This window comes from Vitis riparia, chromosome 5 (genome assembly GCF_004353265.1).
Source record: "Vitis riparia cultivar Riparia Gloire de Montpellier isolate 1030 chromosome 5, EGFV_Vit.rip_1.0, whole genome shotgun sequence".
Lineage (NCBI taxonomy): Eukaryota > Viridiplantae > Streptophyta > Magnoliopsida > Vitales > Vitaceae > Vitis > Vitis riparia.
In genome coordinates, this window is record NC_048435.1 from 14,366,737 (window position 1) to 14,438,474 (window position 71,738).

General features: G+C 33.0%; 2 protein-coding genes across 4 annotated transcripts; both read left to right on the forward strand.

The window, feature by feature from the left end:
• Nucleotides 1-17,935: 17,935 nt before the first annotated feature.
• On the forward strand, nucleotides 17,936-21,479 carry LOC117915005 (small ubiquitin-related modifier 2-like). 3 transcript variants are annotated; one of them, XM_034830546.1, is made up of 4 exons: nucleotides 17,936-18,097; nucleotides 20,666-20,815; nucleotides 21,138-21,230; nucleotides 21,376-21,479. In XM_034830546.1, exons 1-3 carry the CDS (start codon nucleotides 18,035-18,037, stop codon nucleotides 21,207-21,209), a joined length of 285 nt encoding a protein of 94 aa, XP_034686437.1. In that variant the 5' UTR covers nucleotides 17,936-18,034; the 3' UTR covers nucleotides 21,210-21,230; nucleotides 21,376-21,479. The 3 variants fall into 3 exon arrangements, with proteins under 3 accessions (XP_034686437.1, XP_034686436.1, XP_034686435.1); XM_034830545.1 differs by having other exon boundaries at nucleotides 21,138-21,227; XM_034830544.1 differs by having other exon boundaries at nucleotides 21,138-21,479.
• Nucleotides 21,480-31,239: 9,760 nt separating this feature from the next.
• Nucleotides 31,240-46,806, forward strand: LOC117914668 (ER lumen protein-retaining receptor). Its single transcript, XM_034830098.1, has 6 exons — nucleotides 31,240-31,557; nucleotides 34,825-35,090; nucleotides 35,339-35,454; nucleotides 46,069-46,142; nucleotides 46,260-46,323; nucleotides 46,413-46,806. The coding sequence occupies exons 1-6, from the start codon at nucleotides 31,467-31,469 to the stop codon at nucleotides 46,447-46,449; spliced, it is 648 nt and encodes a 215-aa protein (XP_034685989.1). The 5' UTR covers nucleotides 31,240-31,466; the 3' UTR covers nucleotides 46,450-46,806.
• Nucleotides 46,807-71,738: the final 24,932 nt, after the last annotated feature.

The following is a 71,738-nucleotide window of genomic DNA, read 5'->3' on the forward strand; positions in this document are numbered from 1 at the left end:
TGAGCTCAGGGCTCTAAATGCTAAGAATGACTCTAGGTCATAAATAAGAATAACTACTCTAGGTCGTGAGCTTAGGACTCTAAATGCTAAGAATGACTCTGGGTCATAAATAAGAAGAACGACTATGGGCCATGAGCTCAAGGCTCTAAATGCTAAGAATGTCTCTAGTTCATAAATAAGAAGAACTATTCTGGGTCGTAAGCTCAAGGCTCTAAATGTTAAGAATGACTATGGGTCGTGAGCTCAAGGCTCTAAATGCTAAGAATAACTCTGGGTCATAAATCAGAAGAACAACTCTGGGTCATGAGCTTAAGGCTCTAAATGCTAGGAAGGACTCTAGGTCATAAACAAGAAGAATGACTCTAAGTCGTGAGCTCAGGGCTCTAAATGCTAAGAATGACTTTGGGTCATAAATAAGAAGAACGACTTGAGGTCGTGAGCTCAGGGCTCTAAATGCTAAGAATGACTCTAGGTCATAAATGAGAAAAACGACTTTGGCTCATGACCTCAAGGTTCTAAATGCTAAGAATGACTCTGGATCATAAATGAGAAAAACAACTCTGGGTCGTGAGCTCAGGGTTCTAAATGCTAAGAATGACTTTGAGTCATAAATAAGAAGAACGACTCTGGGTCGTGAACTCAAGGCTCTAAACATCTAAAGTGAATAAAATGACTCTGAATGCTAAACTAAAAGAAAGTGATAACTCTAAATGCTAGTAGTGTGGCTTTGAATGTCGAACTAAAAGAAAATGACAACTCTAAATGCTAGGAATGTGGCTCTGAACGCTAAACTAAAGAACAATGGTGGCTCTGAATGCCATACTGACTAATGGCTCTAAATGCCAAGTTGACTAATGGCTCTGAATGTCAAACTGAAAAAACATGGCTCTAAATGCCAAACTGAAGATGTGGCTCTGAATGCCTAACTGAAGAAGGTGATGGCTCTTAATGCCGAACTAAAGACATGGCTTTGAACGCCAAACTGCGAGAAAAATATGAAGGGGGATATGCCTCAATGTGGCGTGTCACCACAAATCTTGATCCACAAATCATAAACCTTGAAGAAGTATCATAATAATCTGGATGTCTCTATCTCAAGATACTCTGCTAGAGGAACCCATCATCATCCCAAAGGAATGATCCACTGGGGAGTCTAAAGAAAAATAGTCCATTAGGGCAACTATCACCACATCAACATAACGATCTACTGAAGAGTCATAGGTAATGAGATAGTCAAAACCCAAAGGTTAGGCTTCTCTGAAGGCTCATCTCAGCATAAATCATCGATACTATGACCAGTAATGCGAATAAGTACCCCTCGGCTGAATAAAGAAAATGGTAATTGCTCCATGAGAAGATGATCATCTCCATAGCAAAAAAAGGAAGTATGCCCCAGTATAGAAACTGATGCATCTCACCATGTAGGTAACCAAGGAAAATATACCCCAGTATAGCAACTAGTACATCTGGTCCTTCCTGATGACTTGAGAATAACTCAATGGGGATGCATAAGAGATCTATCATGTACTCTACTAAAATGATGATATGGGAGTCTATGCGCCTAAGATAACTCCATCAAAGAATCATGACAATATCAGAAAGTATGAGCCTAACTGAATGACTCAAGAAAGGCTCCACTAGGGAATCATTGTAAAATAAAAACAGATCATCAACTCGACATGTATCTCGTAAATGGGTATGATCATGCAAATCAATGGAGATTTACAAATCTCAACCAAAATGGAAATATGCCCTAGTATGGCCTCAGATGTGTGGTAGGTCGAAAAGTCATATGGCACCAAATCATCCATCACCAAGTGTGTAATCCTAGTCATCCATGTCGACAACTGAATCAGATCCACACATCAAAGAAGCGTATCCCATAAGAAGAAGCGTGATGATATCTAAATGTCAAAAAGTGTGAGCCTGACTAAATGGCCCAAAAGAGACTCCATTGGGAGATTATGATAAGATAACAATAGTCTGTCAACTCGACATGCATCTTGTGAGTGATGAGGATCATGTGACTCCATGAAGATCTAAAAATCTCAATCGAAAGGAAAATATGCCTCAGTATGACATCAAATATATGGTAGATCTGAAAATCGGACAACCTCAAATCATTCATCATCAAATGTGTGATCCTAGTCATCCAAATCCACAGCTGAAACAAATCCACATATCAAAAGGTGTCTCTCAGAAGAAGAAGCATGAGGACATCTAAATATCCAAAAGTGTGGGCCTGGCTGAATGGCCCAAAAGAGGCTTCACTAAGGGATCATGATAAGATAACAAACAGGTCATTGTCTCGGTGTGTATCTTTTAAGTGGAGATAACAAACAGGTCATTGTCTCGGTGTGTATCTTGTAAGTGGAGATAACAAACAGGTCATTGTCTCGATGTGTATCTAAATATCAACCAAATCTCAAATACCTGTCCAAGTAGGGACTATCAAAGACGACATCTGATCCCATGGTCTCAAGGTGGTCTTAAGACACGAGATGTAATGTAGGCTAGGGTGATAGGGTAATAGAAATGAAGGGAAACTAGGCACAAATACCCAAAGATAAAACAAAAAAACAAAAAAAAAAAATGCATGTCCTCATGTATAAAATGCAACATGTATAGAAAAACTCGTGAGCCATGGACTTGAGGATGCCCAATGTGAATATAATATCAATAATGAGATGATGAAGCAAATCAAACTGATAATGAGATACGCAAGAATGATGCAAGGGAAATATCAAACCTGGAATAGGTCATTATAAGAAAAGAACAAGGGAGTGAAGCGAATAGGATGAATCACAAGCAATGACAAGGATGATAGCGAAACAATGAATATAAGAAGAAAAATGATGATCGACTCAAATCAAACATGGAGTGAAGTCACATCAACAATGAATGTAATGATGGAAAGGACAACGACCCAAAGCTCCTAGGAGAAGGTCAATCATCTCACTCTTAAAGAGATATGACAAAGTGAATACAAATAAAAGAGGATCTCAGAAAGCTCACATGTGAAGTCTCACAAACAATCATACTCAATAAAGTGACCCTCGGATGTCAATATACACGCCCAATGATGGAGAATACTATGCACATACACACATGTGCTTATTTTTCTTTTTCATTTTTTTCATTTTTCATTTTTTTTCAATTTTTTTTTTTTTTTTTACATATACACAAATGCACATACCCTGAACATAAAAAAATGAACCCCAAAGATGATATCAATAATGGATAAACACACTCTCAAGTGCTAAAGTAACAAACTCTCTCTAACAAGATGACCTTCTCAAACTAAGGATCTCTGAATCAGTGTCAGTAGGGTAGATAGTGGAAATGATGTGACTATCCTCTATGTAATTAACTAAAGAGGATCACCACTCAGAGTGGAGAGAATATGAAGCAAAACAAGTAGTAGATAGAATAAAGAAGAAGAGATAAAGAATACAACCAATGAGATATGATGGAATGCAGTATTGTGATGGTAGGAAAAATAATGAGAGAAAGATGTGCCCGTAGGCCCAAGGCTCATGAAACTCCTAAATGAAGCATGCATACACCAAAAGGCCCATATCCTGGTTTAGAAATGTAAGCAAGGCAATAAAAAAGAAAGGCTCTGATGCACATGCGAAGCTCAATGGGCTAGCTACGGTCTGTATGTCAAAAGAGAATAACAAGGTATATGGCTAACCAAAATGATGGCCACACATCTTGCGACCAGGTCTCAAACATAATACTTCTTTAGTTGATCTACATTAGTTGGCTCTAAGAATCGGTTTCCATCTAGATCCATCAACCATGCAACGCCCTCTAGGGTTAAATAAGGTCAGCTTCAATTGGGTCTGAACTTCCCTATAGGATCTCTGATCAATCCCCTAATGACCTTCAAAACCAAGACACCTCTCTATAGCGGTCTAGGCTTGACCCTCTTTTTGAATGCACGAGCTATCTTCCTCTGATAGGCACGAACATGGTTTGTTGCCCTCAATCTTCTCTCATATAGGAGATTGAGCTGGTTTAATCGAGTATGGGCCCAATCTGCTTTTGAAATCTATTGTTCCAATGCTACCCTCAATGAACCCATTTCTATCTCAACTAATAGCACTGCCTCCATACCATACACTAAGGAGTAAGGTGTGGCTCCTATAGAGTTGCGAAAAGAAGTTTGATAAGCCTACAATGCGAATGGAAGCTTCTCTGACCAATCTCGAGAAGTCTCAATCGTCCTTCTTAAGATCCTCTTAATATTCTTATTTGTAGCATCTACCACTCCATTAGTCTACGGCCTATACGCAGATGATTTATGATGCTAGATGTCGTATCTCTGCAATAAAGTGTCAACATCTGCTTTGAAATGTACTCCTATGTCCGAAATTAGCTCATGAGGGACTCTATAGCGACAGATAATGTGTGATCTGATAAAACTAGCGACCCCAAATGATGTCAATCTCGCATATGAAGCAGCCTCCACCCACTTGGTGAAGTAATCAATGGCGACCAAGATCAACTCATGACATCTAGAAGACTTTGGTGAAATCTTTCCCATAATATCTACACCTCATACTGAAAATGGCCATGGCGAAGTCAGTACATGTAACTCTAAAGGGGGTACGTGATTAAGGTCCCCATGAATTTGGCACTCTGGACATCTCTGAACAAACTAGCAACAATCTGTCTCCATATTCAACCAGAAATACCCAATCCTCATGATCTGACGAGCTAACATATGTCCTCTCATATGTGGTCAACAGACTGCCGCATGAACCTTTCTTATCACTTGATTGGCAGAGGCGCAATCTAAACATAATAGTAACATCCCATCAATTGATCATCTGTACAATATCTCCCCACATATCACAAACCAGGTGGCTAACTATCTTAATGCTCTCTTATTCTTGGTCGTGGCGACCTTAGGATATATGTCAAGTCTCAAAAACTGATATATGTCATGGTACTAAGGCAAACCATCATCCAACTATGTCTCATCAATCAAGCAACAATAGACAGGAACTAATCTCGACTCAATCAGTAAAATGCAAACAACGATATCAACAGGAATACCAATCATGGAAGCTAGAGTAGCTAAGACATCAACAAACTGGTTCTGCGCTCTAGGCAGATGTGTATAACTCAAATCATCAAATCTCCCAACTAGCAACTCTAAGTATGCATGGTAAGGCCTAAACTTCACATCTCTAGTCTTCCAATAGCCCTGAACCTATCTCATTACCATATTAGAGTCACCAAATACCTCCATCTGTCTAATCCCAAGCTCAAGAGTTGTCTCTAATCCCAAGATACAAGCCTCATACTCAACAATATTATTTGTGGTAGGGTTCTGATAAGAGAACGCTAAACAAACAGATTTAGGAATATGGTCACCATGAGGGGATATTAGTAGAACACCTATCATGTATCCAGAATGGTTGGTCGCACCATCAAAGTACATGCGCCAACCTAACAAACTAGTCATTGTAGTGATATCCTCGTTTGGAAAGTCATCATCAACCGCTCTATTTTCAGAAACTGGTAATGAGGCTAAGTGATCTACAACAATGCTCCCTCTGATAGACTTCTGAGTGACATAATGAATATCGAACTCAGTTAGGAGTACCAACCATCTCATGAGTCGATCAATCAAAGCAGGCCTGTCAAAAAAATATCTCAGAGGATCTAAACGAGATATCAAGTGCATTGAATACTCCGTCATGTAATGTCTCAATCTCTGAGTAGCCCTAACCAACGCCAAGCAGAAGCACTCAATCATGACATATCTCATCTCATAATCAATCATCCTCTTACTCAAATAATAAATAGCTCTCTCATTTCCCGAATCATCAAGTTGAGTTAACATGCATCACAAGGCTATATTTGAGACGACAAGTATAGGAGTAAAGGACGACCTAGTGTAAGAGGCACCAAGACTGGAGGCGACAACAAGTACTCCCTGATCCTTTTAAATGCACATTGGCACTGATCATCCCAAACAGTAGGTTGACTCTTCCTCAAGAGTCAGAAAATGGGCTCGTAGATATCTGTCAATATGGCGATGAATCGATTGATGTACTGAAGTCTACCCAAGAAACCTCTTATCTCTCTTTTAGTCCTCGACGCAGGCATGTTAAGGATGGCTCTGATCTTATCTGGATCTACCTCTATGTCTCTTTCACTGACCATGTATCCCAATAGTTTCCCGGAAGTCACTCCAAAAGTGCACTTCTTAAGATTCAATCTCAATTTAAACTATCTAATCCTCTCAAAGAATCTCTCCAAAGCTGCCAAGTGATCTGCTCTATCTTGGGATTTCACAACCATGTCGTCTACATAAACCTCGACATCCCAATGCATCATATCATGGAAAAGGGTAGTCACTACTCTCTAGTAGGTAGCTCCTGCATTCTTCAAACCAAACGACATCACTCTGTTGCAGTAAGTACCACACTCAGTAATGAAATACGTCTTCTCCATGTCCTCTAGAGCCATCAGGATCTGATTATACCCAGAAAACCTGTCCATAAAGGATAGCATCGAATAACCTGTTGTACTGTCAATTAGCATGTCAATGTATGGGATAGGAAAATCATCCTTAAGAGTGTCCTTGTTGAGATCTCAGAAATCAACACAGACTCTCACCTTGTCATCCTTTTTGGGAACAGGGACGACATTGGTCAACCACTCAGGATACTCAACCACTAATAAGAATCTTACACTAAGTTGCTTCTGAATCTCCTCCTTCACCTACAAACTCCAGGGATGGTGCAATCGCCTCAACTTTTGCTTAACTGGTTTGACATGAGGCAAAAGTGGCAAGTGATGTTAGACTATAAATGGATCAAGGCCTGGCATGTCCTCATAAAACCATGCAAAAACATCCAAATGTGATCTAAGCAACTGGGCAAGACCATCCCTCTCATTTATAAACAAATCCAATCCAATCCTCAACTCCCTAGGCTGGTCTACTGTACCAAAATCAACAATCTCAGCGTCTCCTATGGTAGGCGAAACTCTTTGATCGCTAGGACTCGAATCAGAAGCAGAAGAAGAGTCCTCATCTGAATCGTGCTATACAATCTCATCATCTATATCAAATATCTGTGATGTGGGTGAATGAGGTGTAGATAAAGTGATGTCATAAAAGAAAGGCAAATACTAAAAAAGACTCATATCCATATATGAAGAAAGAGTCAGTACATCATCAGAACGGGAAACAAATCCTAACAGTACATCAAAAGAAAGTGGTGGGTCCACATGCTTGGACTCTACCACGACTGGGCTAGTAACACCCACAAATACATCATCATCAGGAGTAACAACAATAAGCAGCCCAGGAGTAGGGACAAGCTAAACATCCTCAACCATCTCGATAGCAAGTACCCCAAACAAATAGAGTGGAGAAGTCGTTGTTGGATGAACATCATCAGTAATCTGACTCATGTCTACCATGAGCATCTCATCACTATACTCATCACGCGGAATAGCCCCATCTATCGTGTCTGCAATCTCAGCAGATGTCCCATACTCATCAATCTCATCTGGGAAATAAAGCATCAATAGGCTTGTACGATCCGGAGACAAATGAGTAACCAAAACAGAAGTGGAAGTGCCAGAAGCTTCGTCACTCAACTATAACTGACGAACTAGACGTTGAAGCTCAGTGTCACGGACTTAGTCGTTCACTAAGCTCGTGTGACACTTAGGCAAGTCAAGACGCTTGATCTTGCTAAGTCAGCCTTGTTCCTAATGCTTAGCTTACTAGGCTAAGACGCTCACGACTCGGAAGCTTGAGAAGCTTAGTAGGCAACTCTTTAAAGAATGAAAGCTCTTATTAACTCCAGGAAGCCTTTACAAGTGCTTGGAAGCTCACTTGCTTGGTTAGGAAGTGATTTTGGGTGGTGCCTTGGCCAAATGAGGCCCTCACCTATTTATAGGCACCAATGGAACTCTCTGGAACCTTGGAGGGTTCCTTACAAATCAAGAATATTCTAGAACTCCCTACACTAATCTATGTACAACCCTATGTACAAGAGATCTTAGAATCTTCTAGAAAGCCTTGGACTCCTCTCATGCCTTCCACCATAGTGTAGAGATGTGTGGACATCTCTAGGCATCTCTAGAACCTTCCACACTCTTCCCTTAGTGTAGATGGCTCCAGAAGTCTCTGGAAGCTTCCCTCCTCCTATATAAGCCCATGGGGAGAGTCATTTGAAGCATCTTGTGACATCAGTCTCCTAACCAACACTAACTCCACTAGTGATCCTCTCTGAATGCACCTGTGCCTCTAGTGCCTTCATGAAATAATCTTTTAAGCTCATTCTGTATGAGCGAACAAGATAATCAAATAGCATGTGGAGCAAACGAGCTCTAAGTCTCTCCTTGCGTAGAAGTTCCATGTATTTGTAATCAACCTTCGTAGGAACAAAACCAAGACCGAAAGGAGTATCGTGATCAACTGCGACAATAAACTCTCTAGAGTCATGCTAACGACGCCCTAAACCCAAGCCAAGTAAGAAATACATGGATCTCATCATGTCCAAAACCACTGTACTACCATGCTCATCAAAGGGAAGTGCTACATGATCTCTACAAAACTGCTCAACCTCCATAGTCTGTATCTTGTCAAAGGTGAAGCCAGTCAGAAATAGGTCGTCGTTGCCATGACTAATCTTTAATACTAGCTTAGAAGTAGAATAAGAGTCTCTAGTAAACTGTATAGTAATGACTTTGCCCTCATGTATGAACTTCACCTTTTGATGAAGGGAAAATGGTATAGCTCATGCTCTATGGATCCAAGGCCAACCCAGTAACATGTTAAATGATGTGGGAATCCTCAAAACCTGAAATAAAGCAGAGAATGTGACTAGACCTATCTGCAAATCCAATGTCAATGTACCCAAAACCTCTATGCGTGTACTGTCATAAGCCCGAACTGTCTGAGAAGATGACTCAAAGTCTAAAGGTCCGAAGTCAAGAGCGACTGTTATAGCTAGCGGGCAAATGTTCAGGGTAGAGCCATTTTCCAAAATGACATATGGAACTCGTTGCCCGGAACAGCCAACAAAAATGTAGAGGGGTAGATCATCAGTAGAGAAGACAATGCATGTAGCCCTGCCAACTGTCAACATGTAGATCAATCCCTCATGAGAGGTAGATGTCTCAACTCATATCTGACTCAATGCCTTGACTAGTGCCTCCCGGTGGGATGTAGATGATGCCAAAAGAATCTAAATGGATATGCGGGCCTAAGTGCTCTAGAGCTGCCGCAAAATCTCATTGTCCTCTTATCTGGTCTCTTCCCGAGTGACGTCACTCTCTAAAGGTCTAGCAATTATGGGAGGCTGCTGTCGGACCACCCTTTCCCCACGGATGACATACTGAACATTCTGAGCAACCGTCTCATTAGGATCTTGACTCAATATAAACAGAGACTGAATGTTATAACATGGGTGAATCAACGACCTAACCGTGGTCAATTGCAATGGTGGCATGTTAGGGACCAGTCTAAATGGTGCAGATGCCTGTGAGTCTGAGACCACTCCATCAACCTCATAGCTCTCATCCACTACTATGGGCTCTGGCTCATAATCATCCCAACTTAGCATGTGAATGCGATCATTAGGCTTGGTGAAATCTATGAAATGTATACCGTCGGCTGGCGGAGGGATTGCATGCGAAGTATGAGCTAGTAGAGGGTTAATGGTTACACTTGGCTAACCCAAGTGAACCAAACCATGATCTATCAAGTCCTAAATGGCATGCCTTAAAGCAACGCAATGGTTTGTGTCATGTCTTGGACCCTAATGGTAGGAACAATGTAAATCCATCCTGAAGCGAGGTGGCACGGGTTGGGGTACAGGCCTATGAGCTAACTGAGTCAACAAACCACCCTCCATGAGCTTTTGGAAAGCTCGGCTCAAAGGCATACCTAGTTGGAAGAACTGTCGTGTCAATCTTTGCACAAAAGGAATAGTAGTCTATGGGGCTCGGGGCCGAGGGTATAAAGTGGGAGGTCTCTCTGAGACCTATGCAGTGAAAACAAGTTGTAAGACTGGATGTAAATAAGTGGGAGTCATGGATCTGGAGAGAATATGTGGCCTATACTGCATATGAGGTGGTGGTGGGTAGTAGAATCCAAAAGTCTATCCAATTGTTTGATAGCGTCTAAGAGGTCTCAACCCTGCTGAACTAATAATACCCACATCTCTTGGTCTCTGTCCTCCAAAAGGTTTCTTCCCCTTAGAGTGTAGGGGAAGACTCAGACCATAATCCTCTAGCTATGCCCTCCTCTATACCATATAAAGCTTATACCAAATATCCAAAATCCGTATGAGGAAATCTCATTAAGTGCCTAGCAAATCGAGACTGCAAGCTCCTTATGATCATACTAATCTGATCCTTCTCTGAAGGATAATCAATAACTTGTGAAATCTTCTCCCTCCAGCGGGAGATAAATGAGGTGACTGATTCCTCTAGCCTTTGCCTTAAAGCCTCTAACTCTTTTCTCGAAACATCAATGACAGTATTAAATGCAAATTGTCTCAAGAACTCCTGGGCCAAATCATCCCAAGTCCGGTGGCATGATACATCAAATGAAGCAAACCAATGTTGTGTTGCGCCACTCAGGGACATAGGGAAAAACATAACCATCTGGGCCTCATCCAGTCCATAGTGTCACAGGATGCTTCAAATGACCCTCCTCATGGGCTTATATAGGATGAGGGAAGCTTATGGAGACTCCTAGAGCCATCTACACTAAGCCATTGGTGGGAAGAGTGTGGAAGGTTCTAGAAATGCCTAGAGATGTCCACACATCTCTACACTATGGTGGAAGGCATGAGAGGAGTCTAAGGCTTTCTAGAGACTTCTAGGAATCTCTTGTATATTCTTGTACATAGGGTTGTACATAGAATAGGGTAGGATGTTCTAGAATATTCTTGATTTGTAAGGAACCCTCCAAGGTTCCAGAGAGTTCCCTTGGTGCCTATAAATAGGTGAGGGCCTCATTTGGCCAAGGCACCACCCAAATCACTTTCTAACCAAGTAAGTGAGCATCCAAGCACTTGTAAAGGCTTTCTTGAGTTAATAGAGCTTCCATTCTTTAAGGAGTTGCCTATCAAGCTTCTTAAGTTTTTGAGTCGCAAGTGTCTTAGCCGAGCGAGCTAAGCATTGGGGGAACAAGGCTGACTTAGCAAGATCAAGCGTCTTGGCTTGTCTAAGTGCCGCACGAGCTTAGTGAACGACTAAGTCCGTGACAATAGGCCATCATAACTGTACTATAAAGCCTCAAATGGATGCAAGGACAGCCAATACCCGTGTATCTCTCAATCTCAGGCATCCTAAACTTGGCCGGTAAATTGGCCACTGGTGCTCCATTAAAATCCTCCCAAGTAATAGCTCCATCTGAAGCCCCCATCTACCTCAACCTCTACTCAAGTCTATCCATATGTGCATATGTGTCCTCTAAGGTCGGGATAGGCAATGTGACAGGAGGCGGGGTAACCTCAATCTGACTATGCAGAGTGAAAGGTATAGGTTATGGTGCTAACTGACCGAGTGGAGGGTGTGGTGGTACTGTAGTATCAAACTGGGCACTCTCCTGAACTAGGACCTGTTGGGCCTGTTACCCATCTATCCTCTGACCACCCAATCTCCAAACCAATCATCACCGCCACCCAAATCGGTACTGTATACAACAAAATACAAAATACAAAATACAAAAAAAAAAAAAAAAAAAAAAAAAAAAAACCTCCTTAAATGGTACGTGGGTTGTGGATACAAAGAGAAGTTGGCTGATAGGCGAAAGGAAGATAGATCTTCTTGTGTGTAGTCCCTAAACTTGGAAGCAAAATGGATTAGTGCATTATCCAGCCATCTGATGACATCTCGAGCATAACACATCTCCGCTCAATGGATGGTGACCATTTTCTGTATTCCCATGTTCTCATGCAGATAACACATTATGAACTGTATAAAGAATGCAAAACCGAGTTGAGCTTTCTGCTCATTTCTAACAGCTACGTCAAGGCTTTTTGTACTTCATGGTCTAAACTCTGCTCCCCATTTTGGTTTTCCTTCCATACTAAAACCCATTTCCCTGATTTTATTTTTATTGCATTGCTGAGGAATAAACTCTCCAAAATCGGTCTTTCCACTGAGAAGCCAACATTCGGGCTTCACTTCCATGCATCTATGAAGATTTATAACACCCACACCATCAACTTCAAAATCAAGTGCCCATTATCTATAGACTCTCGAAAGACCCTCATTCAACCCAAAAGGCTCACCATTCTCGTTAATGATCAGATCTCCAATCCACCAATTCTGGTACTCAACAAGAAAGTGAAGATATCACTCTGCAGCTAGAAATGTCTAACTATATCTTGCTGGTCCCATGCAATACTTCTCCGACATGCCAACCAAATGATGACGGATACCAAGGGTACGAAGACCTCTTAATGGTTGCTTGACCATAACTATTGTATCCTTACCCAAAGATACTAGAAACAGAGTAATACAAGGAAGAACGGAAACAGGAGCAAAGCATAAAAAAACAAATAACCAAGCATCAAAGAATCTTAGCTCTGTTTCATAGATTGATAAAAAAAAAAAAAAAAAAACTAGGAGCAGATGGAATCCATAGGAAACAAAAACATGATTTTTATGCATCAAACTTAGGGAAAGATCCGTGCATTAGGTATTTACCAGAGAAAAACAAAGATACCAAAATATAAAGCCAAAACAGAGTATGCACATGAAGAATAGATCTAGCAAAGCAAACGAGTGCCCCTGATGTCCACACCAACCAACAAATCAATGCAAAAAAAAAAAAAAACAGTTGAAAATGTGAGTAAAGCGGCGTAAAAATGAGAAACAAGAAGCTACAGTAGTCATACTTGGAAAACTCCCCTCAAGCAAAGAGTTGCTTGGCTTCAAGCTCTATTTTCCTTCCCACGGATTAACAAGATCTCCTCTCGAGCAAGCTCTGCACATCTTCTAACACTCTTTATTTTACCCCAAAAGAATGCAGAGATACCCCCCTTCAATCCACATCTCTCTCTCAATCCCTTAGATATCTACCCACCCATCGACAGTCCTCCTCTTTTTCTCCCCCCAAAAACAGCTCACTCTTCAGCTTCCACCAACTCTTTGCTCCCCCATCCACTCCTCTGTTTTTTGTTCAGAAAAAGTCCCATCTCAACCACCACCATGGCGATGTGGTGGTGTGTTCTTGCCACATGTCCCATGCAACTTTGAGCACTCATGGAGAGGTCATCCCCCACTTTTACAAAAAATGCCCAGCTCATTCTCCTGCAGCCAAAGAGAGGTCTACAGTGTGTCATAATGAAAACTTTTTAAATGATTAAATTTTTCCCTTTTCAAAGTAGAGGATAAGATAAAATTTATTTCACATTAGTAGATTGGGTGTCATTTTTTATAATATATGAATAACCTACTCTTGTTTTGATAGTTTCATAAATTTAAAAGAAAAAACTATTGTGACTATTGTGCATAGTTTGAAGTTATATATCCCGATCATTTTCTCTATTAAATATTTTTTGTCTTTCACTACCCTTTCTTCTCTCAAAATATATTTTACTTTTTGTTTCTTGACCTTTTTAAATTGTTTTTATTTTGGTTGAATATGTTTTTTAGGAACACCAATGATCATATTTCATGCATATTATGTTGGATATTTTGGTGATTATGAGCCCTATATATTAACACATTGTACATTAAGCTATCTTATTTTTTAGGTCTAAATAATTTTTATCAATTAAGTTAATGATGGATCTTTAAAGCATCTTTATATCTATATATAGACTAACTGTATGAGCTTTGTAATGTGCAGAGACCAATTTTATTTTATTTATTAGTAATAGGCCAATAAATAAAATAAAATAATAAGGGGTATAAATAGGCTTATGGTCCCTAGTCTAAATGATAAGAGATATAAAAAATTACTTATTATTTACATTCCATCAATCAGTGATTTTGAGGTTGCAATACTTGTTTCAGACGTGGAAGACACGATCCAAGTACATAATCTCAATGAATTAAGATGCGTCTTTCACTAGTATTATCTTATAGATTTAACATGAGATTTTGACGTGTTTATTGTCTAGATGATTAGTTTTTATAATCATTTTGTATGATTTGTGATTCTCCAACATGTTATTGATTTTATAATGGGCGTTTGGAACTACTTTTTGCTAATAAAAAAACTAAAAAAAAAAAACCATAAATAATTAAGGGCATGTTGGTAACCGCTTTTGAAAACAATTCCAAAACATAGTTTAAAAAAAAAAATTGTTTTTGAAAACTATTATTTGATTTTTGTAAAACAAAAGTTTAATGTTTTTAACATATTTTTAATATTTTTAAAAATAATTTTTATATCTAGTATTTTATTTTAATTATTTTACATGTTTGTATAATTATTTCTTAAAACTGTTATCAGAAAACAAGTGAAAACAATAAAAAAAACAACTCAAAGATATTATATGGAAATATATATATATATATATATTTTTTGTTATTAAGAATAAAAAATAAAAAACTGTTTTTTATTGTCAAACTGTTTTTAAATAAAATTTGTATTCTCATTATTAAATAAAGGATGAATCTTTAATTGAAAAGTGAAAACTTTTTCAATATATTTATCCTTCTAAATTTATAGCACAAAAGAAATATTAATTTTCCTCACAACATATAATTAGATAGTTTTATAGAAAAAATGTTTAAAGAGAGGTAAAAAAGGATTTTTATTTTGGAAATGTGTAGAGACCAATTTTTTATTTATTTTTTAGTAATAGGCCAATAAATAAAATAAAATAAAATAATAAGGGGTATAAATAGGCTTATGGTCCCTAGTCTAAATGATAAGAGATATAAAAAATTACTTATTATTTACATTCCATCAATCAGTGATTTTGAGGTTGCAATACTTGTTTCAGACGTGGAAGACACGATCCAAGTACATAATCTCAATGAATTTAGATACGTCTTTCACTATTATTATCTTATAGATTTAACATGAGATTTTGACGTGTTTATTGTCTATATGATTAGTTTTTATAATCATTTTGTATGATTTGTGATTCTCCAACATGTTATTGATTTTATAATGGGCATTTGGAACTACTTTTTGCTAATAAAAAACTAAAAAAAAAAACCATAAATAATTAAGGGCATGTTGGTAACCGCTTTCGAAAACAATTCCGAAACATAGTTTTAAAAAAAAAAATTGTTTTTGAGAACTATTATTTGATTTTTGTAAAACAAAAGTTTTTTTTTTGAAAACTTAAAATGTTTTTAACATATTTTTAATATTTTTAAAAATAATTTTTATATCTAGTATTTTATTTTTAATTATTTTACATGTTTGTATAATTATTTCTTAAAACTGTTATCAGAAAACAAGTGAAAACAATAAAAAAACAACTCAAAGATATTATATGGAAATATTCTTTTTTTTTTTTTTGTTATTAAGAATAAAAAATAAAAAACCGTTTTTTATTGTCAAACTGTTTTTAAATTAAATTTGTATTCTCATTATTAAATAAAGGATGAATCTTTAATTGAAAAGTGAAAACTTTTTCAATATATTTATCCTTCTAAATTTAGAGCACAAAAGAAATATTAATTTTCCTCACAACATATAATTAGATAGTTTTATAGAAAAAATGTTTAAAGAGAGGTAAAAAAGGATTTGTATTTTGGAAATGTGTAGAGACCAATTTTTTATTTATTTATTAGTAATAGGCCAATAAATAAAATAAAATAATAAGGGGTATAAATAGGCTTATGGTCTCTAGTCTAAACGATAAGATATATAAAAAATTACTTATTATTTACATTCCATTAGTGAGTGATTTTGAGGTTACAATACTTGTTTCAGATGTGGAAGACACGATCCAAGTACATAATCTCAATGAATTTAGATACGTCTTCCACTAGTATTATCTTATAGATTTAACGTGAGATTTTGACGTGTTTATTGTCTAGATGATTAGTTTTTATAATCATTTTGTATTATTTGTGATTCTCCAACACATTATTGATTTTATAATGGGCGTTTGGAACTACATTTTGCTAATTAAAAAACATTGCAAATAATTAAGGGTTTGTTGGTAACCGCTTTCGAAAACAATTTCGAAACATAGTTTTAAAAAAAATTGTTTTTGAAAACTATTATTTGATTTTTTTAAAACAAAAGTTTTTTTTTGAAAACTTAAAATGTTTTTAACATATTTTTAATATTTTTAAAAATAATTTTTATATTTAGTATTTTATTTTTAATTATTTTACATGTTTGTATAATTATTTCTTAAAACTGTTATCAGAAAACAAGTGAAAACAATAAAAAAACAACTCAAAGATATTATATGGAAATATTCCTTTTTTTTTTTTGTTATTAAGAATAAAAAATAAAAAACTGTTTTTTATTGTCAAACTGTTTTTAAATAAAATTTGTATTCTCATTATTAAATAAAGGATGAATCTTTAATTGAAAAGTGAAAACTTTTTCAATATATTTATCCTTCTAAATTTATAGCACAAAAGAAATATTAATTTTCCTCACAACATATAATTAGATAGTTTTATAGAAAAAATGTTTAAAGAGAGGTAAAAAAGGATTTTTATTTTGGAAATGTGTAGAGACCAATTTTTTATTTATTTATTAGTAATAGGCCAATAAATAAAATAAAATAATAAGGGGTATAAATAGGCTTATGGTCTCTAGTCTAAACGATAAGATATATAAAAAATTACTTATTATTTACATTCCATTAGTGAGTGATTTTGAGGTTACAATACTTGTTTCAGATGTGGAAGACACGATCCAAGTACATAATCTCAATGAATTTAGAAACGTCTTCCACTAGTATTATCTTATAGATTTAACGTGAGATGTTGACGTGTTTATTGTCTAGATGATTAGTTTTTATAATCATTTTGTATTATTTGTGATTCTTCAACATGTTATTGATTTTATGCAAATAATTAAGGGTTTGTTGGTAACCGCTTTCGAAAACAATTCCGAAATATAGTTTTAAAAAAAATTGTTTTTGAAAATTATTATTTGATTTTTGTAAAACAAAAGTTTTTTTTTGAAAACTTAAAATGTTTTTAACATATTTTTAATATTTTTAAAAATAATTTTTATATCTAGTATTTTATTTTTAATTATTTTACATGTTTGTATAATTATTTCTTAAAACTGTTATCAGAAAACAAGTGAAAATAATAAAAAAATAACTCAAAGATATTATTTGGAAATATTCTATTTTTATTAAGAATATAAAATAAAAAATAATTTTTTATTGTCATTATTAAATAAAAGGATGAATCTTAAATTGAAAAGTGAAAACTTTTTTATTATATTTATCCTTCTAAATTTATAGCACAAAAGAAATATTAATTTTCCTTGCAATATATAGTTTGATAGTTTTATAGGAAAAATGTTTAAAGAGAGGTAAAAAAGGATTTTTATTTTGAAAATAGTTTTGTTTTTCCCCTTTTATTTTTTTGAAAAAGAGGAGAGAGAGAGAGAGAGAGAGAGAGAGAGAGAGAGAGAGAGAGAGAGAGAGAGAGAGAGAGAGAGAGAGAGAGAGAGAGAGAGAGAGAGAGAGAGAGAGAGAGAGAGAGAGAGAGATGACTTGTGTTACTTAAAAATTAGTATTTATAATGAAAATTTCAAATCGTATTGATGTTACCTCCTGTGTAATGGGTCCCATGGTCTATAACTGGTAAAAAAGACACCTAAAAATAGAAAAAATAAAGACAAAAAAATTTAAAACTTGTAATCATTTCCAGACATGGCATCCATGCAAGGCCCAAAAATTAATTAAAAAAGAAAGTATTACAGGCCAAAATAGTGCATTCTGCTGTCACAAGGAAATTTGAAACTGCTACTGTCCCACTGTCACTTGCTCGCCTCCTTTACTTTCTCTCAGCTCTCTGCTCTCTGCTCTTTCCCACACTGCAAAGTTTGCAGAGGGAAGCACCGCACCACACCACACCACTCAAAATGCCTCAACCAGCCAAGAGGCCCCTGGATCAGTCCACTATCGAAGTCAAAGTGAAGAGTCAGGTGCACCTTATTGCTTTCTTTTGTCCACATTTCTTTGATTTTCAAGCTCCCTTTGGTTTTCAGATATGGGTTTTGTGTGATTTTGTTTTGGTTTTGTTACCATGAAATGTTTGTTTGGTGCTAGTTGTTTGACTTCAGTAGCATCTATGCTTCTACCATGTTGACCATCTCTCATAGTTTCTTGTTCATACACCTGCTTTGGGTTTCCTTCTGTAAAAAGGAGATAACAACGTCTGAGGGCTTTGAGTGGGACACAGGTGCACCTGTGGCTTTGGTTTTTGTCTTGTGAAGAATGACTTGTTTGGAACAAATTAGTCTGCTAAAAGGTTGGCGCGAATTTTGAGTTGGAAAAAATGTGGATTAAAAGAGGATCTGAATGAATAGTTGGGTAAAGGAAAATGATTTATTTCGGAAATTGCTACAGGAGGCGATTTAATGCAAACATAGGGGCATTTTAAAGAAATTTTTTGTACTTTGGATTGGCTGTTTGGTGTTAATGGCCGCCGGTATACTTTGATTGATGTTGAGGCATGCCCAAAAACAACCCCAAAACCTTAAGGAAACAGCTCCACCCTCACCCCATCCGTTTCTGTCATATTTATATCAACCTTCAAATTAATCTCTATCACTTGCATGTCTCTGAAACTTGCAGCCCCTCTTCAGTTTAGGTTACAGCAGCTCCTCCATCACAGAAGTGCTGTTGAAAGCCAACCCAGGATCAATCATTTTCACTATTTATGAATTGAACTGGAGTCTGGACACTGTCTTTTGCCTCTAAAATTGTGACCAGGAACTAGAATTGGGACCACAGTGAAAATTTTGGGATTCGGAATTATTCCATGATTTCAGAGTTAATTGGAAAATTTACCATGATTTCATGATGAGAGCTTGAAAGATGTATGGGATATGACTTTTAGGTTCAAGGTAAAGCATCATGTAATTTGCTTTTATAAGCCATTTTACTTCATTGCCCAATCACCTTTATCGTTCGTAACATTGATAGTAAGGTCATATTAGACATTCGATTGGGCTTTAAGACTTGGGAGAGATAAAATGAGGCATTGGGCCATCAAGACTCTTTAGTTGTACTATGGCCAAGGTGTGTGTCTTGTTGGGGATTCACATCTTATCTCTTTCCTTTTCTTTTATATGTCGAATTTTCTTACAATTGTATTAGTTTTTGTTAGATGTGCACCTTGTCCATGTTTGTTATTGTCTATATTAAATTTTTTCGTTATTTTATTAGTTTTTATTAGATGTTTCTTTTACATGTTTGGAATCTTGATTTTTTTGTTACGTGGATTGGAATTTTGGATCATATTTGATGACATGACTATATGATGAGTAATTGCATATCGAGATTTACAATATTTTAGAATATTGACATGGCTTGAGTTGTGCCTTGTGCCTAGGCCTTAATGAAGCCTTTGCGCCTTACGTCTTTTTTTCATCTTATATAACTATGGATTGATTAGAAGCACAGAGTAGAAATTAAATATTATATTTTTACATAGGATTTTCTTGCGAAAACACTATAAACAAAATAAAATATGAATAGAACATCCGAATTAATTTTCATGCTCTATGATTAAAGATTAATATATATTAAACTTTGAAGGTTTTGCAGTTATTTGTTTCAAAAGTTGAAAGCATCTTAACCCAAATTTTCCATAAATAATTTTTGACTTTTTTTTCTCACAATTTATAAATATGCTTGGATATTAATTGTGACCTTGACATTCTAGGGGTCTTGTTCGGGATAGCTTATGGTTTTTTGCTTTTATTGGAAACTAAAGTTGAAGTCAACATCGTTTTAAACATTATACATGATAAAACTTCTTGCATAAGCCAAAATTAAGTTTCTATGACAAGTAATATTTTCCTAACATCCATATTAAGCTCCTTTTTAAGTTATAAGCTTTTTGGACAAATAGCCAAACAGGTATAGAAACTCTTGTTGAGCTTAAAAAAAAAAAAAGGAAAAATGTTTTTGACTTCTCAACAATCATCCAAATTGGATCTAAGAACTCATTGGAGAGTCACTTGAAGAGAGAAGTGTTTTTTAATGCTTGAAAGCTTGTTCTTCACACAAATAAAGTATTTTGCAAAGTTTTAGAAAACATACTTAAAAATATCGAGAATCAATTAAGTGATTTATGGATTAGCACTTAATAGATTTTGTTCAAAAAATTATTACTTTTGGAGTGAATTACAAAGATTACTCATGTGCTTTTACCCATGCCTTAACTTGGCCCAAAAAAATATTTGTGAAGTAATGTCGATCCTTTTGTATTAAAAATAGAGATGGAGAAAATCACATGATAAGCACGTTTGAATGATTTTGATCGGTTTTTTGTAATTTACTCTTAAATTTTCTCTTTTTGATAATAAAAATTATTGCCTTCATTGCTTTTATTAGTATAGAGGCATCTATATGTGTGTCTCTATATCTTAGGTTTACTTTACTCGTTAAGCTTCAGATATGCATATGGTCATCTCATGATCTCTCAAGATAAAAATATGTTTCAGTGATATGCCCTCTATTCTCATCCTTTTCTGTGTTATTAGGACGGGCGTCAGCTGTATTTCAGGATCAATCGCTCTACCCCATTACAGAGGCTCTTGGTTGCGTATTGTCAGCGAATAAATCTTGATTACAAAACTATGCAGTTCGTCTACAATGGTAACCGTGTGACTGCAAAACAAACTCCCGAGCAAGTATTTTTCTCAACTTTGCAATATTTACTACACATTCTCACACCTAAATCTCGACAAAACTTATTTAAAATTCAGGAGACATGAATTTAGGAATTCAGTGAACACATGAGCAAGTACAAGGAAGTTACCCTTTCAGCTTCTGGTCTCCCTGCTCATTCATACCATGCTTGTGACCCCTGCATTTTTATAGGTTGTGGATGTGCTTGGGATAAATGTCGATATTATTCGGCCATTTCACCATGGACATGTGGCATTCTAATGTATATAATACCACTTATTTAATATGGCGATTCTCATCTCTGGTCTCGATTTGAATGTGTAGCTTGGTATGGAAGACGGCGAGGAAATTGATGCCTTGACGCACCAGATGGGAGGTGGTTGCAGGGCATTCTGACTGCATACAGAAAAATAGGTAGATGGTAAAAGATCAATGAGAAAGTGGGCTCTTTGCTTTCTCCTGGAATTTGCTTAAGAAACAAATTTTACGCAATGTCATGTTTTAAACTTAGCCAGCATACTTGCTTGATGATGACCTTTTTTCCTGTCAATATGCAAAACAGATAGGTGGATTCTGCTGTTGATATCTTTGCTTGTTGAAACCTGAAAGCATTTAGCCAGTGAGCAGTTAAACACTCGATGGAAATGAGTGGATTGAGCTTTACAAGCATTTGGATTGTAATTTGAAACCGCACATGCATTGTAGAGACTTACAATATCGGTGACTTGAGATACCAATGTTTTTATAACTAAACCGATCATTGAACCAGAAAATTTATCAAGTCACGATTCAATGATCGAATCATGATTTCAGCATATGATATGATAAATATACGATTTATACATTCGTTAATTAACATATGCGATATTCATATCATACTCCTTAACATAAACAACACACATTTGAAACAAATGGACGATGATTCACTATAAGAAATATGGGCTTTTATTACAAAGGAGGGTGTCATCCATAAACTTAATATTTAATAGCTTGATAAGTGCTTGATGACTTAAATGATAATTTTAAGTTTAATTATTTTATCAAATATACTTAATATGTTTAATAATTTAAATTAAATTATCAAATCATATTAGTTATTAAATTCATTTACCAAATACCCTCATCATTGTTTTCAATAATATGAAAAGATTTAGGCAATGTTTGATATGCAATTTATAATAAGATAAGGTATATATATGTTAGATATCATATCTCATTGGATAGGAAATAAATATCTTAAGATATGATTTTATCATTGGATATACATATCCTATAAACATGATATTTATATAGTAGCATATCTAATATTATGTTATAATATATTTATATTTAATTTATGAAATAAATAAAAATTTATGAAATAGATAATATTTTCAATGTTTAAAATAAAATTTTTATAACATTTTAATATTTTTTATTTAAAAAAATAAAATTTCTCTTATATTTAATAATATTCATGATTAAAATATAAATTTTATTAATAAAAAAAATTTACATTATGTTGTTCAATATATAAAAAAAATTATATTTCAAATATTAATATTATTTTATTTTATAAATATTTTTAAATTATTCTTTTTTAATTTAAAATTTAATTTATAATAAAATATTTTCATTTTGCAAAATAAGTATATAAAAAAATATTGATATAAAAATAAATTTATGATATGAGAGATATTTATATCTCATATTTTAGTATAAGATTAATATATCTCATGTAAAATGAATAAAAAAAAATGATGGATAATATATCCTATTATTTATCTCATCCCATCTTAGGTTGAAGATAGGATAAGATAAATGATAAGATAATTTATTCTATCACATCACCAACTAAATATAGGATATGATATAATATCCTCTTTCTTATTCAATCTTATGTTATATCCGATCAATTAATCGTTTTTAGATATGAAAAACTACATAGCAAGATATTACTTTTTAAGTACAAAAATTAATTTGTAATGAAAGGTTACTTTGATTTATCAAATATTTATTTTTGTGACAACTTGGTAGCGACAAATGAGTACATTATCGTTTTCAACAATACGAAAGGACTTGATGAAATTGATGGCTTTAGATATGAAAAATATATGTATGTAGCATAATATTACTTTTAGGTACAAAAATTAATTTGAGGAGAGGTTAATTTGATAGAGTAATAATGAGTAGTGAATGAAATAATACATCCTATGAATATAACTAATTTTAGGGTCAACCAAGAAGGATTTAGTAAGCAAGAAATCCATTAATGTAAACAAGCCAACCATGAAGCTAATTGATGGTGCCCAAAAAATTACGCCATCCCAAGCATCATGATGTTGAAACTTGAAACTATTAATAGCTATTCCTTCCACTGTAATTTGGGTTTGAATCGAGTGGTGATCTCCAAGAAACAAGATGTATGATAATGATAATAATAAAAGATCAAGATGATATCTGGGATCGAAATGTGGACACTGATGCTTAAATTAGTCACATTTTAGAGTATCTCTGCTTTTGTCTATCAACCCTTTAATTTATATAAATAAAAGCTCAAAAAGAAAAAAGAAAAAATAATAAGTGGAGACTAATCCAATGGCACTTGATGCTGATTTGTGGCTTACCTAATGGGGCTTGGTACCAACTACACTTAGCTCTCTTTATTTATTTATTTATTTATTTTTAAAATTTATTTTATTTAAATTTTAGTATTAAAAAAAATGCCAAATATTTTTACCTTGTCTATTTCGTCAAATTTTTTTAAAAAATAAATAAATAAAAAGTTAAAAATATCATTTAAAATTTGAAAGTAAATTACATTTAGCATTTAGTTTAAAAAAAAAAACAACACTTTAGACTAGATGGTGTCTATAAGCTTAAGTAATATGCTAAAGGGGCTTAATAGGTAGCCTTGATCAAAATGATCACAAAAACAAATTATATTGAATATAGTCCTTACAATCGAAGAAAATTTCTCCTAGATAATATATAGGTTTTTCGATTAAAAGAATCATTCAAAACCCATTTTTTGAAATTTAACCCTTTATTCTTTTTTAGTCTCATTTGAACAAAAATGTCCTTATTATTTACTTATAAAATTAACTCTATCTTTTAAAACTTATATGTAAATACTTAAAATGATAAAGAACATTTATGTCAAAAATTGATTACTTTTCAAGTAAAAACTTGAGAAGAATTACATTCATAAATTTGGAGATTATTTCATCTCTTTTAACTAATTAATTTTAATATATGTTTCATGTAATGTCCTAGAAGATGATGTCAATGATATTTAATAATAATAATAATAATAATAATAAGTGATTGCACTCTAGGGATTTTTCCATCATGTAATAACATCGTGACATAAATAAATCTTCAAATAAATTCTTAATAAATAAATAAATAAAGATAGTTCTAACTCCTAAATGAAAAATTTGAGAATTCCTTCTATTAATATTAGAGTGTGTTTATTAGTAATTTTAGAAAGTGTTTCTATCATCTTTAATACTTGAAAGATAAAAAAATTTAAGTGATAAAAATATTAGAAACACTTCCTAAAATCACTGTCAAATGTACTTTTAGTGTTCCACAAAAAGATTGCTTGATGCCACAAATGTTGCATGTTGTTGAAACATGATTCCGACTTTAAAACTTTAACCTATGACTATGAGTAAAAGGTCATACTTTTATTCAATTTCAAACAATCAATCACAATACCTGAAATTAGGAAGATAGATATGCAAAAAAAATTTAAACTATACGTTTATTGTGGTTTGGATTTATTTTTATTTTTATTTTCACTTTTTTAAAATAAACAAAAAACATTTAAAACGATTATTTTTAACTGTCAATCTCTAAGAATTATTATATCTTATATAAATATTATTACTATTTTATTTTTAAAAAAAAAAACAAGAAATGCATCTAAATAAATACTAAAAGTTAAACTTTCGTTAAATGATAAATTATCCTTAATATAAGAAATTGTAGAAATGATTATATAAGCAATAATTCAAAATATAAAATCATAGAGAAATTTAATTATATAAGAAAGAATTTGTAATTTCCTTTCTAATATATAAAATTAGAAAAAAAAAATGATTATGAAATAAGAGAATTTTAAATTCGGAAAGTTATATAGAATATATAATTATTATAGTCGGAAACCATGAAAGGTATATAGTTGGTTAAACAATCTCTGCATAGTAGACTTCCTGAAAAGCAAAAAAACAAAATGTTATAATCAATGCTTTTTGGAATTATATTTACAAGGATGAAAATAGCTTAGTGTTTAGATTTTACGGATATATCGGTGGATATGTTGACATAAAATATCAATGGACCAAAAATTGTTCAAAACTCGTGGAAATATAAGAATAAAACTATTAGAAATGAAATTAGAAGTATAATAGACATTTTAAAGTTATTTTATTGAAGAAATTGATATATATATATATATATATATATATATATATATATATATATATATATATATATATATATATATATATATATATAAAATATGATTTGGGATATTAAATTTAATTATCTTGTGTCGGTTGATAAGAAATGTGATTTTTATAAGTGTACACTCATTATGAAGCTACATGAAAGATTTTATTTCATTAAATATCATTAATTTATACATATTACATTGTAATGGCTCTTTAGTATCAAAATGATAATTGATGTGGTTCAATAGAATTGATAGATAAAGGAATCTCGTCTTGTTGTTTCGAAATAATATTGGTACCAATTGATTGAGCCTTGATAGTATTGATTAAAAATCTAAATAGCCTAGTTTTATCATCATAAAAAGGAGAATATTGCTAAGTTAGGATAAGGATCATAGATGCATGCATCTAAGATCCTATGGTTACTAAACCCAAGTATAATAAGAAGCAAATACATTTTTTCAAAAGAAAAAAAAAACAAAAACTATACCTTGATGTGGATGTTTCTAAATCAATTTATGGTTGACACATGGATCATGAAGACTCGGTCTTTGATCCTTGACACTAAGGTGACTACATAATCTTGAAGGAAATAGGTGGTTAGGGTTTTTAGAGAATGATGGAAGAACTAAAGTAGGGAAACTAAACCTAAATCCTAATAGGGTTTATGTAATGTTTCTTGTAGGCTTAAGTGGCTTAGACTCAACATAGGTTTGGTCATGTAATCTAGTTTATTGATCCTAATTAATTAATTAACTCTAATAGACTCCAATTAATTAATAAGTCAAAACTAGAAAACCTAGAATAGATAATCATAAGTTCTTGAGTAATTTTATGTTTTTACTAAAATGACTTATGCACACATATATTTAATTAAACTCAATTCCCCATAAATTTTTGTGCTAGCAAAAAACTATAAGCTCAAGTGAGAACCACTAGGACCCATGGAAAATACTGAGTCCCTCATAATTTAATTTTAAAGTTAATTCAACATTCCATTAAAGAGAGTAAACTACATTCTAATACATTACTATTGGGAACCCTAGATTTCTTCGTTCCCATAGCCTGGATTGTATAGTTACATGCAAACTACCCTAGGTGTTTAGATCTTATGTAATGAAAGAAAAAATCAAAATTTTAACATTCTAGGATCTAGAGAAAAGTCAATAGAAAACTTTACCTTTGATTTGGATGTTCCCAAATCAATTTCGCTTGGTGAAGATGAATGAAGAATATAGAGGTCTTATATACTCAAGATCTTTCACTTAATGACTTGAACCACAATCTTGGCTCTCCAAAGTATGGGTTTTAGAAGAGAGGAATCCTAGGCTCTCTTTCTCTAGAAGTGGAAGATGGCTCTCACCAAAAAGTGATGAAAACCCTAGTCCTAAGGGGGGATTTATGGGGTCTTTTATTGGGCTTAAGTGACTTGAGTCCACTAAGGCTTGGGTCACTTAATCTAACCTAAAACAGGTCTTGATTGATTAATTAATCATACATAGTCATCTAAATAATTAATTAGCCTAATACAAATAACTTGTTCACTATTCCTTGTGCAACTTTGAGCAATTATCAAAATGCTCTTATGCACAAGAGAGAATTAAAAGTCAATCCAACCCTCATAAACCATGTCATCATGGTTTATGAGCTTAGAATGGGGACCATTGGGACCCATAGGAGTACTAGCTCCCTCAAAATCTAATTTAGAAGTTGATTCAATATTTTACTAAAAAGAATCAATTGCACTCTAGTACCCTATATAATAACAATGAGACGAAGCTCGGGTCCATGACCTACCATCCACTACATGCAGATTTCCCATGGTCTAGTGTCATAATCTAACAAAATAGTATTATCACCTATCAAGATTACATTTCCAATCCTTTAGTTACATGTCTCACTTATTGTGTGATCAATTGACATACTCTAACTCCAAGAAACATATGTCAAATTTCTACCAAAAGAAATGTTATGACCATAATTTTTTAGATTACATGTCCTTTGGATCACCCAATGGAACACACTATCTCAATTTATGAGATATCATGATGCCTTTATTGAGAATACTTGTTGTCACCAACCTCCATAAATAGTAATCCAATCTATATGGATATATGACCAATTTAAGGGCTCATCTATAAGTTAAAGCCTCTTGTTGGTTTTAACATAGACTCAATATCCTCTCAAGGTTAAGAGTCCATGCAATATAGTAGATTGGTAAATCATGACAATTGATAGTCTTGCGTCATGATTCACTATAGGTCCAGTCTAATATGTATCACATGCACTAGTGCACTCGTCATGAGAAAACTATCCTAATAACCAAGACAAGTCATTCCTCCAATTAGTAAATGATGCACTGCAGTGTCAAATGGATTGCCAAAATTCATGAACCGATTATGGACAATTCATTACTCTACATGGAACCCATAACTTGGATCTTATGTACAACTCCTAATATACCCAAGTCATGAACAATGCAAGTGATGTGAAACGTGTATGCTCAAATAACCAATTAATGCAAATGGTATAATAAAGAGAGACCAAGAAACATAAATAAATAAATTTATAAATGAATCTCTATCTTTTACATCATGTCATACTTTCTAGGTCTCAATCCCAACAATCACATCAAAATAAAATTGATTAAATCTAATTTAATCAATTTCTCACCTACTATTTACTACATGCAAGCTTCCCATAAATTTGTGTTCATAATATAACAAGGTAACATATATCAACCTCTCAAGATTTTTGTTTAATATTTGAGTCTTAGATCCTTCAATTTTATGATCAATTGATATAATTTTGTCCATAAAAGACATATATCAAATATCACTTAAGGAATCATTGCAAACATAAATTTAATGGTCACAAGTCCTTAAGATCATCCAAGGAAATATGTTGTTTCAATCTTATGAGATATCATGGTATCTATTAAGAATATTTATTATCATCTACTTTAATCAATAGTGACCCAATCACTAAGCAATATATAACCAACTTAAGATCTCATGCATAGGCTAAAGTTGTCGAAGACATCGACACTAACTCAATATTCTCTCAAGGTTGAGAGTCTATGTAATATAATAACTTTAGTGTACCTTTAGATCATAGGCACGTGCTATCTTTATCAACCTAGCGATACTCTTAACTTTTCAAAATTCGATGATTTCATGTTTTTCTCTAAACTTGAGCCAATATGAATCAAGAGCTCAAGTGAGGACCATTAGGACCCATAGGAAAATACTAACTTCTTCAAAAATCTAATTCTAAAGTTAACTTAATAGTCCACTACAAAGAGTTAACAACACTCCAATATCCTATAAAATTACAATGAGATACAACTTGAGTCCATGAATTACTATCCACTACATGAATAATCCTCATGAACTAGTGTTTGTTATTTAATGAGATATATGTTATCAATCTCTTAAGATTACTTTTCAAATCCTTGAGTTGTAACTCCTCCTACTATATTATTAATTGACATACTTTAACTTATAAAAACATATGTCAAATTCCACTTAAGGAATTACTATAATAATAGATTTCATGATCACATGTCCTCAAGATCGCCCAAAGGGACACATTATCTCAATCCTATTAGATATCATGGTGTCTTAATTGAAAATATCTAATGCCACCAGCCTCCTTTAATAGTGACCCAACCTATAGGGGATATATTACTACCTTAGGGTCTCACTCATAAGTCAAATTCTCCTGATGACTTCAAAACAGATTTAAGATTCTCTTAAGGTTGAGAGTCCATGTAGTATAGTGGCTTGATAAATCATAATTACTTGATAATCAATGTCATGATTCACCATAAATCCTATCTAATGTGTAACCATATACACTAATGCATTCATCATAGGAAACTCATCCAATGCAATAACCAAGAAAAGTCATTTCTCTAATTAGAAATTAGTGCACTATAGTCTCATACGGATTACCTAATTCCATGAACTGATTGTAAACAACTTACTATCTTGAAAGGAAATTGTGACTTATTTCATTTATGCAATTTCTAATGCACCAAGTCATGCACAATGCAAATGATGTAGGCGTGAATGCTCAAATAATAAATAATACAATCAAAGATATAAAAGGAAACAAAAAATCACAATATATAAACATATTAATTAGAACTTATTCTATTACATCATGTCATACTTTTAAGGGTTTATCATAACAATAGTTACCATCGATCCAATGTCATGGCTCACCATAAATCTTGTCTAATTTGTAATCATAGACACTAGTGTACTCACCACGGGAAATCCATACTTCTGACTAAGATAAGTCATCTCTCCAATTAGGAGGTAGTATATTACAACCTTAGATGAATTACTTAAGTCCATAAATTGGTCGTTAAACTTATTAACTTGCAAGGAGCTCATAACTTGTATCTTTTGTGTAATTGCTAATGCACTCAAGTCAAATACATAATACAATACAAATGATGTAGACTTGAATGCTCATATAAGTAATAATACTTAAATAAGATTTCATGTTTTTCTCTAAACCCAGGCTTAACTCTTTCAAAAATATGTTTAAAGGGTTTCTAAGGAGTGTTGGAAGCCTTCTTGAGGTTTTTTCTCCTTGATCTGGTCTTAAAAAAGTGTTTTTGGTGTAGCTGGTTGAAGTACAGGGGAACTAATTGAGTCGGTGTTGAGATATAATCCTTAAAAGCAAGACATGATGTAAGAAAATTAAACTTGAGTTTTTACTTATGTATCCATCATTTACATTATATATGACTTGAGTGTAATAGGAGTTGCATAGAATATTCAAGTCATAGGCTCCTTGTAAAATTAATAAGTTATTCACAATTAGTTTATGAACTTAGACAATCTATATAAGGTTATAGTATACTAACTTCTAATTGGAGGAATGATCGGTCTTGGTTATCGGGATGAATTTCTCATGGTGAGTGTACTAGTGTGTATGGTTACATATTGGATAAGACCTATGGTGAATTATGACATTGACTATCAAATAGTCATGATTCACCAAACTGCTATACTATATAGACTTTCAACCTTAAAAGGATATTAAGTCTATGCTGAAATTATTAGGAGGTTTTGACCAGTATATAAGGTGATTATATATTTCCTATGGATAAGGTCATCATTGATGGAGGCTAATAGGAATAAGTATTCTCAATAAAGATATAATGATATCTCATAAGATTGAGATAATGTATCTTATTGGGTGATTCAAAAGACTTGTGATTAAGATATCATATAAAATAATTATGTCAACGTATTCTCTACATATAATTATATTTTTCTAATTTTCCTCATTTAGAAAATAAATTTTTCCAAATCATTTTTAAAAATAAATTGAAACTAAAAAAATGCATCAATTATAATGAGAATTTAGATGAAATCGATCTAGAATATTCGCATGGTAATGGAAAAGTAAATGTATACAATGAAAAAATGTTGGTTTATTTATGTATTTAGAAAGAAAAAAAGAATTACATTTTGGTTGATAAATCACTTTAAATAACATATTATTAACCATTATCATGATATATATGTATATAGTAATAATATAGTGTTATTCTTGTTTAAAAAACAAACATATAATTTGTATTTTTAATTAATTTTATAATTTATAATATATTATTCATTTGAAAATTATCATCTATTTATTTTATATTTATTTCTTATAATTTAATATTTATTTTAAAGTACACATTTTATGTGAATTTTAGAATTATTATAATTCATTAAAAAAAATTAAAATTAAAATTTAAAATGAGAAAATGAGTGTATTTACTATTTAGCAAAGGGGATGAATCCGGAAAGGAAGTAAGAGAATTGTTGAATATTAAAAAAAAAAAAAAAATCCAGGAATAATTTTGCCTATTTTTAAAATGATAAAAGTATCCAATAAGTCACATGGCGAGCAGGAGTGGGGTAGGCTGGGGTTTATTACCATCCATTCTTTACCGTTGCGTGGTGCCTTCCTGAACTCTCCTAAGCTCCAGGGAAGTTATAGAGAAAAACTAAAAAGGAGAAAAAGGAAAAACCAGAGAGAGGAGAGAAAAGAGAGGAAAATCCTAAAAACCCCAAGACAAAAAAAAAATTCCGTCCTTGGTTTGGTTGGATCAGTCGGATCTCTGGGAAAGCTTTTCCTGTAGGTCTGTTGGAGTCCATAATTCTCCGGTGATCCAAACACTCAGCAAAAATAAAAAGGGAAAATGAACATTTTCAGATTAGCAGGGGACATGACCCATCTGGCCAGTGTCCTGGTTTTACTTCTCAAAATTCACACCATCAAATCATGCGCAGGTCACTACTCTCTCTCATTTGTTCATTTTTTTCTTATTTATTTATCATTTTGCTGTTTCTTTTTTCTATTGTGTCTCGGATCTCTACATTGATTCGCCACGTTGGGTTGCTGAAAAAACTGAGATAAGAGCAGCAATAAAGAGTAACCATGATTTTTAGATCTTGGGTTCTAATTCTATGATGTTTTATTGGAAATTGTTGAATTCCGGTCAGATAAAGATAAGTGGGGTTGTTTTACGGGACTGAAATTACGATATATTGAGACCTGACCGTTTATATTCTTTTATCTCCCTACATTTTCTGAGAAACCAAACACTGGTGGAACGCTTGATGCTCTGAGAAGCGTGGGATATGATGGAAGTATTATGTCATTCACATTGTTGTCTGTGAAGGTTTGTGTCTGGACTATGTACCTGTGGATCAGAGTGTTAGAAACTCGTGTGATTTAGATAATTGGTTGGGTTTGCTTAAATATTTGACAGTTTTGTTTATGGGGATGGAGAAAATTTGTGATAACAATCGCCTCAGGACGGCACAAAATCATGATTACTTGGATATTTTCTCATTTTTCTTAGCAAATTGATTTTTAGGTGACTAGCATTTTTCTTTCTTTCTTTCCTTTTTTTTTTTTTTTTTTTTTTTTTTTTTTGTTGACGATGGAGAGTTTGTATTATAGCATTTATATTTTTCTTTTGGTATGCATACAACATAATCTAATTTGATGAGAACTTGATTTGAATCTAATGGATTTTGAATATTAATGACTAGGAGATATACAGATAGTGCTGTTCTCTATTTTATTTTATTTTATTTTGTTTTATTTTTTTATGGATTGATCATCAATACAAATGACTTGATTAAAAAGGGCAATGAAATTAAAAGGGTACTGATGAAGTGGGTAAATGCTTTTGAATTTTGTTTGATAAACAAGTGCTCTCATCAACTTAAAGAGACATTTTATAGACAGTTGTGAGGCCAACCTTGCTTTTATGGTGTGAAATGATAGGCGGTTACCAAAATGTTCATAAAATAATGGTGCTAAAAATGAGGAGTCTATGATAGATGGGTGGTAAAATAAGATAGAGGGAATTGCAAATGAACACATTCCTAAGAAGTTAGGGATGGCACCAATTAAGGGCAAGACGGGGGAAAGTTGGGTGATATCTTCATGGTACTTGTGAAGATGAACTCTTGCATTGTTAAGAAGATTTGGTTTATTCAGAATAAGTGGAATGCCAAATAGAATGTAGGGCATGATTGTGCTAGAAGACATTATGATCTAGAATTTCCTTGAAGCTATGGTCTTAAATGAATCTAATGGAAAATGGTATCTCTGTGACAATGTTTGGATTGTCCAAGAATGTTCTGCGTGACCCAACATCTTTGTAAATAATACGAGAAAAGCAGTCTGAATATACATCTGGACATGAGATTATCATCTTAATATAATAAGTTGGACAAATGAAATTGCCACCTCCTTTCTTCTTGGAGATTTTTAGCAATTCCGATCTCTCTGTTTCATGTATTTTCAACTATATCTGGGCAAAAGGCCTAACAACGAAAAAAGATTCTTCATTACTAATTTTAGATTATATTTTTAGTGATATTCTTGCCTACCCCCAATTGGTAGCAATATATATCAATGAAAATTAATCGTCATGTTTTTTACTTTTAGCAGTGACAAGTTCTATCATTTATTTATTTATTTTGGTAACAAAGAAATTAGATTAAAACTGTGCTACATAAGGAGCAACCCATGTGCAACAAAAATGTATTCAGAAGCAGCAATCTCAACTGTATATGGAATGAAAAAAAAAAGGAAAATCATATCTCTTTATCCACTAAATCCACAAGTCACCTACCATCTCAGCATTGATTGTAAAGGAAGCATCCCATGCTCTTTAATTCTGGGGATATCCCTCAAAAGTCATCTTATTCCTCTCTTTCCTGATGCACTAGGCCAAATATAGAGGACAGCTCATGCATTGTGTGTGTGTGTGTGTGTGTGTGTGTGTGTGTACTGTGTTCCAACTCTGGTACCTCTTTCCAGATCTTAGTGATCCAAGCAATAAACACCATGGACCATAACTCCAGAGCTACCTGGTTAATGAATAAGAAGGTGATGCACTAGTTCCTCTTCCTTTTGCATAAGCAACACCAATAAGTCAAGCTCCAGCCTCTTACCATGACATGATCTAAGTTTGGAATGCTCTTGCAAACTGCTTCCGAAAAATGAAAAAAATAAAAAAATAAAAAAAACCACTTTTTGTGGTGCTGTCAATTTACCCATCTCTTTAACTGTGAAAACCGCTCCTAAATAAGTTGATAACTTATAATAAAAAGTTCACACTAACACTCCATTTTGTTCATTACTACTTAACCCATCATCTCATACCTAACTATTTCTGAAGAATTCTCCCACTATCTATACATCCAATCTTGAAGATTCCTCAGAAAAGTTGGATCCAGCATATGATATATTCTGTTTTACTAGAAACATTATCTACCATGCAACATTAGCACATAAAATCTTGCAGTTAAGCTTAACTCATCTATTCTTTTTTATTATTTACTAATTTCTTGTTTTATAAGTGATCTCTAACACAGTTGAATAGATCACCCATAAGCTGAAGAATTATTTTTCTGTGGTACTGTCTATAGTTATCTTGTTAGGATCATCTGTTTATTAGGATTTATATTAGAGAGATAAATTTCTGATTCTCATCTTGACTTACTGAAATTGTGATACTTAAGCTGCTGATAGTAATTTTGGGTTACTTGAATTTGAAATATTGAATTTATAGGTACATGGCTTGATATTTTGTTATTAGGATATCTGTTACATGGATGTGTGCATATATGGTTTGTGACTCTCGTGTTTAGTATTTGAAATTTTCACTTAAATTGTGTGTGTATAGACCTTGACATTTAGTTAACATATTGTTACATGGATTTGCGTGTTTATGTATGTGTAACCCTATCCTCAACTTGATTATTTGAAATGGTCATACTTCATTTGCTTAGTAATTTTTTATTACTTGGATTTGAAAATTGCAATATACATAAGCATTGCTGTTATGTGGTTAAAACTTTTTTAATATTTGTGTACATGGACTAGTGTGCTATTGTAATTTATTCATTGGTAATTAGCTTGCAATATGTTCTTTTGGCTTTCACCTCAGTGTTTAATCTGGTCGCTCCTACGTTTTGGCTGTAACAAACTGTTTTGACTTAATCCATGATATTTGGCTCCTCCATTTTATGCAGGAATTTCTCTAAAGACTCAAGAACTTTATGCTCTTGTTTTTGCAACTCGCTATTTGGATATATTTACTGATTATATCTCACTTTATAATACTGTAATGAAATTAATATTCTTGGGAAGCTCGTTCTCAATCGTTTGGTACATAAGGCACCACAAGATTGTTCGAAGATCTTATGATAAGGATCAAGACACCTTTCGCCATTTTTTCCTTGTGCTTCCTTGCCTACTTTTAGCCCTAGTTATGAATGAGAAGTTCACTTTCCTAGAGGTATGCATTTTTGTTCCATTTAATTATTGTTATATACAAAGGTTATATATGTTCTCAGAAAAGTCTACTGTTTATAATCCTCTCTGTAACTAGAAGACCACATTGATATATTTAGTAATTATAAAATGAAAAGAAATGGTATCATTGAATATTCTCCTTTTTTGGAAACAAATATTTATCACAGTGCCTCATTTTTTGTTTATTTTTTTTAACTTTCGTAAATACTTCCATCCAATATATTTGAGCAGGTATTGTGGGCATTTTCCTTATACTTGGAAGCTGTTGCCATACTTCCTCAACTGGTTTTATTGCAAAGGACTAGAAATATTGACAACTTGACAGGACAATATGTTTTTCTCCTTGGGTAATCAACCATTTTCAAACTTTTGTTCTGTCAATTCCCAGCCAAGTGTTGTTGCTCATGAAGTTGCATTAATACAAATGATTTTCATTTGTTATCATGACGATATTATTGTTTGTTGTCACTTTTAATTAAAGCTATATATTTTACCATTAGACTATTGAACTTTTTCATCTCAAAGTATGATCTAATATGCTTTTGTTGGCTCCTAATCTTTTCTTCATACCTTCCATATAATGTCAAATAGCTTGGATTGTTGATTAAATACATTATCTCTCTCTTTTTGTTGCTTTTCTATGTTCTCATGCAAAATTTTTTCTTATGCGACATTCTTTTTTAACAAATTGAGTCTGGGTGGATACTACAAAGAGTAGATCATTGTTCTTAATGTAAGCAAAGATGATTTACATACCTATAGGACATTAATCAAGTGAGGAATCATTCTAGAAAAATTTTCAATGCTAATCACAACCAGTTTGAACTTCAAAGTCTAGTTGATTGGGGATTCATCAATACGGGAGAGAAGAGCTAAAGCAACCAAACTTGTTGGGGTTGATTGTACAGAATAAAAAATTATCATCCTTATCTAACTTCTATGTTAGATCATTTTCACTTCTTTCCTTGGTCATCTAATGGAAGAAGCTGATTTTTCTATTACTTATTAAATGAATCACAGGTTGAAATTTAATTTGATCATAAAACCTTTCTAACTTAAACAAATATTTCCCAATGTAGTCTCGATCTACCCATTTCTTTTCTGTTATGCTTTTGGAATGGGAAAAAGGAAAAACAATAGTATGCATTCAAGGATTTTCAGATGTAAAAGCTTGCTGTTGATTCTTCCTGTGAAAAAAAAAACAAGGAAAAATATTACAATAATAGAAGGGTTGCAAATGAGGTCATTGATTGGAGATTGAAAGGTAGTTCTAATAGCGTTTTATGCAAGCTTGACATTGAGAAGGCATATTATCATGTATATTAAGGTTTCCTTCTTGCAGTTTTGAAGAAAATGAATTTTGGTCAAAAATGGTTTGGATAAGTTAATGGTGTATCTCTACATTTAGGTACTTAGTGCTTGTTGATAGTACTCTTGTTGGCTTTTTTCAAAGTTCTAAGGGGCCAAAAGACCCTCTTTCTCCTTATTATTCGTGAATATGATGAACGCTCTTAGCTGTTTTATTAAGACAACAGGGGAGGGGGGGTTTCATCTTGGGCTATAAGATGGGTGGTAGAGGTGGTGAGGGGGTGGACAAAGTGTCTCACCCTTTATTTGCTAATGACACCCTGATTTTTTGTCAAGCATGCAAAGATTAGATGATGTATCTTAGTTGGATTTTAAAGTGGTTTGAGACCATTTTTGGGTTCAAGATAACTTTGGAAAAGAGTGAGTTGATTCTTATTGGGGGTGTTTCTGATGTGGAGGCTTTACTGACCGTAAGTGGGGATGCTCCCACCCATGTATTTGCTTCTCCCTTTGAGAATATCCTACAAATTGAAGGTGGTCTAGGACATATGGCAGAGAGGTTTCAGAGAAGACTTGCAATGTGGAAGCTACAATATCTGACAAAAGGGGGGGTGGTTAACTCTGATTAATAGTACCTTGTGGAGTCACCTCATTTGTCTCATGTTACTGCTTATTGTTCAAAGAAGGGTGGGCATAAGATTAGAAAACATCCAAAGGGAATTTCTTTTGGGGGAGGGGTAATTCTTTAAGAAAAGCCTCACTTGGTGAATTAGTCAAATGTTTGTATGCAAAAAAAAAGGAAAGGGGAGATGGGCATTTGTGATCTTTCTGCTTTGAACAAGGCTTTCCTAGTGAGTGGTATTGGAGGTTTATGTCTAAAAGGGAATCTCTTTGGAAGCAAATTCTTATATGGAAGTTTTAGGGAAGAAACGTGAGGGTTATGGACTAAAATTTTAGGACAAAATATAATGTGGGGATCTTCTTTGAGGGTTTCTTTATTGTTGTTGTATGTTATAGCTCCTTCAAAGAATACTCCTTGACTAGGAGGTGGATGATTTTGAAGCATTCCTTCTAAGATTGCAAGGGAATTCTGTAAGAAGAGATGTTAAGGAGGGCGGTGTGAATGGCCTTTAAGAGTGACAACTTATCAGTTAAATCCTAATACTCTTAGTTGGAGCATGGGAGATCAGAGCTTTTCCAGTGACTGTTACTTGGTATCCTTGGGTTCCAACAAAATTAAGCCTTTTTGCTTAGGAAGTAGTTTGGAAAGGAACCTTGACAATGAATAAATTAAAGAGGAGAGGGTGGACTTTGGTGAATGGATGTTTTATGTGCAAATATGAGGAAGAATCTGTTGAGCATATACTCCTTCATTGTTATGAGGCAAGACTATTCCTTGTTTGGAATTGTATGGATGCTAAATTCATCAATTAAAACAACTCTACTCAGTTGGCATCGACTTTTCATCAGCATGAAATAAAGCATGAAAGCCACTCCTTTGTGCTTTTTGTTTTTGTTTCTTTTTTTTTTTCCTTTTTGGGTGGGGGGCGGGGCGCGTGGCTATTTAGAAAAAGAAAAATAGGAGGGCTTTTGACAATGTAGAGCTTATGCAGTGGGTCAAAGAGTATAGAGGATGTGCCACATTTACAGTAGATTTTTTCAATTGGTTAGGATGCAAGTAAGGGGAGGGAGTGTTTTGTGTTTTCCCTCATCTTGTTGTTTGCCTTATGGTGCCCTTGTTTACATCTTGTCTGCTTTGTGCACCTTTTTTGGGTGTTACTAATCTATTGCTTTTCTTGCCTTTAAATAAGTAAATAAGTGGGGTTGAAGATGATTGGAGAAAAAGGGAGAGATTTTGATCCAACTGTCATCTAGGGGATGAGATTACAAAGACTAGCGTTTATAGTTTGTCTCTGATATAATCAGGCTTAAATTATTTTGCGGTTCTCTTGAGAAAGAAAAACATTGGAGCCACCTCCTTCTAGTAGCAGCTCAAATTCCTTGGTAAGAATCCGGAGCTTTTGGAAGAAACAAGACCAAAACATTCATCATTCTTAGAAATACTATGACATACATATTGACCTGGACTTAAATAGGATGGTTCTTGGTTACCTAGGTCTATTCATGATGGATATCATATTTACAATAACTATTGTAATAAACTTCTATTGCCAGTGTTTAAATTTCTGAATACTTCTCGTTGATGTGTGTTAAATAGGAACATTCATCATTCTTAGAAATACTATGACACGCATATTGACCGGGACTTAAATAGGATGGTTCTTGGTTACCTAGGTCTAATCATGATGGATGTCATATTTACAATATCTATTGTAATAAACTTCTTTTGCCAGTGTTTAAATTTGTGAATATTTCTCGTTGATGTGTGTTATGGATACAATAGTATGGAGGAAAAAAGAATAACTGTGTAAGAACTAATCTAACAGGGATGGCAGATGGGGACCTCTTTTTATTTTATTTTTTATTATTTTTTTCTTTGTACTTATTAATGCAGTATAGTTCCATGGGATCTACATTCACTTGTCTGATAATATCAGATTAATTTCTTAGAGAAGTATATGCCTTGCTGGTAGAAATTTCCGAAGTCCTTAAGGAGACACTGCCTGTCACTACTGCCACTGTCATTACCACCATGTATGCTAACATTGGCATCATTGTGCCCTTGAATCAGGATTATCAGAGTCCTAATATTAAAGAGAAGACAAGGATTTAGAGCTCTGTACATAAAATGGAAGGGACTCAAAGAAGAAATGAAGATAGTAAAGTCCATAGATTTGTGCAACCATGAATCAGATTTTCATGACTTGCACTTCTCTTAAGATGTCCATGCTGTCAGCAACATAGACTCTCCCTTACCATGAAGTTGTGTTACTTGAACGTCCACTAAAGCAAGGATCTCAGCTTCAATAGTCAATCCCATTCTTGTTGTTTGGGAAAAGGATTTAACTTTGTGAGGTTGAGCAAATTTGAAATGTCTTTTGCAGATTTACAAGAGTAAAGGCTTGTTCTAGTGCCCAAGCCTTAATTTGGGATGTTAACAATGATTTAAGTTCCTCTTGGGACTGACCATACTTAGCTTGTTCAGTTTCTATTTTAGTTGATCGTTCACTTTTTGCTAAGTTTTTATTTCTATTAGCCTTCTTATTATATTAGGAAAATTTCTATTGTTTGTTTTTTAGTTTCTAGGTAATATTCTTTTCCTATTCTTGTGAAAGGTAAAAATTAGGAATGTTGTCCTATTAGGGAAGAGAGTTAAAAGAGTCTATAAAGGAAATCCGAGAACCAGAATTCTAATATAAGTTTTTAGCAACTATTATCCTTCCTTTGAGGGTGCAAATGCCTTCTTTTTGGAGTGTGATTGCTTAGTGTACCTTATGTGTGATTGTCAAAGGATGTTTCTTTTTATTCCTTTTCTTTTGTTTCTTTGATTTCTCATATCATTATAAAACAAAGAAACAATTTCTATAGTGCTGAAACTTTTATCATCACCAAATTTGATATCAGAGCCTAAAATAGCACTATGATAACTATTTTTTTTTTTATCAAACCACTATGATAACCATAGGTGGTCTAAGTTTTAGGTGATGATTTTTCTCTGCATGATTATGGGGAAGGTTGAAGGGAGCATGTGTGTTGGGTAGAAAGTGGAGCAACGACTTGGTTCAACTCTCTCTCCTATCTTGAAAGACCTTGAACTACTCTCTTAGATATGGCAAATGATGTCATGGAGCTAGATTGGCATGAGAGACATGATAAACATGGCATGATTGGTGATATTACAAAGAAAGTATGTGTAAAGTAATAGATTTTGCTGGAAAAATTGATTTACGAGCCTTTTCAGATTTGTTAGCTACCTTGGAGAGGTACTTTGATTGGTATGATATGATGGATAAAAAGGCAGGTTCAATTTGCTATTATGAAACTCATTAAACAAGTTCAAATTTAGTGAACAGGTGAGGTGAACAAGTCTAAAATTTTGGGATAGCCATGAAATATTCATTGAGTTGAGATGAAATAGAAGTTAAAACAAAAATACATACCTAACTTATGATTAGCAAGATGATTTTTATGATTAAATGACCACTCTTAAGAAAGTAGACATGATAACTGATTGAGTATATGGACAAGTTTAAGGAGCTGAAATTCTGTATAAGTTGAATATCCATGGCAAACTCTTTATCAATTTAATACCAGATTGAGGGATGAAATTGACAGCTAAATGGTAACACAATGTCTCTATGATGTTGACGTAGTGTTCCAATTGGCTTTGAAGGTAGAAAAGTATCTGCAACAGCCACTAACTAGAAGGTTTTCTACCCTAGTTAGGGAGTACAAGTACTAGAAAATATGATGAAAATGGGAGAGCACTGAGAACAACTACAATGTAGGCTGGCCCTAAAGTTAATATTGCAGCTGATTCAAAAAATAGAGCTTCTATGATGATCAACAGCTAGACAACAAAGTCCGTTGCTTTAAATGTAGAGAAAAGGGAACTATGCATGACAATCCCCAAAAGAAATTTGTACATTGATGCCAAGACGAGATCACAAGAATGAATAATGATGAAGCGGATGACTCCTCAAGTGAGATTAGGGCTTTGCTATCTTTGCTTACATCTAAAAAGGATTACAGTTGTTGTTTACGTGTTTGTATCCATGCATTAAACAAGAGTACAATCAAATGCAAGTTTCTAATACCTAGATTTCATGATATCTTGGGTACGATGGCAGGTTTTACAATCTTCTCAAAGAGTGACATGAAGGGTGGCTACAGTTAAGTACATATAAAGGCTTGGAGCACCATTTCATGACCATTATAATGGCATTAGGTGCATTAGAGAGATCAAATGACATAACCAGCCACTCATGGAGACCATCCTTTATCATGACCCTCATAAAGGTGTTAGGTACTAGGTACTCTAGCCCCTTTATTGGTTGATTTCTTGTTATTTATTTTGATTCCATAAGTTAAAGAAGGGTTACATTTCACATTTACAACATGTGAAGCCTATGAGAATTGAACAAATAAAGAAACGTCAAGATTAGAAGCTGAAGAATTTTGTTGAACTCAAAAGAAGCCTATGCTTGTTCTTAATAAGAAAAAAGTTCAAAAGGTAGAATAAGGAAAATGGTATTGTTTATGCTATCCTAGCCAAGGCCCAAAGTAAACAAAAATCTAACCCAATAGAAACTGACGAAGTGCCTTGGAAGAGTCCAAGTTGCTGTTTAATTTTTCAAATGTTGCAGTGGAGGATTTATCCAATGTGCTGCCACCAATGTGTGAAGTTTAATATACCATTGATTTAATGTAAGGTTCTCAATTATCTAACCTATGTCAGTTTGTATTGGGTTACTATTAATCTATTAGAGCATGCAATGTTTAAAATATAAGTTGAGTTACTTTCGAATAGGTTTATTTAGTGAAAGTCTTAGTCCATGTATTGTGCTAGCTTTGCTTGCACCTAAAAGGCATGACAGTTGGCACATACGTGTTGGTAGCTATGCAATTGGTTACTATCAAATACATCTTTTTAGCATCCAAGTGGTAATTATGAAAAAGAGGTACATGAGTATACATAGGCGACATCTCCTCAATTCCTAACTAAGCTCCTCTTATTGTTGTCCCCAACCCTTTTGATTTACAAACCAAATGCCAAGTCAGCTGAATAACATAGAATGGAATGCCTTTAAAGGCGTCAGTACAAGAGGGCCAGATGGAGGGATAGAAGTGAAGTAGATACCACAAAATCTCTATAACACTTTTCCTTAAAGATCATAACACTTCTCTCTCACTATACAATCCAAGGCATTGTGAGAAAAGCGATTTGCCATGCAATCTAGGATTACCTCACCTAACTTAATTTCTCTTCCTCATTTGACCCACAAATTGATGATCAAACTGAAGTTAATTGTAGCCATGGTGATCTTCTAAAATGCTTAGTGATGGCCATGTTGGCAATTGGAACCGATTACTTCCCATGACCAAATTTGCTTGTGTTGTTCCATATATGGACCATAGGGCACAATCCTCTTGAAATTTTTATTGGTTTGCAACCTTGAAAGCCCATTGATTTAATTCCTTTTCCTTCAAATGCAATTTGCTAGTCACGTGAGGGAGGTTCATAATGAAATATATGAGAGCATTGCAGCTGGCTTTGAAACATACAAGGCTTATGCTAATCTCAGGAGACCTTTTGATGAATTCAAGGATGGGGATATGGCAATGATTTCTATAGGACTTGAGCATTTTCAAATGTGTTTTTTTTTTCTTTTTTGATTAACTACAAAAGACTTACTAATGTTATAAAAGGTAAATGAGAAGGATGAGGGGTCCTCCCCACAATATGCAACAAACTAATCTAAGTATGAGTAAACTCCTCTACTATGCAAGGAGAATTATACAAAATTGTTTAGTCGACTTAAGGATACACATAGGTGACATCTCAATTCCAAACTAAGCTCCTCTCATTGTGTCCCCAACCTTTTTGATTTATGAACAAATGTTAACTATGTTGAATAACATTGAGTAGAATGCCTTTAGAGGCATTGATACAAGAGTCTTAGAAGAAGGAATAGAAGTGACATGGATCCCACAACATCTCTACTGTATTCCACTTTTGCTCCAAGATCATAACATTTCTTTCTTGTCTCCCAAACCTAAGGCAGTATGAGATAAGCGATTTGCTTTAAGGTCTTGCCTCTGATAGAACTCCCTAAACCTTTATATGAAGTTGTCATCATGTCGCACATAGTCGAGGGTGGCATCTAATGGCTAGACTGAATAACATGTGCCATAGCCTTATTGTTATAAAATAATGTAGAAAAAGGTTGTTGATCGATTGTCCACTCCCCATGCATAAGATGCACCAATCAAGACTAAGGGATTTGTAAGGTCTTCTCAACTATGGCATTTCATTTGTGTTATCTTCTTGTGTGCCACTAATCAAAACAAATGTCTTGACCTTAGATGAGACTTTTGATTTCCATAAAAAATTGTTTGGAGAAAAAGGAATTGGTTATATAAATTGGACATATTTAAAGAGAACTATTTTATTTAGAAAAAATATGAAGAGGATAAAGATCAAACTCTTGTGTCCATGATGGATAGAGACAAGTGCACAAGAGTGAGAGAGGACATAAATCTTTCAAGGTTCTTAATTCCCAAATCAGTGAGGTTGCAATGAAAATTAAAGTTCCACGAAAAAGAAGAAGAGTTACCAAGGACTTGTGATATGGTGAGATTTTTTATTGTAATAACTCTATAAAGACTTGAATATTGTGAAACATTGATTTTCCCACCAAAAATTAATTCTTGCCCATTACCGAAATGAAAGCAGGTGTGAAGAAAAATATTAGAATACTTGTGCAATGGCCTTCTAAGTACATCGATGTGAACATCTGACCAACATGTTGGTATCCCATCCTTTAGAATGTGTCTCATAAATACTTGATGACCTAATGCCAACGGGTGAAATGTTCCTTAAACCCCAAACCTTTAAACTCCTTTGGTCTACACGCTATGTCCCAACTGATAAGATGATATTTTTTACCCTTCTCAGTACCAAACCCAAGAAAATTTCTTTGCAATTTCTCAATCTTTAAAGCTATTGATGTTGTAATCTTAAAAAGAGATAAGAAATAGCTAGGGATGTGAGACAAGCATGACTGAATTAAAGTTATTCTACCCTTAAAGAGCAAAAAGTTTTTGTTTTTTTTCCACCCATCCATTCTCCTTAAGATTCTATCAACCACTAGATCCCAAAATCTGCTTGCCTTTAGATTCCCTCTTAGTGGAAGACCCAAAAAAGATAAAGGCCAATGTGAGACTTTACAATCAAGCATTGAGACCAACTTGGAGACCAAATCCTAACTTGTATTGATGCCAAAGAGTGTACTCTTATCTAAATTGATCTTAAGCCCTGATATTTGCCTAAAAACTCATATAATTAACAAGGTTTTGCAAATCTTCCGTAGAGGCTTTAGAGGAAAAATGGTGTCATATGCAAATCTTCCATAGAGGCTCTAGAGAAAAAGGGATTTTGCAAATAAGCCTATTGACCACTTATCAGAGTTGACCTTGAGAAAGTTATTTGGAAGAGATTTTCACTCCAGGAGAGCCTCCACAACCCTCCTGCTACTTGAAGAGGCTGATCCCCAAATTCAACACAATAGTACTCAATAGGATTCCATGATGAGCTGTGTAGCCAAGGCCTAAAGAGAGGAGAGAGAATGTTGACTCCTATAGTGTTTCTATGCATCTCCATTTGTCTAAAAGATATCTGACATTTATCTCTAGCCAGATCACTAAAGAATGGTGCAAATGGCCATTCACCAGAGAACCTTGTTCCTAATGTTCTCCAAACCCTGAGAAGGCTAGTCTTCACAACTGCAGCACTCTTAGGAGGGGCCTAAAAAACCATTGGAAATTATCTGTGTCAAAGGAATATAGCCATTGGGCAATGGAGAAATAAATCAATTCTCCATAACTACAACACATTATACAATGGTGAAGACACAAGGCTTTGGAATGCCTCCTCAACTATAGCAAGTTATTAGTATTGATCTTTTTAATTGTCACCAGCCAGCCATGCTGAAGCCTTTACTTTCATGGGGGCTTTTAAACCATGCCTTATAATAAAATAGGCAACCTAACCAGAACATGCACAGTTGTTTTGTTTCTAGGTGCCAAGGAATGAAAATTTGATGATTCTAAATTTAGATCTTATATTTTCCTATTCTTTGTCTGCAAACAAGCAGGGCATAAATCTAAATTGAAGTGTGAGAATGATATTACGTCATGCAACTCTTATGCAAGCCTACAGTTGAATCTTGCTTAGTGGGCAAGATTTAATCAGAGCTGAAATAAGATGTGCTTAGTTTGTGACATTGTCTTGAGGTTAAATGAGAAGTCTAATCTTACATTTAAGTTGAATTGTGAGACAGAGATTAGTCATGAGATTTTCTATTTTGAATGGGTCTAGAAAGCTCTAGGCTGCCCAGGCACTCTAGCTTTGATAGTTCTCCTTGGAGATGATTGGATCGACCACATGCATGTCCCCTAGTTTGGTTTATGTTGTGGTCTTTTATCCTGATAGCATACTTTTAACTCATTATTTATAGTCTTACTACATTTATCATGGTGTTGGGCTGTTGCATCAAATTTTATTCACATTTGCCCATGTAATCTAATACTTCAAAACCAGATGGTTAAGTTTGCAGCAGGAGTTCAGATATAAATATTAAAATTATGTATATTTGTCTATGGAAACATAGATTTGTTCTACCAAACACATGTATGTTATCTCCTTTGAAGTCCTTTAAAGCTGATTATTGGAAATTATAGGCAGTGGACTTTTGCCATGTTATTTGGCTAAACTTAACATTGTTCCCTGGTCATGCAAGGTATATTCCCCTTTGGCTATAAAATTCTATTGTGAGTGATTTTCTCGTGCATGTTGCATCTCTTTCTTGTTCGTAGTTATTGTTCCTGGGTAGTGTATTGCAAGAAGAATCTCAAGCAACTTTTAACTGCCATTATTTGGATGCCACATTGTAGGGTTTATCTCAGCCACTATTTCATCAAAGTTTTGCTAAAAATTTATATATTTGTTGTTTCTACCTCTCTTATTACAGTGCATATCGAGCCTTGTACATTTTAAATTGGATTTACCGCTACTTTACGGAGCCACACTATGTCCATTGGATCAGTATGACTCTCTCTCTCTCTCTTTCTCATATGCATATGTATGCACAGGCATGCACATATTCATGTTTTTAATCATGCATGTCAACACCTCATTTATGCAATAATTCTACTTTTGCAGCTTGGATATCAGGGCTTGTTCAAACATTGCTTTATGCTGATTTCTTCTATTATTATTTCCATAGGTAACCAAACTTTTTGATCTTTTTCAATCAATCTCAATGTATGCTGGCTGATTTTGTTATTGGTCTCACTCCATTTTAATGGTTTCCAGCTGGAAGAACAATGAAAAGCTCCACCTACCAGCTTGAGATTGTGTGAGGAGTTATGGCAGGCCAAAGCAGTAGCAAGAAAGGGAGAAGAATATAGGCATTTGGGGTTTTTGTTTTATATATGTTCGTCTTTTTGGTTGCTTTAGTGGATATATATGTTTTCAGTTTCTCAAGGGGATCTGTCCATAAAAATACCTACTCATAAAGGGTATTCATTTGTGACTATCGTTGCAAGACCCAAGTTGGGATTGTAGTGCAAAGTAGTTTACTATTAGGGGAGATGATTGAAAATTAAGGAATCGATTCAATTACTATTATCGAAGTTTTGTTTTAATTTCTTATGAAGAGAAAAGATTGAAAGGTGGGATAGGAACCCCCATATCCCCATGCATGATTCATCCTCCTCTTTGTACCTACAAAACAGAATGAGCTTTGTTTTTCTTTTACAAGGCCTTTTGTTTCTGCCTGTAGGTTAGGAATTTTTGGGGCCAATGGCAGAATCGGAGCTTTGTTTTCACATTTGTTTTTCTCTAAAATATCTACTCACATTTCAATAGGGGTATAAGCAAAACCCAAAAAAACCGACAAACCGATCCAAATAAACCAAAATCAATCAAATTGGTTCGGTTTTCAAAAATAAAAAAGGTTGGTTCAGTTTTAAAATTTTGAAAACCAATGTTGTCAATTTGGTTTTCGAATTTCTTGTTTCCTAACCCAAAAAAATGAATCAAACTAAAAAACTTACATATAGTTGTTTGATATTTAATAAAATTTTTTATTTTAGATTTTATCAAAGTTTTTATATTATGGTCGAATTAATTCTAAGTGTATTTAATATATTTTTAACATCAAATCTAAGTTGGTTTCATTTAATTTTAAAAACGAATTAGACATGACTTACTATAAACTTAAATTAATGAGATTTGAGTTCAAAATAAATATAAATCTATAACCAAGTTTAGGACTAAAAAAGGTTATTAAGTTAGGTCAAAACCAATCCACGAAAACTAAACCAAATTGACTTCAAAAGGTTTTGTTTGGTTCGGTTTTTTCACTCTAAATCTAGTTGGTCTGGTTTTTATTACATATAAAATTGATTATATCAATTTAGTTCATTTTTTTATCCAAAAATCAGCCGAATCAATTTTTAAAATTTTCAAAATCGAATCGACCTTTTTTATTTTTGAAAACCGAACAAATATGGTTAATTTTGGTTAGTTTGAATTGGTTTATTGATTTTTTCATGTTTTACTTACACCCTTAGCTATGAGGATGCAAATAATAATAATAATAATAATAATAATAATAATAATAATAATGGCTATCAAGTGCGTTTGTAGTCATGCTGTTAGGTGTATTGGCTCATGGCTGGGCGAGGATGTGCAGTCTAGAAAAAAAATAATGGAAGGTAGTAAAAACTACAATAAAAATATTAAGGAGAACAAACTTTGGGAGCAAGAGTTTTATATAAGTTGAAAATTTAAAAATTTAAAAATTAATTACTTCTACTCAAATTGGTTGAAGAAGATGATGATGGTATTTACACATAAAATATTATTTGAAATGTTAATTTATTATTTTTGATAAAAAGGAAATAGTATTAGTTATTTTTCATTTATGTTATGTTTGGTGAATGGTAAGTTCTTCAAAATTAAAATCTTGGTTCATGGCTGGGCGAGGATGTGCAGTCTAGAAAAAAAATAATGGAAGGTAGTAAAAAGTACAATAAAAATATTAAGAAGAAGAAGAAGAAGAAAAAGAGAACAAACTTTGGGAGCAAGAGTTTTATATAAGTTGAAAATTTAAAAATTTAAAAATTAATTACTTCTACTCAAATTGGTTGAAGATGATGATGATGGTATTTACACATAAAATATTATTTGAAATGTTAATTTATTATTTTTGATAAAAAGGAAATAGTATTAGTTATTTTTCATTTATGTTATGTTAGGTGAATGGTAAGTTCTTCAAAATTAAAATCTTCTAAATTGTGTGTGCTTCTTCTTCAAGGTAAGAGAAATTAATATAATAAAAGTTTTTTTTTTTTTTTTTTTTACATATTATTTTGAATTATATAAAAGGGAAACTTGTGTTATGGGTTGGTAATATGAAAAATATAGGAAATTGGAAACCCAACTTTTGATTTTTCAATATAACTATTCTAATCCCAAAAATAATTTGAGCTGCATGCACTTTGAGTCTAGTTGTTATTTTATACCCAAATTGCCCTCCCTTTCCTCCAACTCATCTTCCACATTAGATTAAAAAAAAAAAAAGCAAAAAACTAAAAAACAACTTACATTTTTCTCTCTGCCCTGATCGACACTAAGATTGAATAGAAAACTTCATCCTCTTTCTCCTTCTCTCTCTCTTGAAACCCAAATATCCAGAAACCCTAATACCTTCCTCATGTTGATCTGAATATGAAAAACCCAAATCTCGTAGAAAAAAAACGGACCTCTTATTTTACTAAATATTCCCGAAATCCTAAGAATATGGTGAAACCTAACCCTAACCTCTTCTTTTCAGAAGTGAACGACACAGATTGGAGGGCATGGGATACCCATCATTATCGACTTCTTTACATGTGTTTCAGTCGCACTGCACTTTCCAAGCTCTTCATTTCCATCTTCCTCGGTCCTCTCTATCTCGGAATTGTGATGGAGCAGTAGCACCGCTAACATTTTCAATTTAATCATTCTCGTTGAAGGACATCTGACTTTGTTTTTTATTTTTCTTTGTTTGTCCATAGGTATGATTTTGTTGTCTTTTGTCTTTTACCACTATCAACAATGTTCATGTCCAAATCTGGGCTTCCCATTTGGGTTTTTGGTTTTCTTCAATTCTTCAAGCTATTTATGTTGTTTTCTTTTAAGGTTTATTTTTTTTTTTAGGTGGGGGAGAGCGGTTTGTATGTTTATTTTTCTTCCATTGTTGTGGAAATCACAATATTGAGGTTCAGAATTAGGGTTTTGGTATTAGGATTTGGATGTCAAAATCACGAGATTTCGGTGTTTGATTAAGGTTAGGTTTTCTTTGTTCATGTCTATTTTAGCACATATATGTATGTATGTTTTAGAGAATGTCATCTTTTTATGTATTTTTCTATATATTTTTGTTAAGAAATCATTTTTTATATTGCTATTTCTATCGAAATTTAAGGAAAATAAAATTTCAATTTTACAGCTTTTTCTGTATATTTTTGTTACGAAATTCTTCTTTTTATTGTGATTCCTATCAAAATTTAAGGAAAATAAATTTCCAAATTTACAATTTTTATGAATAAATACTTGAATTTGGTCAAGTTGAGTGGAAAATTTTCATTCTAAATATTTCTATGAGAAAAGAAAGTTATAAGATTCAGAGTTTTTTATTCGCTTTTATTTTGCCACATTTGCTTGGCAATCAGAATGAGGGTGGAGGCTGGAGTTAGAAGGGATTTTCATTATTGTCAGAATAATTCTACAATTTCTTGTTCACATGGAGTCTATCTATACCATTTTCATTATATCAAAGATTTCTAAGTTGTCCATATAGCTGGTAAATAATTCATATATTTTTTTATAATCAAATGGTAAGAATTTAGTAGCTCTCAAAAAAGTTATGTTTATTAGCTGATCTTCAACTTGTGTTTTTCATTTTTATTTTTTGTTGGGTCTTTCTATGTTCTCACATGTTGAGCCCTTTTCTCTTCTACTTTACCTAGTAAAAGTGAAAGCACCTTGAGCAGTTGGAGATGGGTGCTTTTACTACTCATTAGTCATTTCCATAAATATAACAATAACCTGATGCATGTGGTTTTGAATCAAATGTTTAGCTTTTGCATTTGTGAAATGATTAGCAAAGAAAACACATTCAACTCTTATGATTGCTACCTGTGAGTCTATTTATTTAAATAATTATGAATAGGAAGCTTAAGCCTCACAAGACATAGTCCTATTATTTCAGTAGATGAGAAAACCTTCCTTGCTCTATGCAAACCATTTCCTTCACTTTATCATTACGTTGTTTAGGTATTGGAGTGGCCATTTGTCTACTAGCTAGATTCTTCTAGACCTTGAATTTTAAGATCATAGATTTGGCTAATAAAAAGAGTTTGCCTTTGGATATGTCATCCATGAATTGATAGAAGTATGTCTTCCATACAAGGAAATAGATGTGTGTGCATATATATTTAGAGATACATATTACAATCACAATAAATCTTAGGTATATATATTGAGAACTTTTTAACTTCTGTTGAATTTTTGATGTGGTTGCTTTTGTTTTAGATTAACAATGAGAAAATTTGTGCTTCATGATGTTGGTACTCTTATTGGTATATATGTCCAAGAGTCAAACTTGTGACTTCCAAATCTTATGAAAAAGTACATGTTAAGTTATCAAAGTTCATCTATTTTTTATGTTATTCTCTTAGCATGTTATAATTGTTGCTCCAGTTTGCTTTAAAGACTTACATCCTCTTGCATTTTGTTAATTATTTGTAATCTTGTTTTGTAAAATTCAATGATATATGATGTATGGCACATTTGAGATTATGTGATCAATATCATGGGCCGCTAGGATCACCTCTTTTAAGGTTTAGTTTTTGGCCTCTTCAAGCTTGTTTTCTAATGGTTCATTTTTCTTAGCTCTTTTTTCAAACCTTGAACTCACTTTTTTTTTTTCCAGCTAGTTTCATTTGGAAATCTACATCCACAAAAGCCTTTTGTATGGTCAGTGGCAAATAAGCAACACCAACAAGAAGTTATAGGTGAGCAGGCCTTATAAAGTTTTATGTTCAAATTGTGTTTTATGTGCTTGTGGCATGGTGAATCAATTGGTTATAACTTTCTTCACTGCCTATTTTCTTTAGGGCTTTGGTAGAAGTTGTTTGCATAGCTGTGATAGGGTAGGCTTCTTAGAATTTTGATAAATAGGATGACTATCTCTTTTAAGGAGTTTGGGATACTCCCTAGAGGTAGAATTCTTTGGTAATTGGTGAGCCTCACTTTGATTTGGATAATTTGGAAAATTTGGAAGACAAGGAATGGTAGAATTTTTGGACAGGTAAAAGTCAATAATTTTGTCAAGAATTTGGTTTTTTCTTTTTCTTCTCTATGACTTTATATTTTTGAAGCTTTGAGCAGATATTATCTTGAATCGCATTTTGCTATATTGAAAAGAAGCAGTACTGAAATTTTTATAAGAGTGAAGTGAGTTGAGCATGTACATGTTTTTCTTGTATAGGGAGTGTATGTATGGAGAAAGCTTTTATTCTGAGGAGATTTTTTTCCGTTGATATATATATATATATATATGTTTGTATTTAATGGCTTGTTTAGTTGTATGTTTCACAACAATAAAGACAAGTTTCATCTTGAAGAATACTTGTTGCATGTATTACTGAAAATTCCTAGAACCCTATTTCTTGAATAAAATTGAAGGAAATATTTTTTTCAGGGCTTGATCAGCATGGAAACATGTATCTTTTACCAACTATATGGTGTGGTTGTGAGCAATTAAGATAGGATCCGATTGAGATGGTCCAGTTTTAGTTTGGACAAACCATTTAGGCCTAGGTTTTGCTTTTCAAAAGCCTAGGTTTTGGAAACTAATGTGCCCCTTTCAAATTCTAATTAACATATTGAACAACTGTGATTGGATTCCCTCTCACAAGCAGAGGGGCCCTACTGTATTGGACTCCATTAGGCCAATTAAGACCCCTATAATGGACATTAAAAGAGATGTTTTTACCTTATTGGACATCATTGATTACTACTCAAAAAGTGCTATTTGATAGCTTATAATTAATCCTTTTAAACACTTTTGAGTAGTAGTTAGTGCCTTTTAACCCAATTAGCATGTTAAGTCTCCTTGCAATCAATTCTAACCAAATTGTGTAAGTTTTGGTGTTTTTGTTAGTAATTTGATCACCAAAGCAATCCAAGATTGAGGAGTGTTATTTGGAATCCTTGGAAAAGAATGGGAAGCTTAGAGGCATGAAGAATCAAAGCTTTGAAGCATTTTTGCCATAAGCAAAATCCGGAATGCAAGGAGAGAAGCAAAGAGGAGAAAAACAGAGTGAAGAAAACAGAGGACAGCAGCTGTGCAGTCTTCTTTCATACTTTTGGAGCACTTTCCGAAGTCCATTTTCTACATTCTATATACCATTTCAAAGCCCAGGAAGTCAAGAATCCAATGCTTCAAACCGTGTACGATTTGGAGCTGAAATGAGGAAGTTACAGCCTTTGGAAGATAACTGCTCCAAGCTAAAGGAAGGCTTCAGAAAAGTGTTGCGAAATCACCATTTTGTTGCGAAGTGATTTCGCAGCCTTTTTGCACAGTGCCATGGATTTCCCCTGAATCTTCACGCCGCGATGGAAGCCAAACACCACAAGATGGAAGTCCACTTTGCAAAGGTGTTGAATCACCTGGTTGCTATGAAGAAATTTCGCAGCCCTTCTTGTGCATCTGCGAAATCTCGCAGACCTCACTTTTCACCTGCGAAGTGGTCCTGAGTGCTTCCCGATATTTGTAACCGACACTTGGAGATATTTTTCATTAGATTTTTGTTGCCCAAATGCCCAAATTCTCCTTGTAAGTCACCAATGATAGGTTTCCTTAGTTTTTAAGCTAGGAATTTGGCAAAATATCAAGGGAATCGCTATCATTGTAATTTTGGTTTTAAAGGGAGCCCGAGGAGCCTGTTCTGAGGGGGTTCGAGGGGATCCTTTGTACAGTTTTGGGAAGGAAGTAAAATACAGAGCACTTGCTCTGTTTCTTCTATATATTTTTGTTTTCTCATTCTTTTTCTTTCTAGCCAATCAAATTCTGAGGATTTTTCCTCAGAGGATGAGAGGCTAGTCTCTTTGTCTCTTGGAGTGAAGAAAGCCGGGTAAGTTTCCTCATGCATAAATTGGAAGTTTTGCTGTTTTAGTTTTTAATGAAGAGAAAGTGTGACCCGTTGATGGTTTTTATCTTTTTAGTTAACTTAAAACGCCTTTAAATCACCTGGGCCAACACTTGGTAAGGCAAGTGATCTCCATCCATGGAGATGCATTAGTTTACCCCTTGCAAGCCTCTGGGAGGTGAGTTGAAGGTAGGATTTTCTAGAATTGCCAACACTTGGTAAACTTTTGGACTCCAAGGAGACACCCATTAGTTATCTCTTGCGAGCTTGTGAAGGGAAATCCAAGGTTAAAGATCACCTTGAATGGCAAGTGCTAGGTGAGAGGCACGAGCCATTGCAAGTTGCATCAGTGAGAGGGATTTAGTGTTTGAACCCATTAATGGGAAGCATCTATACAACACCGGTTGGAGAAGGAACTATATGTTAATTCTCTAATGCGAGGAAAAGAAACAAGTGACCGGAACTTTCCTTTTTTGTATGAGGAATCTGAGCCTAGTGATCTGAAACTCCAAGAAACACTTTTCTTTGTAAGTAAAATCAACTACTATTTTTGGTTAGCTTAAAACCAATCTTTGTTCAAACGTCTTTATGTTTTCTTTTAAAGCTAACCTTGAAATGAAAAGGCACCAATTCAGCTTTGAATTAATATCATTTGTGAAGTGAAAACCCATCCCAGTGAACGATCCTAGAGCCACTATGCTATAGTAGCTTTGTCTTTGCTACCCTAGTATATGGTGTAATAGGTTATAAATTTTGTTGATTAATCCCTCAATCAAGGAGCACCAGCTGGACACGAATCAGCTGAGACACCAATTAGGCATGAATCAATCATCTTAGTATTTTAGGAACCTTAGGTACTAGCTTACTTAACCTTAGGTACTACCTTAGTGAACCTTAGGTACTACCTTAGTGAAACTTGGGTACTACCTATATAAACTTTCAAAACTTCATTTGTGAATCTTAGTTACTTAATTTATGAAAAAATTGTTCAAATTTGCTTCAAAGTTGTAGGAGCATGGGGATTCTCATGACAAGTTTCTTTTATCTATCAATTTCTTTTTATTTATGTATTAAAAATCCTTCTTACATATCTTCTTAGTGGATAATGTAAATTAACATAATCTAGTTGCATTTTTCTTTAAAATTTGGAAACATATCTACCCCTTAGAATTTTTCCAATTTCTGTTTGCGAACTCTTAAGAATGCTCTTCCCATTGCAGCTAAATTGGACTCAGTGGAGGCAATTTGTTCAAAACTAGCTTGTTTTAAGCACTTCAGTAATGAACAATGCCTTAAGGTTCATCTCCAATCTTGCGACTAACACATTATTTGTGACATATGTGGCACTAAGCAGCTGAAAAAGAACATCAAGAGGCACCTCAGGACACATGAATCAGGATGTTCCCCTAAGAGAGTCAAATGTCACTTCAAGGGTTGTCTCCATTGTTTAAATTGCCATTTGTGTCAGTTAGTTCTTGTTCGATTAACATAGATATTGGAGGGACACTCTTACCACGAGATGCTTAGGACCCAAACTTTGGCATAATGTAAATGTTAGAATGTAGAAACAAGAAAGCAGATAATGATGACATGCTTAAACAAAAACATTACCCGTTGTCTATTCTCCAAACTAAATATTCTAAGTAAATGCCAATCTAAAGTGAGGATAGGATATTGGAGTTCATGGTTACCATTTGGCAATAGGCTTCTTATAATCCATATAACTCATTGAAAAAATGTCTTGTACAAACGGTTTACAATAAGCAGAGAGAATCTGACTTGATCAAACTTGTTATTATAGTGAGCCTTGAACCTTATAGTTTGCCACTACAAGGCAATAATATTTTGAAACCTAAAAAGGCAGAAGACCTTTTGGTTTCTATCCAGGTGGTATAATAGTTGTAAAGTTTTAAGTGTTCTTTCTAGGTTTAAAGAGATCATAGAGAGAGTGTACCCTATAATAATCCAACAAGAGCATGAACTCTGCGGAGGAAAAATACACTTATATTATCTAATTCAAAAAATTAAGTTTCCACCACTTATCTTTGTTAAAAAAATAAATCATAATTTTTCTTTTTCTTTTTTCTTTTTCTCCTAAAAAAGAATTGAAAAAAAAAAAAAAACTACAATCTTCTAATCCCACCTCGGTGAACCCATATAAGCCTGACAACCACTCTGTATTTTCTATCTTTTCCTTCCAGTTCCCAGTATGATTTATGATACCATTCGAGAAAACTACACGTAAATCACTTCCTGTACAATAATCAAGGAATTTGCAGCACTTTTTCACAACATAGGAAGTTGTTTCTTATTCTTTTCCTCCATCTCTTTTTTCGGTTTTGTTTTTTGCTCAAAGATTAGGGGGGCAAACACATGAATTCCTCCCACTGGCATAAAATTGTTGTTGTTGCGTGAAAGATGTCACAATTTATTTGTTGCAAAATTCGTTCTTGAATCTAGTCAGATTTTGGTGAACTTGTCCTTGTTTTTTGAGTCCAAGCTTTGATTTATGTTTTTCATAAGTTTGTCAAAGCACATAGAAAGATGTTGCCTTTGATCTACAGGCTGCATAGTGAGAAACAAAATGAGGGTCATCACTACAAACATTGACATGTATGGGAAATTAAGAGGATATATGTTAGATAAAGTGGCTAACAAGGAGTGTATGATCTAAGTCATAGAAAGCACATAAGTTTCATCAAAGCTAAAATAAAAGAAAACTATATGTTAGGCACAATGAATAAAACCAACCCTAAAGCAAATAAGCATAAAATGAGAAAACTCACATCTCTTAAACATTTGACCTACCTTAATTGCAAGGGAAGAAACTAAGCCACCTCAAATAGAGGGGAAACTAAACTTCATAAAAAAAAAAAATGATATTGGATTTTTTTGGTTATCATCCGGTTCTTCTTTTTCTTTGCACAAACAACAATAATTGGGTAAGGTTCACACATGTTTTATAAGATGCTCTAATATATGTTGAAAAGAATAAAAAAAACGGATATAAAAACTTTCTGATTAATCTTAGGGGTTACATGAATATTATATCCACTTAATTAAAAAAAATAGAAAATAATTTGTCAAAGTTACGTATTCCTAAATCCTAATCCATGCTTTCCTAAACAAATTGTGCTATGGTTGAGGAAGGAGCTACCTAGGATCAATAAACTTAGTACCCAAGGTTCACGAACAAACTACCCTAAGCTTCATTAAGGTAATACCTAAGCTTCACAAAGGTAGTACCTAAGGTGCATTAAGGTAGTACCTAAGGTGCATTAAGGTAGTACCTAAGGTTCACTAAGGTAGTACCTTAGGAACATTAAAGTAGTATCTAAGGTGCAGTAAGGTAGTACCTAAGATGCATTAAGGTAATACCTAAAGTGCATTAAGGTAGTACCTAAGAAGAACCTCCCGAATAACCTATTAGAGCATAATAATCTCATGCTTAATTAAGAAAATTGTGTACTGAGTAGAGAAGTTTGACATTTATCAATTCATCTTTAAACTAAGATGGAAGTGAATGAAATACCTAAGGTTCACAAAGGTAGTACCCAATGTTCACTATGGTAGTACCTAATGAGTATTAAGGTGGTACCTAAGGAACATTAAGGTAGTACTTAAGGAGCATTAAGGTAGTACCTAAAGTTCACTAAAGTAGTACCCAAGGTTCACTAAGGTAGTACCCAAGGTGCATTAAGGTTTAAGGTTCACTAAGGTAGTGCCCAAGGTTCAGTAAGATAGTACCTAAGGTTGAAAAAGTAAGTACCTAAGGGTGGCCATCTTAAGAAAGTTAGTTTCAACAAGAATGCATAGTTGAGCAAAATAAATTAAGAACAAAAATTATAACAGTATATTAAATTCCCATCTTGTGAAATAATTTTTTGTTATTTTCACTTATTGCCTTAATCAATTCATCATTTTTCACCTCAATTGGAATGTAGTCAAACATGAATTTTTTTTTTCATAATCTAGTAATTCTGCAATAATTCCCAATTAAAAAAAAAAATGAAAACATATAATGAAATCCCTAAAAATATTTTTTTAAAAAAGAATGAAATTCTAGGGTTAACTTGGAAACTTTGTTTGCAAGCTTCTTTTATGGTACAAAGCTACCAATATTAGTTTCAGACAAGTGTATAAAGTAATATTATAATTGCCATGGAATTACTAAAGCCGCATTCTTCACTTAGTAGAACCGTTTCATATATTAATAGAAAGAATATAATTGTGTTCAAATGTGAAGTTCTAAAACCAGAGAAATGACCCACTGAGCTATAAATCCCCAAGGCTACATTTCAGGCTTTAAAATAAAGTCCATAAAAAGTAAAGGCCTAGTTGATGGTGTTCTATATTTTGATTTTGTGATTTCTATTTTATTTTACTAGCCTTCAACATTTTTGGTTTCCAAAAACTTAACTGTACCAAAATATTTTTCTTTTGTTTTTAGTTTTACAAACAAAATGTGCATTAAAAAAAATGCAATTAGAAGGACCTAGCAAGACACGTTGGTAAAGAAGAGCACTGAATAACTCTACTTATTTTCTACAAGTTATAAACTTCATTACCATTATCAAGAATAAGAATTTGGGAAAAGGAACTCAATCCACAATAGAAAAAAAAACCCCAATGATCGGAGAAGGCAACTCCATTTGTTCCTTGCTTAAGCAATGACAATCTATTTGCTAACTTGAAAGGTATAAGTGAAAGAAATTTCTCCTTTAGGGGAATGCATGCACAAAATAAGGACCACAGTTGGACATGTAATGCTTGGTAACTCCAACATTGATCTATTTCAAATCTTAATTCCTTAAAAAAAAAAAAAAATCAACTCGCATACCTTTCTTATTTAAAATCCAAGAACAACAATTTAGATTAAGAAACATTAAAACAAATAATGAGTTTAAGGAACCTAAAATATAAAATAAATTCGTTTTTATTTTTATTTTTATTTTTTTGTATTAGAGTTCCTAAATTTTATATAAAGTTGCTATTATTCTATATTTTTAAAAATGAAAAATTGGAAGTGCATCAAACCACACCTTAGTCATGGGAAAAACAAATCTATCAAAAGAATCTTCCTAATTCTCTATTTATTTGCTAAGATACCAAGGAAAAGAATAGAAAATAAAATAAAATCTAAAACCTTCAGTTATATTTGATTGATTAGATAAGTGAAAAGTGTATTTTCCATTGATTCTTATTCACTTGTAGAAAATCATTTCCCTAAAATTTCCTCCTGCAAGACAAAGCATCACATAAGACAAAAAAGAAAAAAAAACAAGAAAAAAGATTTGTTTTTTTTTTTTTAGCAAAATTTTCCTACAAGCTTAACATTTGTTGGAAAATAGCTTAATCCCTCATTTAATTAACATTATAACAATTAACTCAATGATTCTGATCAAAATATTAGTTTAGTGATGTATGGACAACTATTCGGCAAAGATAAACTCAGTCATTCACTTTCACCCAACTCAATCCTTGAAAATGTCAAAACTTAATATTTCCTTTCAATTTCAACAAATTTCTCAGCAATTGAACACACGAAAGCTAAAAATTTCAGATAAGTCCAATCAAGTTGAAGCATGTTGGCATGGAAAAAAAGAAAAAAAAGAAAAAAAAGAAAAAAAGCAAGAATCAATAAGAAAACCCTAGAATTACAATGAATTACTGAATCATTCTCAAGCAATAAAAAATTGAAAAGAAAAATTATAGAGGCACCCAAGGATGCACAGCTTCTGCCAGATCACACACCAGGAGGAAAAATGAAGAAAATGACTATGGTTTTCCGTTAGGGTTTATGCTAGTTAGATGTGTATAAAGGAATGGGGGAAATAAAGAAGATAAGAAGGAAAAGTGAATTGAGGGTTTACACACAAAAATAAATGAAGAAGGAAAGTTCCTGCTATTAAGTTGTTTTTTATTTTTAGTCTTTTATTTTTTTTAAACATGTGGAAGCTGACCTAATTGAAGGATGGGGGCATTTTGGGAATTAAAAAATAACTCAGCCCAAAGTGCATGAGACCCAAAATATTTTTGGGGTTAGCATCGTAAACTTGAAATTGGCAAACCTGGGGTTTGAATATACTATTATTTTGATATTGATAGCCTGAAACCTAAGTTTCCCTATAATTTGTTTCTATATATACATGAATCAAATACTTTTTTTTTTCATAAAAGAAATGTTAGATCATCTTTGATTGTTTATAATAGAAGAATATGAAGATATTACATTTTTTTTTGTAAGTTTCAATAAAATGAAACAAAATTGTCGCCTCTGGTTTGTTTGACCCTAGTTGACAAGGGAATTTTTGTCGACCTTTGCATTCCTTTGATGGGAAATGTAATTGCATTAAACTTCAACCTGTAGGGGTTTGGTTTGAAGTTACTGATACCAATAAAGTTTGGTTTCATCCATTTTAAAAATGAATGAATTTAAAACTAACCACTCATTTGTAAAATCTCACTTAATTAAGTATTATTTTTTATTTGATAATTAGAGTAAAAATATTTTGAAATCATTTTATTATGATTGGACATGAAATTTTTATTGACATAAATATGAAAAAATGTTGGTTGAAAATTTTGAATACCTTAGCACGCTTGAACTTTAAGATTTTTTTTTAAAAAAATAATTATTAAATTGTATCTTCTCTTTGTATTTATAATTGAAAATATTTAATCCATGAAACTATATCAATCTGCTTTAGTGGATTTTGAGTTTATTATCCTTTATTGAACATTTTTCAAGTACTTTTAGTTCACAGTACAAAAAAATTAACATATAGTCACATAATTTTAGTAGAGGTTAATAAAATTTGCAACTAATTGTAACGTATAGCCTTCTATTTAACCTGTGTCTAAAATGTATTGATGGAGTTCCCTGCCAAATTAATATAATCGTGTAGATGTAGGAGTGGGTTGATTGCTTCTACAGTTGTGCTATATCTGCAATAATTATTTGATCGCTACCATAATGGTCATATAGACACAATTTTCTTTGAGTCGCTACCATATGAATTTTAAAAGCCACATGACTTGACTACTACCGTAGGGCCATGCATAATTAGCCTAAGATCTGTTCCACTCATCCTCTTGCTCGTACACACTAAAACCCTTGCTTGAAAACCACAAAGACTCAAAAACTAGTGTCGTCACCACTGTCATCTCATCAATGGCTGCCGCTTTACTACCATCATGACTTTTTTTGTTTTGTATTTCTGGCACCAACACCACCATTGCATTCACCGGGTACCAACATTATTTTAGGTTTATATAATTCTCTATTCAATTCATATTTCTCATCATGACTCTTGTTTTTCTATTTCCTTTGATCTAGTTTTGACTCTTTGATTTCTTGTTTATCATTATTATTGTCTTACATCTAATTTTCACTTTATGATTTTTCTTTTGTGATTTTCACTCTTCAATTTCTTATCTATCATTTTTTTTTTCTCATTTCTTTTACATCATCTTGTTTTTTAAGGCACTTGTCAGAGGATTTAGAGGTAGATTTTAGGTTCCTAATTATCAGGTATAACTTCTCTATTTTTTGCTCTTTACAACACTTATTTCAGTGTCTTGTTCCAATTGATTGAGTTTTAGGCCTTTTGGATTCGATTGATTTCCTTGTGAATGCAGGAATTTGAATTTCATAAGGTTTTATTCAACCCAATTCACAAGGAATTTGAAATTCACAAGATTTCTTACCTATCATTTGTTTTTGTTTTTTTTTTTCACTCTCTCATTTCTTATCTATCATTTGTTTTTTTAAGGCATTTGTCAAAGAATTTAAAGGTAGATTTTAGATTCCACTGTTGCCAGATATAAATTCTCCATCTTTTGATCTTTACAACACCTACTTCAATGTCCTGTTCCAATTGACTGCAATTTATGCCTTTTGGATTCAATCGATTTTCATGTGAATGAAGGAATTTGAATATCACAAGGTTTTATTAATCATTCCACTATCATCTAAATCATTTGGGAAGGTTGAGTGCAATTTCTTTTATAAACTTCTTTCCTAATATGTTATGTTTTTTTCTGGTAGGGTTTTGAGTTGTTAATATTCAGAATTTTTTTTAAATGATTTGCTTTGCAACTTACGCCCCCCCCCCCCCACCCACCCTTTTTTTTTTTTTCATACCAAAACTTCCAACCCATTGAGTTTGCCAAATGTTAATGAGTTCTCAAACTCTAAATTATATTTGTTAGACATTTGCTTGTAGTTTTTAATCAATATTCTTTAATCAAGATGGAGAGTTCATCTTTTCTAATTTATTTTGTTTTATTTTTTGAAAATAAACAAGAAGACTATTGTCACCAAGGGTTCATCTTTAATCATGCCCTTTATTGGGATGTTCATTTGACTTTATTTGTGAGATTTCTTCTTTGGATTCATGATAGTTAAAGGTACCACTCTGCTATTTATTCTTTCCTTGCTTACTTTATCTTCAAGCCAATTCTGGGATCAATTAGATTCCATTATTATGTCTACAAATTCTTAATCTGTTTTAGGTGAGTTGTTGACACATGATTTTGTGTCTCTTCCTCTCTCCATTCTAGTGACTACTTTGGCATACCATGTTCAAAATCTAAAAGGCATACCAAGTTGGTGAAATCAATTTCTTTCCTTTCTACTTTCCCTTTCTCTTTATCATAATCTTTTATGCAAATATTCATCATATTTTTTTGCCAAATATCAACTTCCTGAACTTATATATGTTTGTTGATGAGTATGAAGGACTTTATTCTATTTGCAACAACTTATGCATATTTCATTGGTTGAATAACTTGGGTTTTCAAGACATGCTTTTTCAAAACTATGAAGTCACTTCTTTAAGGTTTTATTTTTCATTTTAAAATAAATTAAAATAAGTGGCGACTCTAACTTTTCTAAAACTAATTTTTCACCATTAAAACAAAAGCGAGTTTCGCCGATTGAGTGGGACGCACGTGAAAAATGTGAGTCTATAGTTAAATTAGTAACTAATTTTCAATTATTAAGTTTATTGTTTTTCTATAATTGCTAAATTATTTTTTACAGTAAAAAATTAATTTTATGAATAATTAGTTATGTTAAATTAGTAACTAATTTTCAAGTATTAAGCTTATTGTATTTCTATAATTGCTAAATTATTTTTTTACAATAAAAAAATTAATTTTATGAATAATTAGCTATGTTAAATTAGTAACTAATTATTCATTTATTAAGTTTATTGTTTTTCTATAATTACTAAATTATTTTTTACAGTAAAAAAATTAATTTTATGAATAATTAGCTATGTTAAATTAGTAACTAATTATTCATTTTATGACTTTGAAATATATAATTTTTAATCTCTTATTTGATGATGTGACTTATATTTTATAGACTATAAAATAATTATTTTATTTAATAACTTGTGGAAATCCGAATTGCTAACGAGATGGAAGGTACCTCTTGCATGGGCTAGAATCTTCAAGGCATTATGGGATAGAATTAGGATTTTGTATAAAATTAGAACATGATAGATGGAGGCATAATTTTATATAGTGGCATAACAGAAAAGAACATTAATGAGGAGTCATATAAAAACACAATATATACTTTGACCATATCATAAAGAGAGGCCATTATCTTCTAACATATCAACTCTCATTAATCTAGAAATAAATTTAGTGTATCATATCAAGGCATATATATGTGATATATGATGTAAATGACCTTTAATTTGTCATTTTCTCTATTAGGCGAGAAGCTAATGTGGCCAAACAACATGTTTTTTTCCACATATGAGCCATTAATCATATACTTAAACTTCTTTATTAGCTTTGTTTGAACTCTATCATCAGCTCCTATATGATTCTACGACACAATACATTTATGACACGCCCTTTAATTTGTTCTTTTGTTGTTAATTAAAGTGAGTGCATGAATCTATCTTACCGTCATCAATTATTCAACTCCAAATGTTATGACATGCCTATTTCCTTTGTCTAATTACCCTATACATACTTTTGTAATTTTTTTTAAATGAGTTTCTTTTTAATGGGACATTGATGGGAAAAGTAATTATTATATTTTTTTAAATCCATTAGTTGAATAATTTTTTTTAGCTAATTAACTAATAGTATTTTTTAAAGAAAATAAAATATTTTTTTTTAAAGAAAATAAAACAAAAGCTATGATTTGGGTTTTTTTTTTTAAAAAAAAAAAAGAAAATTCATTTATTTTTCAATAATTTGTTGATCTTAGGTGTGAGAAAATGAGCTAGGACCAGATGAAACAAAGTTTGATCATGAATTAGGCACTTTATTAAAATATTGTGGAATAATTTAAAAAGGTTGTTCATTAGTCATGGAAAATGGCATCATTTTCCATATTATGGGATTGTCCTTATAGGACAAGTATGCATGAAGGGGTTTGAGGAGAAATCAGACAATGATAGGATTCAAAAATCAATTATTTTTTAAATTAGCGATAAATTCTTGGATCACGAGCTGATTTGATCACCAAAAGATGACAAACTTGTGATCCATTGCTTCAAAATTGGTTACCCACATTATGGTGTGTTGGATTGATAAAGTCTCATCATTGGTATGAGATTATGAAAATCAGACAGATTAGAGAAACTTTTTCTTAAATAATAAAGCAATCCACAAAATCAGTGATGAAATGGGACTTAATAAAAGATAGTGGAATAAGTTATATCTTAGTGTGAAGTTTAGTCCTTCTCTTAGATGTCTTTATCATATTTAGTCAGATTTGGGATTCCCACTACAAGAAACTAGCTAGTATATTTCTTCACCTCTCCTCAAAAGAACTTCTTGGAATTTAGAGTTATATGGATGACTTTTTTTAAAGTTTGAGTTAAAGATGATTAATTCTTAGAATAGACCTATAAGACTTGATCTTAAATATCATAAAATGTTCGATTTATCTTTACTGAACATCAATTGATTTTAAGATGAAATGATTCAAACTTGATCCAAATATTAGTATTACAAATAAAAGTGATATTCTTGAAATAGAACTATAAAATGTGATTTTAAATATCATAAGAGATCCAGTTTATTCTTAGTGAATACTAATTGATTTTAATATGAAATGATTAAATCTTGATCTAAATATTAATATAATAACCAATAAATATGGATTTGAGTCACATTAAGGGCAAAATAATGTGCCTTTCAAGTTGGTGGATAGAGCTCTCAGTTATTTATTAGCAACCTAAAAGTAATGGACTATATGTATATATTAATTAAGAATTTAAGTATTAAATATAGTTTAAAACATTATCTCATTTTGGTGATACACACATAATTCATACCATGGTAACAAGTTTAGTAACAATAATTAAATCTTACATAAATTATTAATTTTAAAAGAAATTAAAATTTTATATAGTCATTTTATCCTATTGAAATGCACATTGTGCATTTTTATTTAGGCAGTGGGTATCATAGTGGGTGGCCCTATATATAACAATTTATAACCATATTATTGAGAGGTTGAGGGAAACCTATCTCAATGATTTTCATTTACATGATGTAACAAAATGTTTCCCATTTCTTTGTTAATATATGTTATATTTGTGTAATAATTATGATGAATGTATATAGGAACACTATATTCACATTCACATGTCTTTAACATTTGATTCATTTATTAATGAATTATGGTTGTTTAATGTAGTGATAATATGAACAGACGGTGTCGTTGTTCTGGCCGTAGATTCCTTTCTGGAATACATTTGCTCTCAGAAGTGAAGAAGGATGTAATAAGAGAACTTGATTTCGACGAGCTATTGCAATTAGGTTGCAAGGAGGTGAATTTAGATCTATGTTTTTGGTTGATAAGAAACACAAACATTGCTTATTCCCAACTCAAGTTATTTGGGGTAAGAAAGTCCCTTTGACATGTCATGATGTCGGGATCACGATGAGCATTCCACATAGTGGAAGGAAGTTAATTGTTGACAAGAGAACCATTAAAGCTAGTCCAATGCTGAGTTTGAAGGATATAGAGGCACTAATGGTTGACATTGGTGATATTGAGGAATTTAAGCGAGTCTTCTTGATTTTCATGTGTGCAACCTTATTGACACCCACATCTCGTTTGGAAAGTAGTCACGCATTATGGTATACACCCTAAGAGCAGTTACTTGGGAATATAAATTGGAGAGAATTTGTATTAGAATTTCTGATTCAAGCTATACATGAACATAGGAGGAAAGAAAGTGTTTGGATTAAAGGGTGTTTGATGTTTCTACATGTAACCATTTGTCTTATTTATAAGTATATGTTCAAGCATTTGATATTTAATAATAATACTACACTATGTTAGTCATGATGTTACCACTAATTATGTCTTATATAATGCAACATATATATTCTACTTTTCAATATCGAATTTTCCAGCCATGTATGTGGAACTTACCACACCTCGCGTTGCTGCATGGAACGATTTTTTGGTAAAGCAACGCATAAAGTTGGAGTTGGAAATGCTTGGAGGATTTGGCAAAGTTGAGGTATAACTGGTTGTTGGTTATATTAAGATAGTTAATGAATATTGTAATTAGATTATTGGGATGACAATTTACATGTTTTACAATGATAGTTGGTTAGCACATCAATAAAGCAAGATCAAACTGAAAGAAATGAGGCTCCAACAGTTGATGACCCAATTAACCCAAATGAGACTGAAGACTTTGATGTAATTCTTCATACCTAATGACTATGAATAGTAGCTTATATTAAGTCTCACTTCAAATATATGTAATTTAATGTCCCTTCATTATGTTTGACTTAGATTATTTTTGCTCGCATGGAGACAACGCGACGTCAAATCATCGATGCACAAAGTCATGTTAATAGCCTTATTGCATCATACAATCGTGACATGAATGTGTTGAGGAGTCGTTTTATCCCTTCACACTATCGCATAGATGAAGGCCAACCATCGAGTTCGTATGAACATGTGGATGAAAGTGGTGCACCATTTGATGCAAATAATGCACAACATTCACTTGTTCATTTTGGTGGTCAAAGAACATCTTTTGAAGGTGGCCTTGGATGTACAAATGAAGGGGTATCGAAAAGACCCAACGTAGAAGAGGGTGTGTTCTTTGCAAATGAGGATCACCTTCACCCCGAGCCACACAATATGTTGGTGTTAGTGCAATCGTGCATGGACAACAATGCTGATGTAGCGCCACAAGCCTCAAAAGAAATAAAACCACAAAGAGTAAAAATTAAAGCACGTTGTCATAAGCAACGAGCAACTGTGTGCAAGTCACCTTTTGTACAATTATGTGTATCAAAATACAAAATGTTGATTGAGGAAGAGACTCATGTTGTCGACTATGTGTTTGATGAGTCAAAAAATCCTAGGTTAGTCCCAAATCACAAGTTTAGTAAGTATTGTTCTTACAATACTATGATATGGATTTGTCTAAAAAAAATAATATTACTCATGTCTTGTGTTTCATGTAATTAATAGTGAGGTGCTTTGTGCATACGGTGGCTATGACATGACACGGGAACAACTTCAATGCTTAGTAGGGGAGAGATTCATTGATATTTCAGTAAGGTTTATGACAAATAAGAAAAACTAACCTCATTTTTCCATGGATCATTTTAACAAATGAAGAGGCATTATGTATGTGATTTCCATGCTTTGTCGGTACATGAATGTAAAAGAAGAGAATCCTTGTCGTAGACATTTTTTTTCTCCATACTTTGGGGTGAGGTTTTTTTCTTGAGTACACTAAATCTTGTCCATATAAGATACATGTATAGTTTTAGTCATACATTGTTACTATGATCTCAAATACTTTTGACAGGAAATATGTGGTTCAATGAGCACAAAATCAACACTAAAGAAAAGATTAGGTGGCTATTGTGTTGATTTTGAACATTGCAACCAGGTAATGCTTGACTATTGTATTGATTACATAGATTGATGGCAACTATTTATAATTTCAAGTTTATACTTCAAATATTTAAGTCTTCATTGTTGTTATGGCGATTGTATGTTTTGTAGTTTTATATCCCCTTATTCCAATTTAATGAATGGGTGATCATGGTCATCAATTTGGAGGCTGAAAAGGTGGATCTACTTTCATCATATTATAGCATGCAACAAATTCACTTTATTAATGAAGCTTCCAAAGTTGTTAGATTTATGTCACGGTTATTAAAAAATCCCTTCAAACGGAATGATGTTAATATAAAGAATTTACATCCACAGTATGAAAATATAGTAAGAGATCCAAAATTGTGAGATAAATTTGTTTTTTTTTTATTCATGTATTTATTTTCAATCTTAATTGGGTTCTACGTTAATAAAATGTCAAAAATCATTCTCGTTATTGCAGATGTCATTTTGGGATGTATGTATGCTATTCTTTATATGCAACATTGGGATGGAAGTAGTCTTAATAGAGCCATTAATTCTGTAAGTTGTTAAATATGATGTTATGCTTTTATTTTCAAATCTGCATGTTAAACGTTACCAAGATGTAGGGCCTAACATAAGATTAATGTGTAGGAACACATGAGTCTTGAAAGATTGAAATTTGCAATTCAAATGGTTCCTGATAGCGAAAATGAATTTGGTGAAAATGTTGTAACTAAAATTTGGTCGACCAACAATGCATAATAGTATTGGGTAACCTTCACAATTCATTTATTTTGTTATATTTCATTTAATTCTTTAATTATACATTCTAAGTTAAATTCTTACCTGGCCATAGGTAGTGAATAATAGATTTTCAGTCTATGTCATGCCTTCTTTATGGTACAATAGAAGAGATAAGTTATCAATACCTCTACTTCCAATGCATGCATGGCTCATTTTACTACTAGGTTAGCTGATATCCCTTCCCTCTATATATAAAACTATAGCAAAATGGCATTTATTTTTTCAGGTTATATTATTGACAATTTCTTTATGCTTCCATAAATTAGTGTTTATTAGGAGTATAGTTGTGTTGTACTCATTCTTTGTAACTGAAGCTTCCATACAAGACTTATATGAAAAGCAAAATTGAAAAAATTTAAAACCCTCTCAATCTTCTGTACTAGTAGACCAATGGATAACACCTATAGGCACCCCGCAAGGCAATTATCTTAATCGTCTCAACTTCAATAATAAATAGATGCAGCACTTGCAACAGCTCCAATTGTGATTGAGGCTCTTCAGCAAGTGGTTCAAACTCAGACATCTATGGTATATTACAATAAGAAAGTGCTTCCAAGATTTTTGCAATCACCCTAGTGAAAATAGTTACTGTCATTTGATAATTAGGTATGGAAAATCAGAAGGCTCTTCATCAAGTGTTTTTCTTTCTAATTAGCTTACATTTAAATATTTCTCTTCTTTGGTTAATAGATTTAGAATAATTGGTACAAGTATTTACCTCCACTGCAAAGGGTTTTTTCTTTGGTCTTGGTCATAATGGACATTCTGATCGATTGATTTTTCGTCGTTTATTGGATCAAAACAAAATTTATAACCTAATTCACTATCTAGAGTAGATTGAACCCGATCAAAAAGTGGTTTTAGTACAAACTACTATAGTATAGTGGTTTTTAGGTGTCGTCCACTAGAATGGATTGTTCTTGGTAATTAAGGCTTGAATGAAAGGAGAATAAATGATTATGATAAAGTGAAATTGATTTGAAAATTCATGGTGAAAAATCAATTTAACAATGGTTTCTAATTGAGAAGAACAAAGAAATGTGAAATATAAGACAATTAATAGGAAATGAAATTCTCAGAGTTAGAATATTCTAGAGAACAAATTCCATGGTGAATAGATGTTGAGATCTAATTTCCATCAAGTTAGATTGAAAACCTAAATTTTCATCTAAACCGATTTTTAATTTAGCTTTAAGTCTAGATCTAATTTATCTTTAAATTAGGTTATTTAATCCAAAAAATCAATTCAAATCAATATTCAATTCATCTTAAATTATCTTCCAATGATTCACACAATGCAACTATTCAATCTCATCAAATCTTGCTTTAAGAATTTAATGAATCTACCTAGTTTGCATTCTAGTAGTTATCCAAGACAATTTGAAGAGAAAAATCCCCAAAATTCAATTAATCAATTTATTGGATCAAATTACCTTTGCAATTAAAGCTCATTTATCTAATTCACCATAGATTTTGCCTCCAAATCCTCCTTCCTCCGAGAAAAATGAGATTTAGCCACTCATGTTTGGAGATTTGGTCTCACAAGGCATGTTTGCCTGATGAGAAAATGAAGGAAAATAAAGAATTCTATTGAGAGAGAAAATTTGGAAAATTCTACAATTAGAAGTGTCTAAAAAAACTTTTTCATGAGAAAATCAAATTTCTATTTATAGGCCAATGTCAAGTGGACACTTGGCATCATCTAAGAGGTCTTCCCGAAGCTTCTTCATCAAGCAATCTAGAGTTTAATAATAAAATGGCCATTTCGCAAGAACTCAAGCAATTTTGCATGATTGTGTGAAATAAAAAATGCAGCAGCAACAATTTACATCTTCCTGGAGCATTTCGCATGACTGTACGAAATTTTCGCATGATCATGCGAAATCAACTTTGAAATTTTCCTTGGCTTGCAACACAAATCCACTTCCTGGTCCATTTCACATGGTCATGTGAAATTTTCGCATGATCATGCGAAATGGAAATATTAAATTTTTAAGCTTTCTTTTGTCATTTCTTCCATTTCCTTCTTCTTTTTCCACTTCAACTACATCCAAATCAGCTCAAATCCCGATCCAAACCAATTGCATTACTTCTTTCAGTATGCATTTGGATCATCATTAACATTATTTGTTCTCTTCAATTTGATTCATCTCTTTTGCCACCAATTTATCAAATTTATACCTTGAAATGACTCCAAAACTTCATACAACTTGTTAGTAACTCTTGCAAGGGCAACAACATGTTAATTGAGTGTTTTAGGCCTAATTACTACTCAAAAGATGTGAAACTCATGAGAATTATTATTTAAAATATGTTTTTTTTTAGTAGTAATCATTCCCCCCAACCAACACATTGCTAGTCCCTTAGCAATGATATGACAAAAGGAAAGAAAAACAATACCAAACAAAAGAAATCATAAGTCACATAAGCAAATCAATTGAAAAAAATACTTTGAAATTTCCATAGCATAAATGGTTGATAAACAAGCACACCCTCCTATCCATAAGTATCAACAAAATCCCAACTTATTTACTATCTCTAATAGAAAGAACATCAGACAAATCAAGGTATCAAAAACATATCCATCTTCATTCTCTAAACAATATTTCCAAACAAGTCTTGAGTGTAATTAAGCTAGCCCCCGAATATAGTACTTAAAGCTAATCCTCCCTCCAACCTAGCTCAATTTGTCTCAAACAACAAAAATCACTCTCATAGCTTAAGAATGCACCTAACTTTATTTTATTATTATTATTATTATTATTTTTTCAAATGACTTATTGTAGAAGTGCAATGCTAAAGGTATCTCCAAGTATATGGTCCATGTTGCGGGGATTCACCGATGACTCCCAACCATAAGGCATAGGACACCAAGTTTATAAGACTATTTAACTAGCCACTAACTCCTTTGACTTCACCCCAAACTCCTCAAATTAGGATACAATACCTTAACACCTACAATTGAGCTCATACTCCACCTATCCACCCATGTAACGAGCATTGAGTTCAGTGGCTCCCAACCAAAATGGCTTAGGGCACCGGGCTTCAAAGACCTTTGGGCCATATATCCCTCAAACCTTGCTTGGGTTTCAAGATAAGCATAACTCAACCTTGTTATTTATCAACTTTTTTTTTTTCATTTTTTTTTTTAAAATTGGGCACATTGACCTCTTTTTAAGGTGTCTCAACTCAATTCAAGAGTAATCAATGTTACAAGATAATTAAGTCCAAGTCTTAAGGTTAGACTAGTTTTTCATATTATATCCGGGGTCTAGAGTGCACAGTATGTTTCAAGACTCAAATAGAAATGACATTTATAAAATGAAGACTTCAAAGTCAAATTAGCTTTAATTCACATAACAAGTCTTCTAAGATCAAGCAAATAAGCTAGTATTCTAAATCATTTTTTTTTCAAGTAAGGTTTGCTCATTCATCAATAACAAATGGTATAGTCATCTCAAAAAAATTTCACCAAATAAGTCACAAATGTGATTTATGAAAAAAATTCTAAAAAAAACTAACAAAACTAACAACATATTTCCTTCTCTTCATTTTTAACCCTCCCCCAAACCGAACTTGTACATTATCCTCAATGTGTAATGAAAATATAAAAAGAAAGGAATGGAAGATACCTCAATCTCTCATGAATTTTAGCTTTAATAGCTAAAACAAAAATAAGATCACACATGAGAATTGTTGGATATGAATAAGCAAAATTTTGCCCCTTGGTGTATGGTTACATAAATTCCC

Excerpts from the sequence above, each read along its gene's own strand:
- LOC117915005 (XM_034830544.1), top strand. The coding sequence starts at position 18,035 with ATGCCTCAACCAGCCAAGAGGCCCCTGGATCAGTCCACTATCGAAGTC. Across the intron at positions 18,098-20,665 it reads AAGTCAAAGTGAAGAGTCAG|GACGGGCGTCAGCTGTATTT; the intron begins GTGCACCTTATT and ends CTGTGTTATTAG. Across the intron at positions 20,816-21,137 it reads CAAAACAAACTCCCGAGCAA|CTTGGTATGGAAGACGGCGA; the intron begins GTATTTTTCTCA and ends TTGAATGTGTAG.
- LOC117914668 (XM_034830098.1), top strand. The coding sequence starts at position 31,467 with ATGAACATTTTCAGATTAGCAGGGGACATGACCCATCTGGCCAGTGTC. Across the intron at positions 35,455-46,068 it reads CAATATGTTTTTCTCCTTGG|TGCATATCGAGCCTTGTACA; the intron begins GTAATCAACCAT and ends CTCTTATTACAG. Across the intron at positions 46,324-46,412 it reads TTCTATTATTATTTCCATAG|CTGGAAGAACAATGAAAAGC; the intron begins GTAACCAAACTT and ends AATGGTTTCCAG.